Consider the following 72,089-nt stretch of genomic DNA (forward strand, 5'->3'; position numbering starts at 1 on the left):
CTGAGTATCCCGTGGTCCCGAAGCATTTCCTTTGAAAAAATTAAGTGTCCAAACTACAGGTGGTGTAGCTTGCTTAACAGCTGGGATAATCTGCTGACTAGCAGACACTGCTACTAGGCACAAAGTATTTCCTGGGCTAGATGCAGTTAAAAATTTGTAATTAGATACTCTCGTTGGATGCTGAGAAAGCATTCCATAGAGTCTCCTGGCACGCCATATATGATTCTCTTAAAAAGCTTGGGGTAGGGGTCTAGGGGACCCTTTTATAGCCAAAATCACGGCCCTGTATCACAATACATCACCTAGGCTGAAGATAAATGGAACTGTAGCACCCTGAGGGCTCGGTTGCTACAGAGGTATTGCACCTCACCCAGAAGTGTGATAGCTCACTCTCAGGTAAGGATGGAGTGTGGATCAGGACCCGACACCTGCATGCATTACACCACATTGCCGTGGGGCAGGGCGACCAATATGCCTCTGAGATGGGCACGACAGTCCCTGTCCCTGGCTGGAGTGGGGGGAGGGAACACTGAGGAAGGGGAACCCTGTAGTGCAGGAGCAGGGAGGAAGCAGTTCCTGGGTGCATTGAGAAGGGAATATAAAAGGTGGGCACCATCTTAGTTCAGTGCAGAGAAGTCTGAGCAGAAGTGGCAGGGAGCAGGGGCTCTGCATGAGCTCTGCTCCGGAGGCGGGCCTAGTAACAGAGGCCCAGGCCTGGAAGAGGGAGAAGGAAGGAAGAGGAGCGGAGAAGGCTCCAGGAACGAGGAATGAAGGGATCCCAGGGGTGTGGACGGGCAAGTCGCCACCGCACGCCCGAATCCACCTGCGTGGAGGGGTCAGGCCAAAGGGGGAGACCGGTCCCCGAAACTAGTGGAGGCAGGAAACGACCCTCAGCTAGAAACCGGAGGCTGTGACATTTTATGTGGCGCAGCCCCTCGCTACACCCGCTAGGAAGGCACCACATAGGGTCAGGGAAACTGGCGCCAAGTTTACCAAGAGGAGGCCCGAGGCAGCCGGACAGAAGGGTTGGTAAGAAAGGCCAGACAAAGGACACACAAAGGGGGTCCTGTGAAGCGCTCCAAAGTTATCTGGGAGTTGTCTGAGCCCCTCACCTGCTGAGCACAGTAGGACGTGGGCAGCCGTTACCTGCAGACGTGGTCTGGATAATAAGAACTGTGAGTAAAGGCCCTGGACTGCACCACTGACTCCGTGTCGTTACTGCTGCTGCCCTGCACCATCACCCCCATCCTCCGCATACACTGTCCTGAGGCTATACTCCTCCCATGGGGAGTTATGCTACGCTCTGCTGCACCCACAACACCAGCCTCAGCGGTCTGCCCTGCAGCGGCGGTTCACTCTGACCGCAATCCACGGGTGGCGTAGTCGGACATTTAAACATCAAAACCACATAAATAGTTCCGCCACTGGTTTGACCACCCTGAGCCATGGAACCGGGTCGCCGCCACGAAGACTACAACCACCAGCATCCACCAAAAAGGGTCCGGCTCCGGGTGTCCCAAGGCCCAGGGGGTGCATCAGAACATTTTCATCACCTTTCACAATCACCAATGGGACAAGGCAGGGATGTCCTCTGTCCCCTCTCTTATACATCCTATTGACGGAGCACCTGCTCTCATCAATTCGCCATAACCCCAATATTAGGTGGATTTAGGTGGGAGGCACCGAGTACAAGTGCTCTCTATTTGCTGATGATGTCCTAGTATATATCACTCAATCACATATATCCATCCATGCTGTTATGGCTGAAATAGATCACTTTGTTACATCGTCAAATTTTAAAATCAATGCAGCGAAGTCTGAGGCCCTCGATGTCTCCCTCTCCAAATCCATATAGGATTCCATCCAGTCCAACTTTCCCTTTGCCTGGCCCTCACAGGGTATCAAATACTTAGGAATTCCTATTCATAGAGACCTCTCCCATCTATGTTATCTTAATTTTGGGCCCTTTATTGAACAACTCCATACAGACCACGGTTGGCAAGTTAGAACTGTAAGATTCACTACGTGAACCACTGGTGTTTTGTGGAAAAGCACATGTACACTGTGTTCCAAATTATTATGCAAAAAGTGTTTAGGAGTGATAAGGGAAGAATTTGTTTGTTTGTCAGTTAAACTCATTGATGGTGATGTGTGTCAGGGCTCTTTATATCACTGTAAGCAATTGCAGACACCTGTGCTAATTAGTTTGGCAGGTGTGAATGTGTCACCCAGACCTGGATGCCACAAGTGTAATTAAAGCTGTGTCTGAGAGCAAGGGGGAGGTTCTCTGGTCAGGGGAACATTAGCATGCAATGCCTCCTGTCTCAGGCCAGTAGGGGGAGCTGGCTGCCCCTATAAAAAGCTGGTACTAAGGGCAGGGTTAGGGAGAACTGGATTGCCTGTCTCAGCTCTGAGACGTGTCCCAGAATGGAGCAGGGACAGAAAGTTGATTGCACCTAAGAGGAAGTGTGGCAGTAGGAGAGAGCCACCAGCCAGAGACAAGAGGCGAAGAGAGCCTGTCTTGGCAGAGAAAAGACTTAATTTTACCAGACTTTGGAGTCTGAGGCTGGAAGGATTCCACATCCCCTAGCAGAGAACCAGCCTGCAAGGGACTGTACATTCCTTGGCCTAAGAAGCCTGGAGGCCCTGCCACAACCGAAGGGACCAGTAAAGCCGTACAAGGCTGGGAGCAGAAAGGAACCCACGTCGCAGGCCATACAGGCGAGAAAGCACGGAAAGCTCGGAAACGTGGGCTGTTATCCTATCAGGAGGAGATAGTCAGAAGGAGCGCAGAAAGCACGGTAGGCCTACACCCTCACCCTGACCAGGGCCAATTTCCCCGTTGCTCTCAGACATCCAGGTCCCCTCCTAGCTGGGACTGTTTGTGGGTCAGTTTACCTGTTTAGTAAAGACCGTGGACTGCAACCTGTTGTTTGTGTGCTCCTTGCTCCTCCAGCACTACCATCACTCCCACCATTCACTATACTGCCCTGGGGCCGCACTCTTCCCGTGGGGAGTCACACTACCCTAGCTGCACATCTCATCAGCCCCAGCGGTCTGCCTGCAGCGGCGGTTCCTAATAACCGCAAATCCACGGGTGGCGTAGTGGGACATAATCAATATAACGGACTACCACTGGCCTGACCACCCTGAGCCACGGAACCGGGTTGCCACTACTACCCCCATCGACCCCTATTGCCCGGATCCGAGTGCCCCACGGCCCAGGGGGCGAGTCAGCTTTGGCGTAGTCGGCAGGATTTCGTGCCCGCAACCACCGGGTACTGCGTGCCTGAAAAAGACTGTTGTAAACTTACCTGTGGAGAAGTTTCCCGCCATCCGGAGCCGATTCCCGCCATCAGACGTCATCTTGGACCTTTTCCCGCCGTCTTCTGCCATCTTCCCGCCATCCGCAGCTGTTTCCCGCCATCGGACACCATCTTCAGGACGCCGCGCGGGAAGAAGAGGGGCGTGGACGTCCAAAGCGCGCGAGACCCGAAGCTCCGCCCCACGCACCGATGCTGCGCAAGGTCCTGGAAGGGAGAGAGAGCGACGCTGACGTCATCAGGACGCGACGCCAGGTCCTCGTCCATAGCAGCAGCAGCGGAGCCGCGGCCTACAGAAGAGGATCGTCGGAAGGTAGGCCACGCTTGACTAGGGGGGACGAAGATGTCGGACACAGAGGCGCCCACTACCACCAACACAGCTGCAGCAGCGGTGATGCCCTTTTCCCTGCCCTACATCCCTGGAGCGGCCTGGCTGCCCAAGTACTCAGGGGAGCCCCATGCCCTAACTGACTTCAAGGAAAGGCTGTACAGTTTGTTCCACGTTTATTCCCTGACAGAGGAACAGAAGGTCAGCATATTAACAGGGCAGTTAACTGGCGCAGCCCAGAGGGAGGTAAAATCATGGCCCACTGAGGAGAAAAGGACTGTGAAGGGTATTCTGGCCCGGCTGCGGGGTACCTTTGATACACGTACCTCCGCTGAGATTAAAATGAGGTTCTATGGGTGTAAGCAGCGGGCACAGGACAGCATCAGAGACTATGCCCTAAATCTGCAGGAAGCCTTGAGGGCTATTCAACAAACTGACCCTGGCAGTGTGCAGGAAACCGATAAGCTGCTAACAGAACAATTCATAGAGGGTCTGCTGTCCAGCGCCCACAGGGCCCAGCTGCGCCTCATGTTCTTTCAGAACCCCGACCTGACCTTTGCCCAATTTAAGGACAGGGCCATAAGGGTGCTCCGTGAATCTGCAACCAGTGGCGCTATAAACCCCCGGCGCCCTGCTATCACCTACCACCAGGAGGCGGCGCCCTCCTCTATGGACTCCGTGGAGGCTGATGCACAGGCCCTGAACCAAGCCCCGTCGAAAGGCCTGCACCACCAAGTCCAGGAGCTGACCAGGAGCGTCGCGGCGTTGACCAGGACCGTCCAGGCGTTGCAAGTGGACCCGTCAAGACCCATCGAGCTGGCTTCAAGTCCGGAGGATGTCCCGTGGCGTCGACAGAGGAGGATACCGTCGTTCCGAGGGAGGCCCACAGACTGCTACGCAGAGGATGGACAGCCCATTTGCCGTCGTTGCAACCAGCCCGGACACATTTCCAGGTACTGTAATTTAAACGGGTCCAACCTGGGGCAGAGGGCCAACCCCCAGGCATAAGATCACCAGGCCCTTACAATTGGCGTAATAAGTACGTTGGGGGGCGCCCGGTTTTACCCGTGGTGCTGGACGGTATCCCCATGAGCGCCTTGCTGGATACTGGGTCACAAGTAACCACTATCCCTTATGTACTTTTTAAGCAGTATTGGACTGATGCTGATATCACACGGTATCCAGACAGTAACTTGAGCATCATCGCCAGTAATGGCTTACCCGTGCCGCAGATGGGGTTCAAGGAGATGACCATTAAAATTGGTAAAGTTGAACTGCCGGCACAGGGAGTGATTATTGTGGACATTGACCGTCATGAAAGTCACCCTAAAATAACTGTGGGTACTAACATAATTGAAAATTGTCTTTCAGAGGTAATTGTAATCTTACAACAGGTGGCGGTGAATGCTAGTTCCAGCCAACAGAGGGTCCTCAACAAGGAGATAAAAGCCCTGATGAGACGGCAGCAGGTAGAACTGTCTGGTGGTGAGATCGGTAGCGTAAGACTGAGTGACCCATTCCCCATTTCCATGCCTCCCAAAAGTGAAATGATGATCTGGTGTCGGACTGCAATCGGGTTGAGAGGTAGAGACTACCAAGCCATGGTAGAACCCGTGTACTCAGACAGCAGGCCCACCATTTTGACAGCCCGGGGGGTGGTTGATGTCCGTCATGGGAGGGTGCCCGTCCGCATCCTCAACATTGGGGAGAGGGAAGTACACTTACCCAGGTACGCTACACTCGCGAAACTGTTTGTCGTCGAACACAAAGCTATCAGGGCCGTGGAACCCTTGCCTCCATCTCCTCAGGCGGAGGGTAATGGCTCCCAGAAACAAAAGGAGGACTGGTGCCAGAAACTCCATGTGGGTGCTGACTCCACTCCCCTGCACCAAAAACAAGGAGTCTACCGGGTGGTGCAGGAGTACGAGAGAGTCTTTAGTAAGCACCCGCTGGACTTCGGCAGAGTGAAGGGGATAGAACACCACATCCCCACAGGGAGCCACCCACCAATAAAAGAGAGACACAGGCCTGTACCCCCAGCACATTATCAGAACGCAAAGGGCATGCTAAGAGAGATGAAAGAAGCTGGGGTCATTAGAGACAGCTGTAGCCCCTGGGCAGCCCCTTTGGTTCTGGTCAAAAAGAAAGACGGCACCATGAGAATGTGCGTCGACTATAGACAAATCAACCGTATCACCCACAAAGACGCATATCCGCTGCCTAGAATAGAAGAGTCTTTAGCCGCACTAAAATCTGCTAACTTCTTTTCTACTTTGGACCTTACTAGCGGGTACTGGCAGGTTCCTGTGGCAGAGGCTGACAAGGAGAAGACCGCCTTCACCACCCCGATGGGACTGAGCGAATTCAACTGTATGCCTTTCGGGCTCTGCAACGCACCAGGGACCTTCCAGCGGCTGATGGAATGCTGTCTAGGGTACCGAAACTTCGAGACGGTCCTCCTTTACCTGGACGACGTGATCGTCTATTCGAAGACCTACGAGGACCATCTCAAGCACCTGGCTGAGGTGTTCGAAGCCCTGGCAGGCTATGGCCTGAAGGTGAAACCATCGAAGTGCCACCTGCTGAAACCAAAGGTCCAGTACCTAGGGCACGTGGTAAGTGCGGAAGGAGTGGCCCCCGACCCTGACAAGGTCACGGCAATCAAGAGCTGGCCAAGCCCCTCGAACATCAAAGAGGTGAGACAGTTTCTCGGGTTGGTAGGCTACTACCGAAGGTTCATCCCCGGGTTCACTAAGATGGCAGCTCCTATGCAGTACCTCCTGATCGGACAGTCCAAGTCCAGAAGTCAAAAGCCACCCTTTAAGTGGGATAAACCGGAAGAGGAGTCCTTCCGCCAGCTAAAGTTGGCCCTCACTGGGGATGAGATCCTGGCCTACCCTGATTATGGCCAGCCTTTCATTCTCCACACAGATGCCAGTAATGTGGGACTGGGAGCCGTACTGTCCCAAAACCAACAGGGCAGAGAACGGGTGATCGCATACGCCAGCCGGAAGCTGAAGCCCACTGAGAGGAACCCGGAGAATTACAGCTCCTTCAAGCTAGAATTCTTGGCGGTGGTGTGGGCCGTGACTGAACGCTTCAAGCATTACCTGGCCTCCGCAAAGTTCACCGTGTACACGGACAACAACCCGTTGACACACCTGGACAATGCAAGACTGGGTGCCCTGGAACAGCGGTGGATGGCCCGTCTCTCCAACTATGACTTCGTGATCAAGTACCGGGCAGGCAAAACCAACGCCAACGCGGACGCCCTATCAAGGATGTCTCACTTACCTGAAGGTGACGAAGACCCACAAGAGCTGGAGGAGGTAGAACTCCCCGCGTTTCACCGGTATGGAGCCGCTCAACACTCTCACCGCGTGAAGGAGGAGGATCTAACAACTGTGATGATGAATCCCCTACCTCACCACAGCTGGGCCGAGACCCAAGATAGTGACCCTGCAGTCCGCCTGGTGAAAGATCTGCTGACCCGGGAAGACGCCCGCCTAGATCCAGATGCCCCAGGGGAAGCCAAGCAGCTATGGAAGGAGAAGAGCAAGCTGTTCCTCTACGAAGGCAAGTTGTGCAGAAGTATTGTCAACCACCGGACGCACGAGCTGACCTGGCAAGTCGTGGTCCCAAGGCGAGATGCAGCTATGGTCCTGGGAGCTTACCATGACAGAGCGGAACACTTCGGTTGGAAGAAACTGGAGTTCCTACTAAGAGGAAGGTTCTTTTGGGTCGGCATGAGAGGAGCAGTAGAAAAGTGGTGCAGAGACTGTGGCCCTTGTCACCTGAGGAGGAAGGACCGCACCAGCCAGAAGACACCCTTGAGGCCCATCGTCACCACGCAGCCTCTTGAGCTGGTAGCTCTGGACCACGTCAAATTGGCTCCAAGCCGGTCCGGATACATCTACGCCCTGAAAATCGTGGACCACTATTCCCGTTTTCTAGTGGTGGTCCCGGTAAAGGACTTGACAGCCCAAACAGCGGCCCGAGCCTTCCAGCAATACTTCTGCCGTCCACACGGGTATCCGGAACAGGTCCTGACAGACCAGGGTCCAGCGTTTGAAGCTGAAATCTTCCAGGAGTTCTGCAACCTCTATGGCTGTAAGAAGATTCGGACAACGCCTTACCACCCCCAAACCAACGGGATGTGTGAGAAGATGAACAATATAGTCATTGATCTCCTGAAGACATTGCCCCTGGAGGAACGCAGCCTGTGGCCAGAAAAACTGCCGGACCTGGTAGACATGTACAACAATATCCCGGTGAACGCTACATACTGCACCCCGGCTTACCTGATGCGAGCCAGACCAGGTAAGCTGCCCGTAGACCTGGAGATGGGAGTCCTAATACCTGAGGACACCTCCCCGGATGCGGACTGGGATACGGAAAGGCAACTGCAGTACAAGAAGGTACAGGAGAGCGTGGAGAAGAGCCTGGCCCAGGTGAGAGAGAAGCAAGAAAGACTCTTCAATCAACACGCCCCTGCTAGTCCCCTAGAACCTGGTGAGCAAGTCCTAAAGCGGAAAAGAAGGCTACATAAGTTGGACGACCAGTGGGAAAGGGAACCCTACACCGTACTACAGTCTGACCACGACAACCCAAAGGTGTGCGTAATCACCAAGAACGGAGGAGAAACCACTAGTGTCGTCTCCAGAGACCACCTCAAAAGATGCCCCGAGCAACTCCGTAGTGCAGAAGAGGATCAGAGTGACCTTGAACCCGCAGAGGACAAGGAAGAAATGATCAGCACCGTTCTCGGAGAGTTCCCTCAGTCCTGGACTCGCATAAATGATGCCATAGTGGTACCTGTCCTGCATTTCCTGCAACCGGCACAGCAACAACCAACACCAGAGCCGGAAGGTGAAGAGGAGCAAGCGGTTCCAGAGGCAGAAGAGCCTGTACCAGCAGCCCAGGAGAGTCAACCCTCTGCTGACAGTGAGCCTGCCATGCCTGCGGTAAGCCAAAGGACCCGCAGACAGCTGCCTGCCCTACCTGTACATTCAGCTGGTAGCTGTACCCCTAACGCTAGTGGGGAAAGCCAGGTTAGTCCACCACCAGACAGTGGGCTACGTAGGTCAACCAGGAGCACAAAGGGACAGATACCCGCTCGCTGGAGAATATAGAGTGTACTAAAATTGTAAATAACCCTGTTGCCAAATGTTGAAATGTTTGCCAAGTTACCTGCGTGATTATTAATAGCGTGTTTCAGTTTCTTGCAGCAACCGTAAGGACTCACAGGTTATGGACTTTTTTATAACCGGGACCTTGTGTGGACTGCATTCTGAGCCTAACCCAGGAATGAACTAAGACTGTGAAGGACTTGGGGTAGGACAGACCCCCACCTTGTTAAGGCTCCCTGTTGTTCTGGTGATATGGACACCCGGTCACAGGCCACACTCTGACCTTAAGAACTCAATCTGTGCGTCGTTTGTCTATTAATGTTTTATTGTCATGTATATTATCCTTGTTTATCGTTTAGTCCCGGAGTACTAAATTTCACTAGGGGGGAATGTGTCACCCTGACCTGGATGCCACAAGTGTAATTAAAGCTGTGTCTGAGAGCAAGGGGGAGGTTCTCTGGTCAGGGGAACATTAGCATGCAATGCCTCCTGTCTCAGGCCAGTAGGGGGAGCTGGCTGCCCCTATAAAAAGCTGGTACTGAGGGCAGGGTTAGGGAGAACTGGATTGCCTGTCTCAGCTCTGAGACGTGTCCCAGAGTGGAGCAGGGACAGAAAGTTGATTGCACCTAAGAGGAAGTGTGGCAGTAGGAGAGAGCCACCAGCCAGAGACAAGAGGCGAAGAGAGCCTGTCTTGGCAGAGAAAAGACTTAATTTTACCAGACTTTGGTGTCTGAGGCTGGAAGGATTCCACATCCCCCAGCAGAGAACCAGCCCGCAAGGGACTGTACATTCCTTGGCCTAAGAAGCCTGGAGGCCCTGCCACAACCCAAGGGACCAGTAAAGCCGTACAAGGCTGGGAGCAGAAAGGAACCCACGTCGCAGGCCATACAGGCGAGAAAGCACGGAAAGCTCGGAAACGTGGGCTGTTATCCTATCAGGAGGAGATAGTCAGAAGGAGCGCAGAAAGCAGGGTAGGCCTACACCCTCACCCTGACCAGGGCCAATTTCCCCGTTGCTCTCAGACATCCAGGTCCCCTCCTAGCTGGGACTGTTTGTGGGTCAGTTTACCTGTTTAGTAAAGACCGTGGACTGCAACCTGTTGTTTGTGTGCTCCTTGCTCCTCCAGCACTACCATCACTCCCACCATTCACTATACTGCCCTGGGGCCGCACTCTTCCCGTGGGGAGTCACACTACCCTAGCTGCACATCTCATCAGCCCCAGCGGTCTGCCTGCAGCGGCGGTTCCTAATAACCGCAAATCCACGGGTGGCGTAGTCGGACATTATTATTATTATTTATTATTATAGCGCCATTTATTCCGTGGCGCTTTACATGTGATAGGGATATACATAACAAAAGCATTTACATAATCTTAACAAAACGAGTCAGCGACTGGTACAGGAGGAGCGAGGACCCTGCCCGCGAGGGCTCACAGTCTACAAGGGATGGGTGAGGATACAGTAGGTGAGACATAGTAGTAGGTGACATAATCAATATAACGGACTACCACTGGCCTGACCACCCTGAGCCACGGAACCGGGTTGCCACTACTACCCCCATCGTCCCCTATTGCCCGGATCCGAGTGCCCCACGGCCCAGGGGGCGAGTCATGTCCAATGAAAGGCAAGACTACTTAAGAAGGCTGTCTCACATTATTAAGCAGCCTACATTTTCTGCCAAAATGGGAAAGAAAAAGGATGTGTCGGCTGCTGAGAAGCAACAAATTGTGGAGTGTTTAGGTCAAGGCATGACTACAATCAACATTGTGCGATGATCAGGATGAAGTGTCTTGGCAATCAAGAAGTATGTAGCTGATTCACAGTACACACGTGTGCGTGCTGATAAGGGCAAATTGAGGACTCTTTCCTACAGGCAATTACGTCAGGTTAAAAGAGCAGCGGCAAAAAAGCCTTGTCATAGCAGCAGACAAGTTTTTGAAGCTGCTGGTGCCTCCAACGTCCCCCGAACAACAAGATGCAGGGTCCTTCAGAGGTTTGCAGCTGTGCATACGCCATCCTGTCGACCTCCTCTATCCACTTCACACAAGCAGAAACGGCTCCAGTGGGCCAAACATTACATGAAGACTGATTTCAAAACTGTTTTGTTCACGGATGAGTGCCATGCAGCGCTCGATGGTCCAGATGGATGGAGTGGAGGATGGCTGGTTGATGGACACCCCACGCAAACACGGCTACAGCGCCAACAAGGAGGAGGTGGAGTAATGTTTTGGGCTGGAATCATGGGGAGAGAGCTTGTCGGCCCCTTTAGGATCCCTGAAGGCGCTAAAGATGAACTCCATAATGTATGTGGATTTTCTCAAACAGCACTTCCTGCCATGGTTCAAGAAGAAGAACCGTGTATTTCACAGCAAGATCATATTTTTGCATGATAATGCACCATCTCATGCTGCACATAAAACATCTGCATCTCTGGCTGATATGGGCTTAAAAGGGGACAAACTTATGGTGTGACCCCCATGCTCCCCTGACCTCTACCACATTCAGAACCTCTGGAGCATCATCAAAAGGAGTGTCTATGATGGCGGGAGGCAGTTCACATCTAAGCAACAGCTCTGGGAGGGTATTCTGTCCTCATGCAAAACAATTGAAGCAAAAACCATCCAAAACCTGACAAATTCAATGGACGAGAGAGTTCAGAAGCTCCTTTCGAACAAGGGGTCCTATGTGAAAATGTAACATCACCTAGAATAAAGTTTTGAGTTGAAAACTGTTTGATTTCAGTTTCTAATAACATGCTAATGCTTATAATTTCAAAAATGACCATTTTTTTGGTCTTTATTAAAATGAAAAAGTTGATCGAAAAGTTTGGGGGATCTAAGAGTGTGGCAACCCAGTAGTCATGATTACTTTGAATTCTGACAATATGAGGGTCATGTTGCAGGTAGTGCAGCAAGAAGGCACTTATGTGTCTTGCGCATCTCGGAGCCCAAAAATTATTTTCCGGGCTAGATGCAGCTAAAAATTATTATTAATTTTAAATCTGGTGAAGCTTTAGTATAGATGGCCTAATAGGATCAGTGCTGCACACTGCTACAAAGCCAAATTATTTTCCAGTCAAGATACAGATAAACATGATTAGTAATTTTAAATCTGGTGGAGCTTATTATAGATGGCCTAATAGAATCAGTGCTGCACACTGCTACAAAGCCCAAATTATTTTCCAGCCAAGATACAGATAAACATGATTAGTAATTTGAAAGCTTAAAACGGTTGGTAGGGTGATTTTAACCAATCATCAAGCTTTTACTCTCCCCAGGATGACACAGGGGTAGAAAAGTCGTTTCGGATCCATGATTTGTTCATTTTTATGAACGTGAGTCTGTCTACATTATCAGTGGAGAGCCGCGTGCGCTTATCTGTCAGCACACCACCAGCAGCGCTGAACACACGTTCAGACAGAACGCTGGCTGCAGGGCATGACAAGATCTCCAAGGCGTAAGTGGCTAGCTCCGGCCATTTATCCAGATTGGAAGCCCAAAAAGAGCAAGGGTCCAGTGACACAGTCATGGCTTCAATGTTTACTTGGAGATACTCCTGTACCATCGTCTCTAGGCGTTGACTATGTGTCAGACTTCTTGTCTCCTGTGGCCTTGCAAAGGATGGGCTAAAAAAGTGGTGAAATGATTCCGCAAAATTGATGTTACCAGCAGATACTGTGGTTCTGTTACGGTTTGAGTGCTGAACACTTGACGGTCCCACAGTTGGCAAGTTGGAACTGTGAGATTCACTACGTGCACCACTGGTGTTTTGTCGAAAAGCACATGTAAGATTCTGCAACAGTCTCTGCTGATACTCCTGCATGCGTGCATCCCTTTCTATGGCAGGAATAATTTCTGCAAATTTACTTTTGTACCGGGGATCTAACAGTGTGGCAACCCAGTAGTCAGGATTATTTCTAATTCTCACAATTCGAGGGTCATGTTGCAGGTAGTGCAGCAAGAAGGCACTCATGTGTGTTGCGCATCCAGGAGCACCAAGTCCCTGTTGTGTTGGTGGCGAGGTAACAATCATGCTTCCTTCCTCTGTCCTCTCCCCCCAACCTCGCACAACAGAAATGTGATCAAGGTCTCCCTCATCTGATGAGTCTTCCATCAGTTCGTCCTCCACTTCTTCCTGGGCTCCTGCACCTTCCTCACTAGTTTGGCTGCTACCATGCGCCCTGGTAAAACCATCTCCCCCACCCTCACATGCCTGCCGCCTTGGTGCTGCCGACCGTCTGGACCTTGCAGATGTTAGCCCTTCCGCATACAACTCCTCCTCCTCTACTTCCTCCACCTCCTCTTGTGCCACCACCTGACTCCGAATTCTGTTTAACATGTGCTCCAGCATGTAAATCACCGGAATAGTCATGCTGATAATGGCATCGTCAGCACTAAACATCTTCGTCACCATTTCAAAACTGTGCAGAAGGGTGCATAGGTCCCTGATCTGAGACCACTCCTCCAGCGTGATTTGCCCCACCTCTGGATCTCGTTGGCCCAGGCTATACGTCAGAACGTATTGCACCAGGGCTTGTCGGTGCTGCCACAGTCGCTGCAACATGTGCAGAGTTGAATTCCACCGGGTAGGCACATCGCATTTTAGCCGGTGAAGTGGCAGGCCCAACGACTTCTGTAGAGATGTAAGTCGCTGAGCTGCGGGATGCGAACGGCGGAAGTGAGCACACAGCGACCGTGCCCTCTGCAGAAGGCCATCTAGTCTGGGATAGTGGGCTAAAAATTGCTGGACAACCAGGTTCAACACGTGAGCCATACAAGGCACGTGTGTGACATTGCCCTGGCGAAGGGCCGCACCCAGGGTTGCAGCATTGTCGCACACGGCCTTCCCTCGTTTCAGGTCCAGTGGAGACAACCATTCATGAAATTGGTTCTCCAGAGCTGACCACAACTCCTCAGCTGTGTGACTCACATTTCCCAGACATTTCAAAGTAAAAACCGCCTGATGACGTTGAGCCCTACTGCCAGCATAGTAAGGAGGTGTGCAGGATCCCTTCTGCGCAGTTAGAAAGCTTGTGGCATGACCAGACAGGCTTTGGGTGCAGGTGGAAGACCGAGAGGAGGTTGAGGAGGCAGAAGCAGTGGAGGAACTTTGACATAAAGAGGATTGATGCACAACTCGTGGGGACGGCAAGACTTGGACAGCAGCCCCTTGTCCTGCTGTCACCATAGTTACCCAGTGCCCAGTCAGCGACATGTAACGCCCCTGTCCATGCCTACTCGTCCAAGTGTCTGTGGTGAAATGCACCCTGTCACACACAGAGTTTCTCAAAGAAGCGGTGATGTTGTGTGCGACATGCTGGTGGAGCGCAGGCACACCTTTCTTTGAGAAGTAGTGCCGACTGGGCATCTGGTACTGGGGCACTGCGACGGACATAAGGTCTCGAAAATCCTCTGTGTCCACCAGGCGGAAAGGCAGCATTTCTGTAGCCAAGAGCTTGCAGAGGGTGAAATTCAACCTCTTAGCTTTCTCATGGCTAGGAGGAAATGGTCTTTTACTTGTCCACATCTGAGGGACCGAGGGCTGGCTATTGTGCTTAGACGGGGTTGATAAGGGTGTCCCCGGCAAACTGCCGGTCTGTGAGGAAGATGCAGGCGGACATGTTAGGTTTCCTTGATCCAAAGGTGGTGCTATCGATGTCGGACAGCGCTCAACACCAGCTGGTGTTACCACCTCCAAAGAAAATGATGACCTGCCAATCACGCTGGCTGTTGCGGGTAAAGAGGTGGCAGGTCTGCGCCCCAAAACAGGTGTGACTGCTGTCCCCCCAGTCACAGAGGATGAAGAGGCCGCGGATGCACAAGATATGGCAGACGGTGGTTGGCCCGGCCGGCTAGGCCGCATTATAGCACACTGAGCTTCCCACTGCAACTTATACTTCATGTCCATGTGCCGTTTCATGCATGAAGTACTCAAACTATGTATTTTTTGGCCTCTACTTAGCTTTTGCTGACAAATGTTACAGATAACACGAGTTGGGTCATCTTTATCGATCTGAAAAAATGCCCAGGCTATGCAAAGCTTATGTAGCGTCGGCGTCCCTGCCTCCTGCTAGGCAGGGACGCTGTTCCCCTCACCTCTCTGCTCCGTGCCCGGCGGCTTCCTCCCGCTCTGCCTGCAGTGCCCGCTCTCCACCGGTCACCGTGCTTAGGGCGCGCGCGCGCGCTCCCCCTCTCTTAAAGGGGCCGCGCACGTCGCCCTAAGGAGTCCCCGGCCAATGGCCGGAGGATCCCTCCATATATAAGGCACCTCCTCCAAAATGGAGGTGCCCGAGCAATGTTGTTGCACTGTTCACTACTCTGCTTCAACCCTCAGGTCCCGTTGCCAGTTACCTGCCAGTTTCCTGCCAGTTACCTGCCAGTCTCCTGCCAGTTTGCTGCCTGATTCCTGCCTGTCATCCGCTTTCCTGCTTGCTAGCCTGAGGTCCGACGGTCTGCCTTCCGACACCTGTCAGTCTGTCTATGGACCAGCTTGCCCGCTCACCTGGGAGCGCTCACCTGCTACCTGCCTGATAGCCTACCTGGAGGCTTCGCCGTCACGTGCTGTGACCACCTGCCAGTCCAGAGACTCTTGCCCGCTCACCTGGGAGCGCTCACCTGCTACCTGCCTGATAGCCTACCTGGAGGCTCCGCCGTCACATGCTGTGACCACCTGCCAGTCCAGAGACTCTTGCCCGCTCACCTGGGAGCGCTCATCTGCTACCTGCCTGTTAGCCTACCTAGAGGCTCCGCCGTCACGTGCTGTGACCACCTGCCAGTCCAGAGACTCTTGCCCGCTCACCTGGGAGCGCTCATCTGCTACCTGCCTGTTAGCCTACCTAGAGGCTCCGCCGTCACGTGCTGTGACCACCTGCCAGTCCAGAGACTCTTGCCCGCTCACCTGGGAGCGCTCATCTGTTACCTGCCTGTTAGCCTACCTAGAGGCTCAGCCGTCACAGGTCGTACCTGCCCGTTTACCCAGAGACTGCCCCGGTCACTTGCCGTGACCTCCTGCCCGTTTACCCAGAGACTGCCCCGTTCACTTGCCGTGACCTCCTGCCCGTTTACCCAGAGACTGTCCCGGTCACTTGCTGTGACCTCCTTCCCGTTTACCCAGAGACTGTCCCGGTCACCTGCTGTGACCGCCTGCCTGTCTTCCCTGGTCGCCACCCGCTTCCTTACAAGGACTGCCCCCTTGTATAAGTTGCTCAGAGGTTCCGCCTCCCAGACCCGTTACAGTTTGCTCGGGCCATGGAACCCGGTGGCACCCAAGCTCCCTCGCTCTCGGACCTTTGTCATGAACTGTCCCGACAGAGGTCCCAACAGGAGTCCATCCTGGGTCACCTGCGGAATGTCAATACTCGTCTGGACACTTTGACTGCTCCGCCAGCAACCACCGCTAGTGTCATGACCCGCTGTCCACCAATACCATAGTATCCTGCTCTGGAATCCGGCTTTCTGCACCTCCTCGCTTCGGAGGCGACTCCGCTCAAGCTCGGGGCTTCATTAACCAGTGCACCCTGCACTGTGAACACCAGTCCCACCAGTTTAGTTCCGACCGGGCCAAAGTAGCCTTCATCATGTCCCATCTCACGGGAGAGGCACTGGCTTGGCTAAATCCTCTATGGGAGAGAGGAGACCCTCTGGTGTCCGACCTGCCAGCCTTTCTCACGGCTTTCCGGAAGGTCTTCGACGAACCCGGACGGAGGACCTCATCCGCCTCATCTCTGCTACGCCTCCGTCAAGGGAGTCTCACCATGGGCCAATATGCCATACGGTTCCGTACCCTTGCTTCGGAGCTGGCCTGGGATAACGACGCCCTGGTGTCCGTCTTCTGGGAGGGTCTGTCCGGCCGTATTAAAGATGAACTCGCCGGTCGGGACATTCCTACCACTCTCGACGACTTGATTACACTTGCCACCCGGATTGACATCCGGTTCCAGGAGCGCGCTAGGGAGGTCACCCGTGAGAGGAGGATTCCACGTCTAGTCCCTACCTTCCAGAGACCTGTCACTCCCTCCGTTTCTCCCCAGGCACACTCACCTGAGCCTATGCAGGTCGACCAGACCAAGATGGTCAAGACCCGTCAAGACTTACGTCGTGCCGAGGGGAGCTGTTTCTACTGTGGCAGTAAGGAGCACCGGATCCGTTCCTGCCCTGAGAGGTCGGGAAACGCCTGTGTCTAGGATCGCTCAGAGAGGTCGCCCTAGACAAAAGTAAACCCTCTCTATCCCTGATGCTGTCTGTTTCTATCCTCTGCGGAGAGAACCGCTATTTTGAACTGGCTCAACTTGACTCTGGAGCTGCTGGAAATCTCATCTCTCAATCCCTGGTAGAAAAATACCACATTCCCACCAAACCTCTGGCCGTACCTATATTTGTCGCCGCCGTGGATGGGGGCTTCTTACCACATCCCATCCAACTCATCACCGAATCTCTGACTCTACAGGTGGGAATGCTGCATTCCGAGAGCATCTCCTTTCATGTTCTGCCTGGACTCTCTCACGCACTATTGCTTGGCCTGCCTTGGCTCCAGAGACATGCACCCGTGCTTGACTGCCAGACCGGAGAGGTCCTTCGCTGGGGACAGGACTGCCATAAGACTTGTCTAGTTCCCGTTCATCCTGCCCGTCCTTCTCCTACCCCAGCCAATCTGCCCGGTCTTCCGGTTCCCTATTGTTCTTATGCGGATGTCTTCAATAAAAAAGAGGCAGAGACTTTACCTCCTCATAGACCACACGACTGCCCAATCGACCTGATGCCCGGCTCTACTCCTCCCCGTGGGCGAATCTACCCTTTGTCCGCTGCTGAAACCCGGTCCATGTCTGAATATATTGAGGAGAACCTGGCCCGGGGATTTATCCAGAAATTTACCTCCCCGGCGGGAGCAGGCTTCTTCTTTGTCAAAAAGAAGGACGGCTCACTCCGTCCATGTATAGACTATAGAGGCCTAAACCAGATTACTGTGAAGAATAAATACCCCCTTCCGCTTATTCCTGAATTATTTGACCGTCTGAGGGGGGCTAGAATCTTCACCAAACTGGATCTCCGTGGGGCATATAACCTGGTCCGTATCCGTCAGGGGGATGAGTGGAAGATGGCATTTAATACCCGGGACGGCCACTATGAGTACCTTGTGATGCCCTTCGGTCTCTGTAACGCTCCTGCCGTCTTTCAAGAGTTGGTCAATGACATCTTCCGTGATCTTCTCTACTCCTGCGTGGTGGTGTACCTGGACGATATCTTGGTCTTCACTCCGGATCTTCCTACTCACCGGAGGGACGTTCGTCAGGTCCTGCTCAGGCTCAGGCAGAACCACCTCTACGCTAAATATGAGAAGTGCATCTTTGAGCAGACCTCTCTTCCATTTCTGGGCTACATAATCTCTCAGACTGGTCTACAAATGGATCCTGAGAAACTGTCTGCCATCCAGAAGTGGCCCCGACCAGAGGGGTTGAAGGCTATCCAGCGGTTCCTGGGCTTCGCCAACTATTACCGCCTGTTCATACCGCACTTCTCTTCCCGGACCGCCCCTATCTCTGCTCTCACCCGTAAAGGTACGAACCCCAGAGAATGGCCGCCCGAAGCAGAGGAGGCATTTCTTTCCTTAAAACAGGCCTTCCTCTCCGCCTCGGTGCTGCATCGTCCGGACGGCAACAAGCAATTCTTCCTAGAAGTTGACGCATCCTCCTCCGGAGCTGGGGCGGTACTTACCCAAAAATCTTCTTCCGGAAGAAAGGTAACCTGCGGCTTTTTCTCCAAACTTTTCTCCTCTTCTGAGCGCAATTATTCTATAGGAGGCCGAGAATTGTTGGCCATTAAGATGGCACTGGAGGAGTGGCGTTACCTGCTCGAGGGGGCTCTCCACCCGGTAATAATTTACACTGACCACAAGAACTTGGCATATCTCCAGAGTGCCCAGAGACTTAACCCGCGCCAAGCCCGGTGGTCTTTGTTTTTTGCCCGCTTTGATTTCATTCTTCATTTTCGTCCGGCTGACAAAAACATCAAAGCTGACGCCCTGTCCCGATCCTTTCTGGTGTCTGATCTTGAGGAGGAGCCTAAACACATCATCGATCCCGCCAGAGTAATGCAGGTAGCCCCCGTGGGCCTAAATCGTCTCCCTCCCGGTAAGACGTTCGTAACGGAGTCCGATCGGGAGAAGATTCTACACTGGGGTCACTCGTCTAAGCTAGCTGGGCACGCCGGTCAGAAAAAGACCCTCCAGCTTATTACCCGGCACTACTGGTGGCCTACCCTGCACAAGGATGTAATTGACTTTGTTTCTGCCTGTGTGTCCTGCGCCCGCAACAAAGTTCTGAGACACCTGCCTGCCGGCCGCCTTCTCCCTCTGCCTGTGCCTGCTGCCCCGTGGCAACATATAGCTATGGACTTCATAACAGATCTCCCCGTCTCTGCCGGTTGTACGGTCATTTGGGTGGTCGCTGACCGCTTTTCCAAAATGGCTCATTTTATTCCCCTGCCAGGCCTCCCATCTGCTCCCGAGCTAGCTAAAGACTTTATCCGCCACATCTTCTGTCTCCATGGTCTGCCTCTCCACATCGTGTCGGATCGTGGGGTTCAGTTCACCTCACGCTTCTGGAGAGCCACATGTAAACTGCTCGACGTCACCCTGGACTTCTCCTCCGCTTACCACCCACAGTCCAATGGTCAAGTGGAGCGGATCAATCAGAATTTGACCAGTTACCTCCGGCACTTCGTTAATGCCCACCATTCAGACTGGGTGGATCTCCTACCATGGGCCGAGTTCTCTTACAACAATCACGAGAGCGAATCTTCTTCTAAATCCCCGTTTTTTGTAGTCTTCGGTCAGCATCCACGGATCCCTTTTCCAGTCTCCACCTCTGTGGACAACCCGGCCGCGGAATCTCTCGTTAGCAAATTTTCTTCCATTTGGGAGAGCACCCGATCCGCACTCCTTCAGTCATCCGAGCGGATGAAGAGACACGCCGAAATATGTCCGGCTCAAGATTCCTTCCTATAAGTTAGGGCCTCGGTTCATCGGCCCACTGGAGGTTATCAAACAGATCAACCTGGTGGCCTATAAATTGAAACTCCCGGCCAACTTACGGATCCCTAACTCCTTCCATGTATCTCTTCTCAAACCGGTGGTACTTAACTCCTTTTCCAAGTCTACAGGTACGCCTCCTGCTCCGGTTTCTGCTGAAGACGAGTTTGAGGTAGAGAACATTCTGGCCACCAAAAGGGTAAGAGGAAAGACCTTTTTTCTAGTATATTGGAAGGGGTTTGGTCCTGAGGAGAGAACATGGGAGCCCCGGGAGAACATCCATGCCCCTCTCATCCTTGCTAAATTTCTGTCTGGCCTAAAAAAGGGGGGGCCTAAAGGGGGGGGTACTGTAGCGTCGGCGTCCCTGCCTCCTGCCAGGCAAGGACGCTGTTCCCCTCACCTCTCTGCTCCGTGCCCGGCGGCTTCCTCCCGCTGTGCCTGCAGCGCCCGCTCTCCTCCGGTCACTGTGCTTAGGGCGCACGCGCGCGCGCTCCCCCTCTCTTAAAGGGGCCGCGCGCGTCGCCCTAAGGAGTCCCCGACCAATGGCCGGAGGATCCCTCCATATATAAGGCACCTCCTCCAAAATGGAGGTGCCCGAGCAATGTTGTTGCACTGTTCACTACTCTGCTTCAGCCCTCAGGTCCCGTTGCCAGTTACCTGCCAGTTTCCTGCCAGTTACCTGCCAGTCTCCTGCCAGTTTGCTGCCTGATTCCTGCCTGTCATCCGCTTTCCTGCTTGCTAGCCTGAGGTCCGACGGTCTGCCTGTCAGTGACACCTGTCAGTCTGTCTATGGACCAGCTTGCCCGCTCACCTGGGAGCGCTCACCTGCTACCTGCCTGATAGCCTACCTGGAGGCTCCGCCGTCACGTGCTGTGACCACCTGCCAGTCCAGAGACTCTTGCCCGCTCACCTGGGAGCGCTCACCTGCTACCTGCCTGATAGCCTACCTGGAGGCTCCGCCGTCACGTGCTGTGACCACCTGCCAGTCCAGAGACTCTTGTCCGCTCACCTGGGAGCGCTCATCTGCTACCTGCCTGTTAGCCTACCTAGAGGCTCCGCCGTCACGTGCTGTGACCACCTGCCAGTCCAGAGACTCTTGCCCGCTCACCTGGGAGCGCTCATCTGTTACCTGCCTGTTAGCCTACCTGGAGGCTCAGCCGTCACAGGTCGTAGCTGCCTGTTTACCCAGAGACTGCCCCGGTCACTTGCCGTGACCTCCTGCCCGTTTACCCAGAGACTGCCCCGGTCACTTGCCGTGACCTCCTGCCCGTTTACCCAGAGACTGCCCCGGTCACTTGCCGTGACCTCCTGCCCGTTTACCCAGAGACTGTCCCGGTCACTTGCTGTGACCTCCTGCCCGTTTACCCAGAGACTGTCCCGGTCACCTGCTGTGACCGCCTGCCTGTCTTCCCTGGTCGCCACCCTCTTCCTTACAAGGACTGCCCCCTTGTATAAGTTGCTCAGAGATTCCGCCTCCCAGACCCGTTACAGCTTAGCACCCATGCGACCCGAAGAGCCACCACGACTTGTGGTGAGAGGCAGAGTTGTGTTTGAGGATGCAGTTGTTGAAGTGCTTCCAGTACTACGTCTCTGACCAGGTAGGCGCAACCTGACCTCGTCGTCACTAGCATCTTCCTCCACCTCCTCTGCTGACCTCATCTCTTGGCTGACTGTGGGTTGACAGTAAGTGGGATCTCCAACCTCATCATCATCACCCTGTGCGTTATCACACCCGTCGTCCTCAGAGCCAACCTGTTCCTGCCCTGACAAAAAACTAAAGTTGTCGCTCCAATCAGGTATTTGAGTCTCATCATCGTCTTCCTCATTGTCTCCACCAACAGGAGTTACAGTTTGGGAATGAGGGTCTACATTATGGTCAGAACCTTCTGCGTCTGGTCCTGGATCCGATTCATAAAGATTCTGGGCATCAGTGCAGATCATTTCCTCGTCTGGATTCACAGAAGCGCTGGAGTCGACCTCTGATTCCCAGGCTATAGTATGAGTAAACAGCTCTGCAGACTCAACCATCTGTTCTACCTCATACTCAGACGGGCAGCTGGAGATTTGGGAGCTGTGAGGAAGCAAGTGCGATTGGGGTGACACCTTTGAGGACTGGAGTATTTGTGATACTGAAGTTGATGTGGAGGAGAGCCCACTTAAAGGAGCACTTGATATCCGTTGAAGCACCTGCTGTTTTTGTGCCTCATCTGGAATTTGTAGCGATTGGCGTGGCCGTAAGAAAGGGATCTTATCACATTGTCCGCTAAAAGAAGTAGACATTTTAGTTTGGCTGGAAGATGGTCTTTCTTCTGCAGATGTTACTGTTGCTTTAACACCTACCCCACGGACACAACCTTTTTTCCCCTTCCCAACACGCCTATTCCCCTTTCCACCAGCAGCAGGCCTTTTTCCACTCATTTTGGTGGTTAACTAATTCACAACTCTGAAGTTGTTTGCACAAAAAAACAATGGATGGGAACCGAGCAGAGCTGAGTGGCCAAACTGTGGTATTAGGCCAAAACTATTGGCTGGGTTAGATGCAGAAAAAAATTATATTCAATTTGCAACCTGATGGAGGTCAGTATAGATGGACTAATAGAACAAGTCCCACACACAGCTAGAAGCCCAAATATTTTTTCAGAGGTAGATGTAGAAAAAAATTGTATTCAGTTTGCAACCTGATGAAGGTCAGTATAGATGGACTAATAGAACAAGTCCTACACACAGCTAGAAGCCCAAATATTTTTTCAGAGGTAGATGCAGAAAAAAAATATATTCAGTTTGCAACCTGATGGAGGTCAGTATAGATGGACTAATAGAGAAAGTCCCACACACTGCTAGAAGGCCAAATATTTTTTCAGAGCTAGATGCAGAAAAAAATTATATTCAGTTTGCAACCTGATGGAGGTCAGTATAGATGGACTAATAGAACAAGTCCAACACACAGCTAGAAGGCCAAATATTTTTTCAGAGGTAGATGCAGATAAAAATTATTTTTAATTTGCAGCCTGATGGAGGTCAGTATAGATGGACTAATAGAGAAAGTCCCACACACAGCTAGAAGGCCAAATATTTTTTCAAAGCTAGATGCAGACAAAAAATCATTTTGAATTTGCAACCTGATGGAGGTCAGTATAGATGGACTAATAGAGAAAGTCCCACACACTGCTAGAAGGCCAAATATTTTTTCAGAGCTAGATGCAGACAAAAAATTATTTTTAATTTGCAACCTGATGGAGGTCAGTATAGATGGACTAATAGAGAAAGTCCCACACACTGCTAGAAGGCCAAATATTTTTTCAGAGCTAGATGCAGATAAAAATTATTTTTAATTTGCAACCTGATGGAGGTCAGTATAGATGGACTAATAGAGAAAGTCCCACACACTGCTAGAAGGCCAAATATTTTTTCAGAGCTAGATGCAGAAAAAAATTATATTCAGTTTGCAACCTGATGGAGGTCAGTATAGATGGACTAATAGAACAAGTCCCACACACAGCTAGAAGGCCAAATATTTTTTCAGAGGTAGATTCAGATAAAAATTATTTTTAATTTGCAGCCTGATGGAGGTCAGTATAGATGGACTAATAGAGAAAGTCCCACACGCTGCTAGAAGGCCAAATATTTTTTCAGAGCTAGATGCAGACAAAAAATTATTTTGAATTTGCAACCTGATGGAGGTCAGTATAGATGGACTAATAGAGAAAGTCCCACACACTGCTAGAAGGCCAAATATTTTTTCAGAGCTAGATGCAGACAAAAAATTATTTTTAATTTGCAACCTGATGGAGGTCAGTATAGATGGACTAATAGAACAATTCCCACACACTGCTAGAAGGCCAAATATTTTTTCAGAGCTAGATGCAGAAAAAAATTATATTCAGTTTGCAACCTGATGGAGGTCAGTATAGATGGACTAATACAACAAGTCCCACACACTGCTAGAAGCCCAAATATTTTTTCAGAGCTAGATGCAGAAAAAAATTATATTCAATTTGCAACCTGATGGAGGTCAGTATAGATAGACTAATAGAATGATGCTATGCCCAAAAGATTTTACTTCACTAGGTGCAGTAAAAAAATTGGTATTCTATACACAGGTGGTATATCTTGCAACACAGATAGGCTACTCCACTGACTAACACACTCTGCAATAGACCAAAAAGGATTAGCTTTGCTAGATTCAGCCAAATGCTGTGAAAAAAACTTGCACAGCACTGGCACAGACCTGCCTGGCAAAAACTGATATGAACTGATGTAACCTAGTCCTGAAAAGGATTGCAATTACAATTAGTCTTTACTCCCACAATCTATCTATTTAAGAGCACAGACCTGCCTGATAAAAGTCATAGGAAATGCTGTAACCTAGTCCTTAAAAGGACTGCAATCACAACTATTCCCTACTCCCAAGCTATCTGTAGATTTGTGCGAAAATTGGCTTGAAATTAACAAGGTATAGCGCACACAGCAACAGCGGTGCCGTCTAACACGCAGCTGCAGCAGTGAGAAAATGGTGGCGACGGGGAAAATGGCTTGGTCTTATAGGGCAAGGACATGTGACATACACTGCCAATGACACATGCCCTTGCTTGTGTGAAAAAAAGCACTTCGCTCCGTGTGTGCGCTGCTGATAGGCTGACAGATTGCACCTCCCCACTGTAAATGCGGGAAAGAGAAAAAAAATGGAGATCTTCATTATTCCTGCAGAGATCCGTCCCCTGCCCCTCCCCCCACCCCGCTGTACACTCAAACTGCGTATTAACATTAGTGTTGAGCCACCCCCGTAGTGTTCGAGTTCGGTTCGGTTCGTCGAACACCCGTGTGTTCGCCGAACTGTTCGTCGAACTGTTCGTCGAACACCTTCGAACACCGTTAAAACCAATGGCAGGCAAACAAAAACACATAGAAACACATAGAAAACACCTTCAAAGGTGTCCAAAAGCTGACAAACTGCTCAGAAGACATAACTAACACATGGAAAAGTGACAAGTACATATAGTCATGTGAAAATAAAAGAGGTGGAGGAGTAAAAGGAGGGGGAGACACAGATATAGGCATGTCATGCCCTTCTAAAATCCAAAAAGTGAGAAGCCGACATGGCCAGTCCGCTCCTGCCCGTGCCACCTCCGTGTCGCCGGGTTTGTGCCAGAGCCGCGGTGAACCCTGACGGCCAGCCCCCCTCTCCCAATACTGGTGCCTGTCCGCTGGTGGGTCGAGCGAGCCCCCCTGTGGTGGAGGCAGCTCTAAGCTTTTTAATTTAAATTGTCTCTCTAATTTGAATGAATACACTTTAAATCCATTTACAAGGATCTATTGGAGGGCAAGTCTCATGCCAGCAGCCGCGGTAATTCCAGCTCCAGTAGCGTCCACTAAAGCTGCTGCAGTTAAAAAGCTTTTATAAGGATCGAGCTCGGCTGTCCACCGCAAGGCATCCTACTGCCAGTCCCAGCCCCTATGCCTTGGGGTGCCTCCTGATGCTCTTCACTAAGTATCCCATGGTCCCGAAGCATTTCCTTTGAAAAAATTAAGCGTCTAAACTACAGGTGGTGCAGCTTGCTTAACAGCCGGGATAATCCGCTGACTAGCAGACACTGCTACTAGGCACAAAGTATTTCCTGGGCTAGATGCAGTTAAAAATTTGTAATTAGATACTCTCGTTGGATGCTGAGAAAGCATTCCATAGAGTCTCCTGGCACGCCATATATGATTCTCTTAAAAAGCTTGGGGTAGGGGTCTAGGGGACCCTTTTATAGCCAAAATCACGGCCCTGTATCGCAATACGTCACCTAGGCTGAAGATAAATGGAACTGTAGCACCCTGAGGGCTCGGTTGCTACAGACGTATTGCACCTCACCCAGAGGTGTGATATCTCACTCTCAGGTAAGGATGGAGTGTGGATCAGGACCCGACACCTGCATGCATTACACCACATTGCCGTGGGGCAGGGCGACCAATATGCCCCTGAGATGGGCACGACAGTCCCTGTCCCTGGCTGGAGTGGGGGGAGGGAACACTGAGGAAGGGGAACCCTGTAGTGCAGGAGCAGGGAGGAAGCAGTTCCTGGGTGCATTGAGAAGGGAGTATAAAAGGTGGGCACCATCTTAGTTCAGTGCAGAGAAGTCTGAGCAGAAGTGGCAGGGAGCAGGGGCTCTGCATGAGCTCTGCTCCGGAGGCGGGCCTAGTAACAGAGGCCCAGGCCTGGAAGAGGGAGAAGGAAGGAAGAGGAGCGGAGAAGGCTCCAGGAACGAGGAACGAGGAATGAAGGGATCCCAGGGGTGCGGACGGGCGAGTCGCCACCGCACGCCCGAATCCACCTGCGTGGAGGGGTCAGGCCAAAGGGGGAGACCGGTCCCCGAACTAGTGGAGGCAGGAAACGACCCTCAGCTAGAAACCGGAGGCTCTGACATTTTATGTGGCGCAGCCCCTCGCTACACCCGCTAGGAAGGCACCACATAGGGTCAGGGAAACTGGCGCCAAGTTTACCAAGAGGAGGCCCGAGGCATCCGGACAGAAGTGTTGGTAAGAAAGGCCAGACAAAGGACACACAAAGGGGGTCCTGTGAAGTGCTCCAAAGTTATCTGGGAGTTGTCTGAGCCCCTCACCTGGTGAGCACAGTACGACGTGGGCAGCCGTTACCTGCAGACATGGTCTGGATAATAAGAACTGTGAGTAAAGGCCCTGAACTGCATCACTGACTCCGTGTCGTTACTGCTGCTGCCCTGCACCATCACCCCCATCCTCCGCATACACTGCCCTGAGGCTATACTCCTACGCTCTGCTGCACCCACAACACCAGCCTCAGCGGTCTGCCGTGTAGCGGCGGTTCACTCTGACCGCAATCCACGGGTGGCGTAGTCGGACATTTAAACATCAAAACCACATAAATAGTTCCGCCACTGGTTTGACCGCCCTGAGCCACGGAACCGGGTCGCCGCCACGAAGACTACAACCACCAGCATCCACCAAAAAGGGTCCGGCTCCGGGTGTCCCAAGGCCCAGGGGGTGCGTCAGAACATTTTCATCACCTTTCACAATCACCAATGGGACAAGGCAGTGATGTCCTCTGTCCCCTCTCTTATACATCCTAGTGACGGAGCACCTGCTCTCATCAATTCGCCATAACCCCAATATTAGGTGGATTGAGGTGGGAGGCACCGAGTACAAGTGCTCTCTATTTGCTGATGATGTCCTAGTATATATCACTCAATCACATATATCCATCCATGCTGTTATGGCTGAAATAGATCACTTTGTTACATGGTAAAATTTTAAAATCAATGCAGCGAAGTCTGAGGCCCTCGATGTCTCCCTCCCCAAATCCATATAGGATTCCATTCAGTCCAACTTTCCCTTTGCCTGGCCCTCACAGGGTATCAAATACTTAGGAATTCCTATTCATAGAGACCTCTCCCATCTATGTTATCTTAATTTTGGGCCCTTTATTGAACAACTCCATACAGACCACGGTTGGCAAGTTAGAACTGTAAGATTCAATACGTGAACCACTGGTGTTTTGTGGAAAAGCACATGTACACTGCGTTCCAAATTATTATGCAAAATGTGTTTAGGAGTGATAAGGGAAGAATTTGTTTGTTTGTCAGTTAAACTCATTGATGGTGATGTGTGTCAGGGCTCTTTATATCACTGTAAGCAATTGCAGACACCTGTGCTAATTAGTTTGGCAGGTGTGTCCAATGAAAGGCAAGACTACTTAAGAAGGCTCTCTCACATTATTAAGCAGCCTACATTTTCTGCCAAAATGGGAAAGAAAAAGGATGTGTCGGCTGCTGAGAAGCAACAAATTGTGGAGTGTTTAGGTCAAGGCATGACTACAATCAACATTGTGCGATGATCAGGATGAAGTGTCTTGGCAATCAAGAAGTATGTAGCTGATTCACAGTACACACGTGTGCGTGCTGATAAGGGCAAATTGAGGACTCTTTCCTACAGGCAATTACGTCAGGTTGAAAGAGCAGCGGCAAAAAAGCCTTGTCATAGCAGCAGACAAGTTTTTGAAGCTGCTTGTGCCTCCAACGTCCCCCGAACAACAAGATGCAGGGTCCTTCAGAGGTTTGCAGCTGTGCATGCGCCATCCTGTCGACCTCCTCTATCCACTTCACACAAGCAGAAACGGCTCCAGTGGGCCAAACATTACATGAAGACTGATTTCAAAACTGTTTTGTTCACGGATGAGTGCCGTGCAGCGCTCGATGGTCCAGATGGATGGAGTGGAGGATGGCTGGTTGATGGACACCCCACACAAACACGGCTACAGCGCCAACAAGGAGGAGGTGGAGTAATGTTTTGGGCTGGAATCATGGGGAGAGAGATTGTCGGCCCCTTTAGGATCCCTGAAGGCGCTAAAGATGAACTCCATAATGTATGTGGATTTTCTCAAACAGCACTTCCTGCCATGGTTCAAGAAGAAGAACCGTGTATTTCACAGCAAGATCATTTTTCTGCATGATAATGCACCATCTCATGCTGCACATAAAACATCTGCATCTCTGGCTGATATGGGCATAAAAGGGGACAAACTTATGGTGTGACCCCCATGCTCCCCTGACCTCTACCCCATTCAGAACCTTTGGAGCATCATTAAAAGGAGTGTCTATGATGGCGGGAGGCAGTTCACATCTAAGCAACAGCTCTGGGAGGGTATTCTGTCCTCATGCAAAACAATTGAAGCAGAAACCATCCAAAACCTGACAAATTCAATGGACGAGAGAGTTCAGAAGCTCCTTTCGAACAAGGGGTCCTATGTGAAAATGTAACATCACCTAGAATAAAGTTTTGAGTTGAAAACTGTTTGATTTCAGTTTCTAACAACCTGCTAATGCTTATAATTTCAAAAATGACCATTTTTTTGGTCTTTATTAAAATGAAAAGGTTGATCGAAAAGTTTGGGGGATCTAAGAGTGTGGCAACCCAGTAGTCATGATTACTTCGAATTCTGACAATATGAGGGTCATGCTGCAGGTAGTGCAGCAAGAAGGCACTTATGTGCCTTGCGCATCTCGGAGCCCCAAAATTATTTTCCGGGCTAGATGCAGCTAAAAATTATTTTTAATTTTAAATCTGGTGAAGCTTTAGTATAGATGGCCTAATAGGATCAGTGCTGCACACTGCTACAAAGCCCAAATTATTTTCCAGTCAAGATACAGATAAACATGATTAGAAATTTGAAAGCTTAAAACGGTTGGTAGGGTGATTTTAACCAATCATCAAGCTTTTACTCTCCCCAGGATGACACAGGGGTAGAAAAGTCGTTTCGGATCCATGATTTGTTCATCTTTATGAACGTGAGTCTGTCTACATTATCAGTGGAGAGCCGCGTGCGCTTATCTGTCAGCACACCACCAGCAGCGCTGAACACACGTTCAGACAGAACGCTGGCTGCGGGGCATGACAAGATCTCCAAGGCGTAAGTGGCTAGCTCCGGCCATTTATCCAGATTGGAAGCCCAAAAAGAGCAAGGGTCCAGTGACACAGTCGTGGCTTCAATGTTTACTTGGAGATACTCCTGTACCATCGTCTCTAGGCGTTGACTATGTGTCAGACTTCTTGTCTCCTGTGGCCTTGCAAAGGATGGGCTAAAAAAGTGGTGAAATGATTCCGCAAAATTGATGTTACCAGCAGATACTGTGGTTCTGTTACGGTTTGAGTGCTGAACACTTGACGGTCCCACAGTTGGCAAGTTGGAACTGTGAGATTCACTACGTGCACCACTGGTATTTTGTGGAAAAGCACATGTAAGATTCTGCAACAGTCTCTGCTGATACTCCTGCATGCGTGCATCCCTTTCTATGGCAGGAATAATTTCTGCAAATTTACTTTTGTACCGGGGATCTAACAGTGTGGCAACCCAGTAGTCAGGATTATTTCTAATTCTCACAATTCGAGGGTCATGTTGCAGGTAGTGCAGCAAGAAGGCACTCATGTGTGTTGCGCATCCAGGAGCACCAAGTCCCTGTTGTGTTGGTGGCGAGGTAACAATCATGCTTCCTTCCTCTGTCCTCTCCCCCCAACCTCGCACAACAGAAATGTGATCAAGGTCTCCCTCATCTGATGAGTCTTCCATCAGTTCGTCCTCCACTTCTTCCTGGGCTCCTGCACCTTCCTCACTAGTTTGGCTGCTACCATGCGCCCTGGTAAAACCATCTCCCCCACCCTCACATGCCTGCCGCCTTGGTGCTGCCGACCGTCTGGACCTTGCAGATGTTAGCCCTTCCGCATACAACTCCTCCTCCTCTACTTCCTCCACCTCCTCTTGTGCCACCACCTGACTCCGAATTCTGTTTAACATGTGCTCCAGCATGTAAATCACCGGAATAGTCATGCTGATAATGGCATCGTCAGCACTAAACATCTTCGTCGCCATTTCAAAACTGTGCAGAAGGGTGCATAGGTCCCTGATCTGAGACCACTCCTCCAGCGTGATTTGCCCCACCTCTGAATCTCGTTGGCCCAGGCTATACGTCAGAACGTATTGAACCAGGGCTTGTCGGTGCTGCCACAGTCGCTGCAACATGTGCAGAGTTGAATTCCACCGGGTAGGCACATCGCATTTTAGCCGGTGAAGTGGCAGGCCCAACGACTTCTGTAGAGATGTAAGTCGCTGAGCTGCGGGATGCGAACGGCGGAAGTGAGCACACAGCGACTGTGCCCTCTGCAGAAGGCCATCTAGTCTGGGATAGTGGGCTAAAAATTGCTGGACAACCAGGTTCAACACGTGAGCCATACAAGGCACGTGTGTGACATTGCCCCGGCGAAGGGCCGCACCCAGGTTTGCAGCATTGTCGCACACGGCCTTCCCTGGTTTCAGGTCCAGTGGAGACAACCATTCATGAAATTGGATCTCCAGAGCTGACCACAACTCCTCAGCTGTGTGACTCACATTTCCCAGACATTTCAATGTAAAAACCGCCTGATGACGTTGAGCCCTACTGCCAGCATAGTAAGGAGGTGTGCAGGATCCCTTCTGCGCAGTTAGAAAGCTTGTGGCATGACCAGACAGGCTTTGGGTGCAGGTGGAAGACCGAGAGGAGGTTGAGGAGGCAGAAGCAGTGGAGGAACTTTGACATAAAGAGGATTGACGCACAACTCGTGGGGACGGCAAGTCTTGGACAGCAGCCCCTTGTCCTGCTGTCACCATAGTTACCCAGTGCCCAGTCAGCGACATGTAACGCCCCTGTCCATGCCTACTCGTCCAAGTGTCTGTGGTGAAATGCACCCTGTCACACACAGAGTTTCTCAAAGAAGCGGTGATGTTATGTGCGACATGCTGGTGGAGCGCAGGCACACCTTTCTTTGAGAAGTAGTGCCGACTGGGCATCTGGTACTGGGGCACTGTGACGGACATAAGGTCTCGAAAATCCTCTTTGTCCACCAGGCGGAAAGGCAGCATTTCTGTAGCCAAGAGCTTGCAGATGGTGAAATTCAACCTCTTAGCTTTCTCATGGCTAGGAGGAAATGGTCTTTTACTTGTCCACATCTGAGGGACCGAGGGCTGGCTATTGTGCTTAGACGGGGTTGATAAGGGTGTCCCCGGCAACCTGCCGGTCTGTGAGGAAGATGCAGGCGGACATGTTAGGTTGCCTTGATCCAAAGGTGGTGCTATCGATGTCGGACAGCGCTCAACACCAGCTGGTGTTACCACCTCCAAAGAAAATGATGACCTGCCAATCACGCTGGCTGTTGCGGGTAAAGAGGTGGCAGGTCTGTGCCCCAAAACAGGTGTGACTGCTGTCCGCCCAGTCACAGAGGATGAAGAGGCCGCGGATGCACAAGATATGGCAGACGGTGGTTGGCCCGGCCGGCTAGGCCGCATTGTAGCACACTGAGCTTCCCACTGCAACTTATGCTTCATGTCCATGTGCCGGTTCATGCATGAAGTACTCAAACTATGTATTTTTTGGCCTCTACTTAGCTTTTGCTGACAAATGTTACAGATAACACGAGTTGGGTCATCTTTATCGATCTGAAAAAATGCCCAGGCTATGCAAGGCTTAGCACCCATGCGACCTGAAGAGCCACCACGACTTGTGGTGAGAGGCAGAGTTGTGTTTGAGGATGCAGTTGTTGACGTGCTTCCAGTACTACGTCTCTGTCCAGGAAGGCGCAACCTGACCTCGTCGTCACTAGCATCTTCCTCCACCTCCTCTGCTGACCTCATCTCTTGGCTGACTGTGGGTTGACAGTAAGTGGGATCTCCGACCTCATCATCATCACCCTGTGCGTTATCACACCCGTCGTCCTCAGAGCCAACCTGTTCCTGCCCTGACAAAAAACTAAAGTTGTCGCTCCAATCAGGTATTTGAGTCTTATCATCGTCTTCCTCATTGTCTCCACCAACAGGAGTTACAGTTTGGGAATGAGGGTCTACATTATGGTCAGAACCTTCTGCGTCTGGTCCTGGATCTGACTCATAAAGATTCTGGGCATCAGTGCAGATCATTTCCTCGTCTGGATTCACAGAAGCGCTGGAGTCGACCTCTGATTCCCAGGCTATAGTATGAGTAAACAGCTCTGCAGACTCAACCATCTGTTCTACCTCATACTCAGACGGGCAGCTGGAGATTTGGGAGCTGTGAGGAAGCAAGTGCGGTTTGGGTGACACCTTTGAGGACTGGAGTATTTGTGATGTTGAAGTTGATGTGGAGGAGAGCCCACTTAAAGGAGCACTTGATATCCGTTGAAGCACCTGCTGTTTTTGTGCCTCATCTGGAATTTGTAGCGATTGGCGTGGCCGTAAGAAAGGGATCTTATCACATTGTCCGCTAAAAGAAGTAGACATTTTAGTTTGGCTGGAAGATGGTCTTTCTTCTGCAGATGTTACTGTTGCTTTAACACCTACCCCACGGACACAACCTTTTTTCCCCTTCCCAACACGCCTATTCCCCTTTCCACCAGCAGCAGGCATTTTTCCACTCATTTTGGTGGTTAACTAATTCACAACTCTGGAGTTGTTTGCACAAAAAAACAATGGATGGTAACCGAGCAGAGCTGAGTGGCCAAACTGTGGTATTAGGCCAAAACTATTGGCTGGGTTAGATGCAGAAAAAAATTATTTTGAATTTGCAACCTGATGGAGGTCAGTATAGATGGATTAATAGAACAAGACCCACACACAGCTAGAAGCCCAATAATTTTTCAGAGGTAGATGCAGAAAAAAATATATTCAGTTTGCAACCTGGTGGAGGTCAGTATAGATGGACTAATACAACAAGTCCCACACACAGCTAGAAGCCCAAATATTTTTTCAGAGGTACTGTAGATGCAGATAAAAATTAGATTTAATTTGCAACCTGATGGAGGTCAGTATAGATGGACTAATAGAGAAAGTCCCACACACTGCTAGAAGGCCAAATATTTTTTCAGAGCTAGATGTAGAAAAAAATTATATTCAGTTTGCAACCTGATGGAGGTCAGTATACATGGATTAATAGAACAAGACCCACACACAGCTAGAAGCCCAATATTTTTTCAGAGGTAGATGCAGAAAAAAATATATTCAGTTTGCAACCTGATGGAGGTCAGTATAGATGGACTAACAGAGAAAGTCGCACACACTACTAGAAGGCCAAATATTTTTTCAGAACTAGATGCAGAAAAAAATTATATTCAGTTTGCAACCTGATGGAGGTCTGTATAGATGGATTAATAGAACAAGACCCACACACAGCTAGAAGCCCAATATTTTTTCAGAGGTAGATGCAGAAAAAAATATATTCAGTTTGCAACCTGATGGAGGTCAGTATAGATGGACTAATACAACAAGTCCCACACACAGCTAGAAGCCCAATATTTTTTCAGAGGTAGATGCAGAAAAAAATATATTCAGTTTGCAACCTGATGGAGGTCAGTATAGATGGACTAATACAACAAGTCCCACACACAGCTAGAAGCCCAAATATTTTTTCAGAGGTACTGTAGATGCAGATAAAAATTATTTTTAATTTGCAACCTGATGGAGGTCAGTATAGATGGACTAACAGAGAAAGTCCCACACACTGCTAGAAGGCCAAATATTTTTTCAGAGCTAGATGCATACAAAAAATTATTTTGAATTTGCAACCTGATGGAGGTCAGTATAGGTGGACTAATAGAACAAGTCCCACACACTGCTAGAAGGCCAAATATTTTTTCAGAGCTAGATGCAGAAAAAAATTATATTCAGTTTGCAACCTGATGGAGGTCTGTATAGATGGATTAATAGAACAAGACCCACACACAGCTAGAAGCCCAATATTTTTTCAGAGGTAGATGCAGAAAAAAATATATTCAGTTTGCAACCTGATGGAGGTCAGTATAGATGGACTAATACAACAAGTCCCACACACAGCTAGAAGCCCAATATTTTTTAAGAGGTAGATGCAGAAAAAAATATATTCAGTTTGCAACCTGATGGAGGTCAGTATAGATGGACTAATACAACAAGTACCACACACAGCTAGAAGTCCAAATATTTTTTCAGAGGTACTGTAGATGCAGATAAAAATTATTTTTAATTTGCAACCTGATGGAGGTCAGTATAGATGGACTAATAGAGAAAGTCCGACACACTACTAGAAGGCCAAATATTTTCTCAGAGCTAGATGCAGAAAAAAATTATATTCAGTTTGCAACCTGATGGAGGTCAGTATAGATGGATTAATAGAACAAGACCCACACACAGCTAGAAGCCCAATATTTTTTCAGAGCTAGATGCAGAAAAAAATATATTCAGTTTACAACCTGATGGAGGTCAGTATAGATGGACTAACAGAGAAAGTCCCACACACTACTAGAAGGCCAAATATTTTTTCAGAGCTAGATGCAGAAAAAAATTATATTCAGTTTGCAACCTGATGGAGGTCTGTATAGAAGATGCAGATAAAAATTATTTTTAATTTGCAACCTGATGGAGGTCAGTATAGATGGACTAATAGAGAAAGTCCGACACACTACTAGAAGGCCAAATATTTTCTCAGAGCTAGATGCAGAAAAAAATTATATTCAGTTTGCAACCTGATGGAGGTCAGTATAGATGGATTAATAGAACAAGACCCACACACAGCTAGAAGCCCAATATTTTTTCAGAGCTAGATGCAGAAAAAAATATATTCAGTTTACAACCTGATGGAGGTCAGTATAGATGGACTAACAGAGAAAGTCCCACACACTACTAGAAGGCCAAATATTTTTTCAGAGCTAGATGCAGAAAAAAATTATATTCAGTTTGCAACCTGATGGAGGTCTGTATAGATGGATTAATCGAACAAGACCCACACACAGCTAGAAGCCCAATATTTTTTCAGAGGTAGGTGCAGAAAAAAATATATTCAGTTTGCAACCTGATGGAGGTCAGTATAGATGGACTAATACAACAAGTCCCACACACAGTTAGAAGCCCAATATTTTTTCAGAGGTAGATGCAGAAAAAAATATATTCAGTTTGCAACCTGATGGAGGTCAGTATAGGTGGACTAATAGAACAAGTCCCACACACTGCTAGAAGGCCAAATATTTTTTCAGAGCTAGATGCAGAAAAAAATTAGATTCAGTTTGCAACCTGATGGAGGTCAGTATAGATGGACTAATAGAATGATGCTATGCCCAAAAGATTTTACTTCACTAGGTGCAGTAAAAAAATTGGTATTCTATACACAGGTGGTATATCTTGCAACACAGATAGGCTACTCCACTGACTAACACACTCTGCAATAGGCCAAAAAGGATTAGCTTTGCTAGATTCAGCCAAATGCTGTGAAAAAAAACTTGCACAGCACTGGCACAGACCTGCCTGGCAAAAACTGATAGGAACTGATGTAACCTAGTCCTGAAAAGGACTCCAATTACAATTAGTCTTTACTCCCACAACCTATCTATTTAAGAGCACAGACCTGCCTGATAAAAGTCGTAGGAAATGCTGTAACCTAGTCCTTAAAAGGACTGCAATCACAACTATTCCCTACTCCCAAGCTATCTGTATATTTGTGCGAAAATTGGCTTGAAATTAACAAGGTATAGCGCACACAGCAACAGCGGTGCCGTCTAACACGCAGCTGCAGCAGTGAGAAAATAGTGGCGACGGGGAAAATGGCTTGGTCTTATAGGGCAAGGACATGTGACATACACTGCCAATGACACATGCCCTTGCTTGTGTGAAAAAAAGCACTTCGCTCCGTGTGTGCGCTGCTGATAGGCTGACAGATTGCACCTCCCCACTGTAAATGCGGGAAAGAGAAAAAAAAATGGAGATCTTCATTGTTCCTGCAGAGATCCATCCCCTGCCCCTCCCCCCACCCCGCTGTACACTCAAACTGCGTATTAACATTAATTTTCATCATTACTGAGAAAAAATCCAGTTATGATTTTGGTGCACGAACAGTTATCGAACATAACCTCGAACAGCCAAATTTTTCTCAAATTGTTCGTGTTCACCGAACGGCTCGAACACCGCCCAAAACAGCTCGAATTTGAGATTGGCGAACAGTTCGAGTAGAACAACGCTCATCTCTAGTAATCAGTTCAGACTCCACACATAAGACCTCAGGAGTGGACATGGATGTCAGACATATGTCCATCATCCAAAACCTTGAGGACTCCACCAAGATGGTGAGCGGCGATGACGCCATATTTAGCGTCACTATCCCGCTTCTCTGTCTTCTGAAATGCTCTCTGCTCACAATCAAAGAGGATGCATTGCAGGCGGAGCATGATGAAATTGAGCAAGGAACCATACAGGGTGATTACACACAGCCCAGCCTCATCTCATCCCAATGTGGATTGGGTGACAGTGAGAAAGAGGAGGAGGAAGAACAGGAGCTAGTTTCATGTGCCATAGATGGTACCACCTGCACAGCTGTCATACTGTCTGTTCAGCGTAAATGGCCAGAGGACAGAGAGGAGGAGGCGGAGAGCATGGTCAGTTATCCTCTTGGTGAGGACACGGAAGTCTTGCCTCTTAGTAGTCTGGCACGTATGGCTGAGTTTATGTTATGCTGCCTTTCCCATGACCCTCGCGTTCTCAAAATTTTGGGCGAAAGTCATTACTGGTTGGTGACACTTCTAGACCCATGCTACAAGGAGAACTTTATATCTCTTATTCCTGAGAAGGACAGGTCTACAAAAATGGGGCTGTACCAGAAGGCCCTTGCTGTGGAACTATTAAAAAAATTCCCATCTGAAAACGCTGGTGGCAGAGGTCACACTTCGTTGCACATCCAAGGAGTACAGGTGAGAGAGACACAACTTCAGTCCAGCAGAGGCAGGGGAACACTGTCAAAGTTCTGGGAGAATTTTCTCAGCCTCTCCCATAACACAAGCCCTGAAGCGCGGGGTACTTTCACAAGGAGTGCAAAGCTTGGGAAGATGCTGAGGCAGTACCTTGCCGACCGTACCAGTATCCTCCGTGATTCCTCTGTGCCTTATAATTATTGGGTATCCAAACAGGATACGTGGAATGAACTGGCTCTCTATGCCTTGGAGGTCCTGGCCTGCCCTGCCGCTAGCATTTTATCAGAGCGGGTTTTTAGTGCCACTGGTGGAATAATAACTGATAAGCGCATCCACCTGTCAACTGAAAATGCTGACAGGCTGACTCTTATAGAAATGAACAAGGGCTGGATTGGGCCAGACTTCTCAACACCACCGAATGATAGCAGCGTAACATAAACTCAAATCCAGTGTCTTTTTTTTGGGAGGTGTATTCCCATCACACCCACACAAGGGCATACGCTTCCTGATTTTGTCTATTTGCTCTTGTCCTCCTCCTTCTCCTCATCCTCCACCACCATGTCACCAGGGTGACCGTGGTCCGTGATGCAACACCCACATAATTTTTTTAAAGGGTGCTTATGATGCCTGCAAAAACATTTTTTTTATACAGTATGTTCATGTATACCCCCCAGGGGTAAATGTTTGTCAGCCCATACACTTAGTGCATGGGCATTACAAGTATAAGAGACCTGCTCCTTTCTAATGGGAACATTTTTTTTATGAGGCCCTCCTCCATGTCTATTCCAAGGGGCATTGGAGTGTCTTCCAATTTTTGGCAGCCCTTGCATTCACTGCATAGGCAAACACAATGGGAGACCCATTTCCTAATAATGGGAACATTGTTTTCAGGAGGCCCCCCTCTAAGTCGCTTCAAAGGGGTATTGGGGTGCATCTAAATTTTTAAAGTGGTATTGGGGTGCGTCCAAATTTTGGGCAGCTCTACCACTCACTGCATACACAATAACAGTATAGGAGACCCACTTTTTAGTAATGGGAACAACAAAGCATAGCCGGCTGATGGCTCTCTAAGAATAGTGAGGGCCGACTGCTGACCCTTTAAGAATAGTAAAGGTCGCCTTATGGCCCAATAAAAAAATAGGCTTTGTGACTTTCAAAGTCCCTCCTTCATAGATGAAACACGATGTGTCTGATGATATTTCACACACCACATGTCCAGATAAGGTTGTAAAATGTTAAAATGACATTTCCTGGTGAATGCTTTTGTCACGGTTGAAAGCAATGCAAAAATGAAAAAACGCATAAAAAATTCTATGTGTGAACATAGCCCAAGGTGCGGAAGAGCATTTTTGTTTTTGGTTATTTATTTTGCTTTATATACAAGTCATTACCCTGGAAAGGATGTTCCTTAACATATTTCCCTGGAAAATCCATTTTGGTTTAGTTTTTGTATATTTTATTGTGAGTCCGTAAAAGTGGCGTAATACCTCTGACAACGTTGTTGACAGAAGTGACCTGGGAGTCAGAAATGCATCCAGGGGTCTTCCCCATGCTGTTCCCATGTCATTTGAGCACTTTTCCTGACGCGCCCCCTGGGCCGTGGGGTACTCGGTAGCCGGGCCGGTCGATGCTGGGGGATGTCACAGTGGCAGTGACCCGGTCCGTGTCCCAAAGCGGTCAATAAAAGGTGAAAAGAAAAGGGGATAAAGTTTTTTATAGATAATGTTCGTGACGCCACCTGTGGTATGCGGCTATATGGAGCCACCGCTGTGGTGCAGATCCTCTGGAGCTGACGGTGACGCAGTAGAGTTGATTCAGCTCTCCACAGGCAGAACTAAGCTCCAGGGCAGTGTATGATGATGTTATGAGGTAGATGTTGCTGGTGCTGTGTAATGCAGGTGATGGCGCAGCAATTATTCAAGGACACAGTGGGGTGCTGTCTTCAGGTTTTACTCACAGTTGTTAAGTTCCTCAGGTTACACTTTCTGGATTATAACCGCCCACATCGTCCTGTGTTCACCAAGGAAGGGGTTCAGCAGCTCTCAAGTATTTCAGGAGTACTTAAACGGGACCCCGTTCTATGTTCCTTTCTCGGTCGTCTTCCCTGCGCTGGCTCTCACCCTCCTGCCCTGCGCCTCATAATCAGTGTCCCAAGCCGGTAGCCTCGGGTCTTGTCGGGCGACTTGCAATCCCCTAGACCCTATGCGTCCACCTTTTCGGCAATGTAATTGTGGCGGTGGGCAGCTGCACCTTACAAGTACAGCAGTCTCCGTGTATCTAGCTGAGCCTGATTGTTCTCCACTAGTTTAGGGGCCGGTCGCCTCTGGGGCCTGATCCCTCCACGTCCATGAAGATTCGGGCGCATGGGTGGCTTCCTGCACTCACCATGCCCCTGGGATCCCCTCTGTTCCTCCTGGAGCCCTCCTCACTGCTCCTCTCTTCTCTCTTTCCTTCTCCTAGGCATCTCTCACTGGGCCCTGCTCCTTTCTCCACTCCTCCTGAGCTCCTGCTCCCAGATCTCACTCTAACTCTCTCCAACTCTAAACTGTCTCTAGAACCTTCCACTCTCTCTTTTATACTGCTTCCCTCTGTGCTCCACTGAGCTGTTTCCTCCACCCACACTCACTACATGGTTATCCCTCTCTTGGTTTCCCCCCTTCCAGCCAGGGGCAGGGCTCAGCAGTGAACAAGTGTATCTTGCCCTGCCTGCTGGTCTGGAGTGGTGTAGTGTTGGATGTAGGCGGGTGGGTCCTGGGTAGTACTCCCTCCTTACCTCAGAGTGGGGTACCACACCTCTGGGTGAGATGCAGTACCCCTGTGGCGACTGAACCCGCAGGGGCGCCACATTCTCATCGATTTGGGTAATTTTTAGGCCCTCTGCAGACTGCCGGGAGGAGCCGTCTGAAAAATGCTCCAGTTTCCCATAGACTTACATTGGGCTCGTTACTCGAGTCGAGCACCCGAGTATTCCAATTTGCTCGACCCGACCAACGAGTACCCGAGCATTTTAGTGCTCGCTCATCACTAGTGTTGACAAATAAAATCACATTTAAACTATTCCCGTCTTTCACTCTATTCTGGACCATTGTCAGTGCCGATTTTTACCCACTCACTTCCAGTTTAGCAAAGCTGTCATATAGCACCAGCCTAAGTCACACCATGCTCAGGATCCTGAACATCAGAAACCTCAGCATGGAAAACGATGATATAATCCACCATCATAAGTGACTTGTCCAGCATGTTGAGAAGTGGTGTTAGTCATGGCATGAAGTCTTCCTCTACCTATACATGCAAAACACTTAGGACCAATTATTCTGCTGGTCCAATTATATAGTCACTTGTTCCATGAATCAATTGGCAATTAAATCCAATAGTTACAGTGAAAACAATAACAGTCAGACATGAGACGCATTAGAATATAATGCTGCCGCTATGTTTATTATATCATAGTATAACACATGCTTAGAGGAAGCACATACTGTCATATAAATACAATGTGAGTGACCAATGGTAGAAATATTGTCCATTGCTCATGTGAACACAGTGATTATTCTTTATTAGCAACTAGGGTACACAATGTATAATACTAGTATAATGGTGAATATACTTCCCGAGAGCTGCTGTCTGCAGATAATTAAGTGTTGTGGTAATTACGGTATACATTGCTGCCCGGTGTACAATGGTTCATGCTGGGGCTCGTATTTTAGTAACATTTTGTGCTACTAGTATCAAACCCGTAATGGGCAGGATATTTACACAGCTCCTCTATGATGGCTAATGATTTAAACCATACCCATTCCCTGGTGGTGAGTGATATACAGTATATACCAGGGGCACACAAACTTTTTTGGTCCAAGGGCCACATTCTCATTCTGAACCAATCCCGGGGCAGCACTAAAAATTAAGGGGTTATTACCTTCTGTAACATCTATGGCATACCGAAAGTATATACAATAAATGTTTGATAGGTACAAATTCTACTTGCAGGACTCTTACCTCCACCAATTAACAATCTAATGCTGTGTCCCCACCGTAAGTTGTTTTATGAATTATTAACACTGCGTATTTTTGCTACATAAAAAAAAGGTCTTGTCTTACAGTTCCAGCAAAGTGGATGCGATTTATAGAACTCTCATGCCCCCTGAAAATCCACAGGTACAAAATGCACATACAGAAACACACTAAAAAGGTATAATCCACACATGACTGTATCATAAAGTTTTGTCAAAGCCAAATGTCAGGAAGTATCAATAACACAGCAGCTTGATTTAAAGGGAATCTGTCAGCAGGTTTTTACTATGTAATCTGAGGGTAGCATGAGGTAGGGTTTAAAACACAGAATTCAAGGATTTGTCACATGTCAGGCTGTGTGCTGTTGTTTACTTACACTGAAGGTTTTATCACCTGGTGATTATCATTGTCTGGACTACAACAGCTACAGCAGCGTGTGCATGCTAATCTGACTCTGCCCCCTCCTGTGATAAACAGCTCACTGTCTATAGATAATGTACATACACTATAGATAATGTACAGGTGCATCTCACTAAATTAGAATATCATTAAAAAGTTAATTTATTTCAGTTCTTCAATACAAAAAGTTAAATTCATATATTATATAGAGTCATTACAAACAGAGTGATCTATTTCAAGTATTTATTTCTGATAATGTTGATGATTATGGCTTACAGCCAATGAAAACACAAAAGTCATTATCTCAGTAAATTAGAATACTTTATAACAGCAGCTTGAAAAATGATTTTAAAATCCTAAATGTTGGCCTACTAATATGTATGTTCAGTAAATGCACTCAATACTTGGTCAGGGCTCCTTTGGCATTAATTACTGCATCAATGCGGCGTGGCATGGAGGTGATCAGCCTGTGGCACTGCTGAGGTGTTATGGAAGCCCAGGTTGCTTAGATAGCAGCCTTCAGCTCGTCTGCATTGTTGGGTCTGGTGTCTCTCATCTTACTCTTGACAATACCCCATAGATTCTCTATGGGGCTAAGTTCAGGTGAGTTTGCTGGCCAATCAAGCACAGTGATACTGTTGTTTTTAAACCAGGTATTGGTACTTTTGGCAGTGTGGACAGGTGCCAAGTCCTGCTGGAGAATTACATTTCCATCTTCAAAAAGCTTGTCGGCAGAGGGAAGCATGAAGTGCTCTAAAATTTCTTGGTAGACGGCTGCGCTGACTTTGGTCTTGATGAAACACAGTGGACCTACACCAGCAGATGACATGGCTCCCCAAACCATCAAAGATTGTGGAAACTTCACAATAGACCTCAAGCAGCTTGGATTGTGGCCTCTCCACTCTTCCTCCAGACTCTGGGACCTTGATTTCAAAATGAAAATTGGAACTCTGGGACCTTGTGGAGTGTGTCAATGACTGCCTTCTGGACATCTGTCAAGTCAGCAGTCTTCCCCATGATTGTGGAACCTACTGAATCAGACTAAGCGACCTTGTTAAACGCTTAGGAAGCCTTTGCAGGTGTTCTTTGTCAATTATTTTAATTTACTGAGATAATGACTTTTGTGTTTTCATTGGCTGTAAGCCATAATCATCAACATTAACAGAAATAAACACTTGGAATAGATCACTCTGTTTGTAACGACTCTATATAATATATGAGTTTCACTTTTTGCACTGAAGAACTGAAATAAATTAACTTTTTGATGATATTCTAATTTAGTGAGATGTACCTGTACATACAGAGCCTGATGTGGGCGGGGGAAGCTGTGGTGTGGGCAGGGTTAGCTTTCTCAGTCCCGCCGCATTGCTAAATCTAAGAACTCTGATTCCCTCAGAATGGCTGCACCCAGTGAACTAAGTGAAACATCATTGGAATCAGGGTCTCTTTGCCTACATCATGCTGCTCTAGATGCTACAGAAATGCTACAGAAAACCTGCAACATCAAAACTCACCAGATACCTCTCTTTTTCAATGTAGCCTTATGGTACATTCACAGAGTTTTATGATGAAGATTTAGAAATAGTATCTGCTTCTAAATCCACATCGAAAACTGTGTCAAATGCTCTTTGAATATGTTTCCCCCTGATATTAAAAAGCTCCTTTAGGCTACGTTCCCATGATGAGCTTTTGGTGAGTTTTTGACGCTGTAGAATTTCTCGTTCCTATTATTTAAATTAGGTTACTTGCGGTTTTTCATTCCGTTTTTGTGTGCTGTATATTAACATACATTTATATCGAGTTTTTGGCGCTGCGTTTTTTGCCTGCTTTTTTTGTACTTCCTGGTATTTAGCTTTGACAAAACATTGTTATACTTAGGTGCTGATTACATGTGTTTTTGATGCCTTGGAAACACACTGAAAATGCATATGCATTTTTTGCCGGCAGATTTTCTGCATCTAATTCAAGTTTATAGGTAAAATCCACACAGAAAACTCAGCGTAACCACAAGAGAAATTAACATGTTGCGGATTTGAAAGACGAGAACCATAAGTCAGATTACGCTGAGTAAACTAAAAACATAGTGGGCACCAGATTTCTATAAATCCCATTCAATTTGCTGGAACATGTACACGTTGAGTATTTGGTGAGTTTTTTATCTCAGTATTTATAAGCCAAAACCTGGAGTTGGGGAAAAATACAGACATGTTTCTATTATACTTTTTCTCCCATTGTTCGGCTCCTGATTTTGGTTTACAAAGTAGCAAAAATATGCAGTGTTTGATTGCAGAGAAATCTGTTTTTATCAACTCCGTTTTGCACAGGCTTGGAGTCCGGGGGACGCCAAGAAATCCCCGCCTATCTGTTTTATAATCCCTGAAATCCCCGCCTACGTGCTTAATTACCATATTCCCCCCCTCCCCTGCACATCACAGGGCCCTGTGACGTTCACTGTGCTCACTGACCTCCCGGGCATGCGCAAAGCGCCACTCACATAGAGCGCGCTTTGCTTCATCCCGGCCCCGTCTGCCTGTGCACTGCGCCACAGGGTTTTATTGCACAGGCGCTAGGAAGTCAGTGAAGTGAGTGAGATCATTGCACTTCACAGGGCCCTGTGACGTGCAGGGGAGGGGAGGAATATGATAACTTAGCACATAGGCGGGGATTTCGGGGATTAATAAACAAATAAGCGGGGATTTCTTGGCGTCCCCTGGACTCCAAGCCTGTGCAAAACGAAGTTGATAAAATCCGATTTCTCTGCAATCAGACCTCTGCTGTGGGCCATACAGGTATGTATAGATTTATTTTTCTATAACCTGTATGCCCATAGTAGAGGTCTGATATCTCCCAGGGGGATGACAGATTCCCTTTAACAACTGAATCTGACTCTAGTAGCATCTAAGTGCCTTACAATTAAGTTTTTTACCTAATTTTAATGTTTAGTAATAGTTATGACCCGAAAACTAGAGGCTACATGTTAGGCATTAGTCTGTTTCTGGATTTGAAATAGGTTCAGAGCCTTCTGTGGTCTCCCATTATGGTCCAGCCAGGGGTAATGCTGCTCAGCATCATCATCAGCCCCAACACCTAGCTGGTCCACAAGATGTACAGATTGTCTCCTGGGTATTTGTGCCTAGCAATGTTAAGCATAGGTTGCGGAGGGAGACAGGGCTTTCAGAGTCTAAGTCCAGGAGTCACCGCACTGAGCATGCCCGTGACCTTGCGCCTGATTGGTCCACGGGTGGCGTCACTAATGGCGCGTCGGTGGGCAGGGCTTAGTCTTTAAAAGGCCCGCCCACAAACATGGCGGCGCGCTCTGATCATTGAGCAAGTGTTGCTGTGTGTGGACGACTGTGCTCCACGTAGTGAAAGTAGGCAGGCTAGTGAAAGTAGGCAGGTAGCTTCGTCTAGCAGTCTGGCTCTGCCAAAGGGGTCGCCTAACACCCCGAGCAGCCTGCAGACGTCCTATTCACGGCTATCGCCTGTCTGTCACGTGGAGTAGTACCCTTCAGTCTGGTAGCACGCCGGCTGGAGGCATGTGTACCCGTCGGCGTAGTCACACACGCATCCTAGCGCTGCCAGTGTAGTCCCTGTGCAGTAACAGGGACTACATCTCCCGTGCTGTTAACGGAGATAGAGCGAACCGCTATACCCATTCCTGTGTGCAGAAACACGGAAGGGTTTAACATTTAAGTTTGCTGCTTTCCTTTCCACCCGGAAAGGGTTCGGCAGCAGTCCACCAGGCTGCATCGCGGACCCCAGGGTCGGTTGCATTCCATTATATTAAAGTTGTTTGCAACCGCCCTCCTAACACTATATGAGGATGGTTTCGAAATTTGGGTACTTTATGTTTCATTACTTTTACGATTATTAACCCTTTCACGCCAAAGCCTGTTTTCGCCTTCGTGACCAGGACAATTTTTTTCAATTCCGACCACTGTCACTTTATGAGGTAACTCTGGAACGCTTCAACGTATCACAGTGTTTCTGAGATTGTTTTTTCATGACATATTGTACTTCATTATAGTGGTAAAATTTGTTCGATATAACTTGCGTGTGTGTGTATAGCAGAACTGAGTGTGTGTGTGTATAGCAGAGCTGAGTTTGTGTATGTATAGCAGAGCTGGGCAGTAAGAAAGTCCTTTGACTGCTAGGGATACCAGGGCTCTCCACGTGTAGCCATCATTGCCAAATAAAAGATAGGACAGAAAAACAAGAGAAGGGAGGGGAATGCAACTGCTACACATACAGTAATGTCCCAGATAAAAAATATTAAAACACTGAGTCTGATTTCTTAAAACGTTGCACCGAATTCTTGCAAGAACCGTGCAAGTTTTCAGTGAAAGGAATGATTGCTCAATCCTGCCACTAGTGTTCTGTAATATCCCACTGTTTGCCACCAATTTGTCAGGGACTGTCAGCGACGACTCTGGGAAGATCACACAATATCCCACCGTCATCACTCTGTCAGCATTGAGCAGGGATTCGCGCACACACAATCCCGATTAATCACTACGCAGCTATCAGCAAGCGAGAAAGCGTATGGCATACACACCCCCAGATTCCAACGCATGGATTATGTGTATACGCCCCCGTACGGTTACTGCCAGCTTCACGATAGCCCAATTAATATCATTCGCTGTCACCACCGATCCAGTTTGAAATATAATAGAGGTCTGGTCAGATGCCTGCTTTCTGGTAGCATATATGGCTTCGAGGGAAGAAACGATTATAGAACAAAAGAAACAAAACTATTAAATTTTATATTTAATCCAAAAGGGAAGCAGTGTTTAGGAAAAATATACAAAGATTTTACAAAAGGGGACAATGCAGTACAGAATATACAGTTACACAAATAAAACAGGATTAATGAAGAAACTTACTATAAAGTTTGCAGAGACGACTCAGTATAGCTGGAGGGGGGGGCGCCCCAATTTGACCATTATTGAACGTGATCCTTTGCTTATAGTCTCTATACCCCCAGCAATGAATACTGACCCCACCTTCCGCTGTGTCTTTTATGCCAAAGAGAGAGGCCTGCTCCCACCCACATGGGCTGGGCTCCAGCCTTCATATTTTTATTAGAATCTCTAGCTTCTGGGATAACTTATCGCTGGTTGATCGCAGAAGCCCGAAAGTGGCACCATATTTTCTATTATGAATTTAGCTTTCTCCAGAGACCACACATGACCTGGCTGCGGTCCGTTATTCTGGTACTTTTGCGCCACAGCTCACCGAAGGGGCTTGTGGCTACGGGAAAATAAGCATATTGTTCCTTAGCTGACCCTGCCACTAAAAATATGGGCCCCATTATTATCGGAAGTATAGAACTCCAGATATTCCATATTTTGTGTTGGTGCCCGGCTGCAGATTTATGTTGAATTCTTTTGAAGCTCAGGATTAATCTTCCTCAGCTAGATGTAAATTGTAGCAGGTCTGTGTCACTGGAAACTACACTCACAAGTTAATTGGGTCAGTAGCACATTTTGTGCTAGCATTTGCTTACAAGTAGTGTTGAGCCACCCCCGTAGTGTTCGAGTTCGGTTCGGTTCGTCGAACACCCATGTGTTCGCCGAACTGTTCGTCGAACTGTTCGTCGAACACCTTCGAACACCGTTAAAACCAATGGCAGGCAAAAAAAACCACATAGAAACACATAGAAAACACCTTCAAAGGTGTCCAAAAGCTGACAAACTGCTCAGAAGACACAACTAACACATGGAAAAGTGACAAGTGCATATAGTCATGCGAAAAGAAAAGAGGTGGAGGAGTAAAAGGAGGGGGAGACACAGATATAGGCATGTCATGCCCTTCTAAAATCCAAAAAGTGAGAAGCCGACACGGCCAGTCCGTTCCTGCCCGTGCCACCTCTGTGTCGCCGGGTTTGTGCCAGAGCCGCGGTGGACCCTGACGGCCAGCCCCCCTATCCCAATACTGGTGCCTGTCCGCCGGTGGGTCGAGGCCCCCCACGGTGGGGGGGGGAGTAACATCTGCAGAAGAAAGACCATCTTCCAGCCAAACTAAGATGTCGACTTATTTTCGTGGACAATGTGATACGATCCCATTCTTACGGACACGCCCATCGCTACAAATTCTAGATGAGGCACAAAAACAGCAGGTGCTTCTACGGATATCAAGTGCTCCTTCAAGTGGGCTCTCCTCCACCTCAACTTCAACATCACAAATACTCCAGTCCTCAGAGGTGTCACCCCAATCGCACTTGCTTCCTCACAGCTCCCAAGTCTCCAGCTGCCCGTCTGAGTATGGGGTAACACAGATGGTTGAGTCTGCACAGCTGTTTACTCATACTATAGCCTGGGAAACGGAGGTCTGCTCCAGAGCTTCTGTTAATCCAGATGAGGAAATGATCTGATCTGATGCCCAGAATCTTTATAAGTCGGATCCAGGACCAGATGAAGAAGGTTCTGAGCATAATGTAGACCCTTGTTCCCAAACTGTAACTCCTGTTGGTGGAGACAATGATGAAGACGATGATGAGACTCAAATACCTGATTTGAGCGACAACTTGACTTTTCGGTCAGGGCAGGAAGAGGTTGGCTCTGAGGACGACGGGTGTGATAACACACAGGGTGATGATGACGAGGTTGGAGATCCCACTTACTGTCAACCCACAGTCAGCCAGTCGATGAGGTCAGCAGAGGAGGTGGGGGAAGATGTGACTAGCCCTGGGGATGGGGATGACTCGGTACCCGGGCATTTGCCTGGCCTTGGGGATGTCGCGGTGGTTGGCTCCCTGGCCCGTACCCTGGGGTCTCTCTTTAAAAGGGTGGATAATTGTTAATTTTATAAGAGTTCATGACGCCACCTGTGGTATCTTGTGACAAGCACCAGCGCTGCAGCAGTCCACTGAGGCCGGTGATAAGGCAGCTCGATGGTATAGCTCCCCACAGGTGGAGCTAGGTCTCAGGGCAGCATATGCAGGTGGAATGCAGGACAGGCGAGACCCAGCTGGGTCAGAGCAAGAACGGGAATGGACACGGTAGTCACTTCAGTACCTTTTACTGGTGGAAATTCAGGCACATCCGGAGCACTGTAGGGTGAAGGGTGCATATCAGGATCCTCCCCAATGAGCGGGTGTAGGGCCTCCTGTTTCTTGCCTCTGCGTAGTAAGTTTCTGACCTGCCTGGAGCTAGGCCTAACTTTGTCTCTGTCCTGCGCTGGCTGACCTTGTGGTAGGGCCTTCTCTTGGAGTTCACGCTCCCAGTATGCGGGGCCTAAGCGTCTCCTGGCTCTGTTACATATCAGCACCTTAGCGATCCTGGGACTTGTAGTTCTCCAGGGATTCCGGTTATGCCTTACTGGGTCATAGAGATACCGGTAAGCTCGGATCCTGTGTCCGGTAAATGCTTCGGGGTGAGCTGGTTAAGCTCCTCTGCCCCTTAAGTACTAACTTGCCACTCGCCTTCAGCCTACTCGGGCCCTCACTAGGCTACACACACTAACGGCAGCTTGCCGCGCTTCACTGATCTTACGGCACCGGCACACCTTAAGCTCTATCTGGGCTCCCTGAATCTAGCAAGCAGGAGCCTCGTGCTCCACTGCTGAACTATTAACTGCGTTCTCTAGACTAGACTGAGCTCCACTGCAGACTGACCTCTCTTAGGCTTCTCTACTGCAGGAACTCTTCAGAGGAACTGAACTGCCTAGCTCCACCTTCCCTATTTATATCCCTAACGGGCTCCCTCTGCTGGTCTGAGGTGGAAGGTGGAGATGTGTGAATGTTTATGGGGGCCTCTTGTGGAGGATTCCATCAATGCACTCTTCTAGGATCTGTGATACCAAGCGCAGCGGGGCATCACAGATGCTATTGACGACGAGGTTAGGTTGCGCCTTCCTGAACAGAGACGGAGTACTGGAAGCACGTCAACAACTTCATCCTCAACCACAACTCTGCCTCTGACCACAAGTCGTACTGGCTCTTCAGGTCACATGGGCTCTAAGCCTTGCATAGCCTGGGCATTTATTCAGATCGATAAGGATGACCCAACTCGTGTTATCTGTAATATTTGTCAGCAAAAGCTAAGTAGAGGCCAAAAAATCCATAGTTTGAGTACTTCATGCATGTACCGTCACATGGATATGAAGCATAAGTTGCAGTGGGAAGCTCACTGTGCTACAATGCGGCCTAGCCGGCTGGGCCAACCACCGTCTGCCCCATCTTGTGCATCCGCAGCCTCTTCATCCTCTGTGACTGGGGGGACAGCAGTCACACATGTTTTTGGACGCAGACCTGCCACCTCTTTACCTGCAACAGCCAGTGTGATTGGCAGGTCGTCAGTTCATTGGGAAGTGGAAACACCTGCTAGTGTTGAGCGCTCTCCGACATCGAGAGCACCACCTTTGGATCAAGGCAACCTAACATGTCCACCTGCATCTTCCTCACAGACCGGCAGTTTGCCGGGGACACCCTACTCAACACCGTCTAAGCACAACAGCCAGCCCTCGGTCCCTCAGATGTGGAAAAGTAAAAGACCATTTCCTCCTAGCCATGAGAAAGCTAAGAGGTTGAATTTCACCATCTGCAAGCTGTTGGCTACAGAAATGCTGCCTTTCCACCTGGAGGACACAGAGGATTTTCAAGACCTTATGTCCGTCACAGTGCCCCAGTACCAGATGCCCAGTCGGCACTACTTCTCAAAGAAAGGTGTGCCTGCGCTCCACTAGCATGTCGCACACAACATCACCGCTTCTTTGAGAAACTCTGTGTGTGACAGGGTGCACTTCACCACAGACACTTGGACGAGAAGGCATGGACAGGGGTGTTACATGTCGCTGACTGGGCACTGGGTAACTATGGTGACAGCAGGACAAGGGGCTGCTGTCCAAGTCTTACCGTCCCCACGAGTTGTGCGTCAATCCTCTTTATCTCGAAGTTCCTCCACTGCTTCTGCCTCCTCAACCTCCTCTCGGTCCGCCACCTGCACCCAAAGCCTGTCTGGTAATGCCACCTGCTTTCTAACTGCGCAGAAGGAATCCTGCACACCTCCTTACTATGCTGGCAGCAGGGCTCAACGGCATCAGTGTTTACTTTGAAATGTCTGGGAAATGTGAGTCACACAGCTGAGGAGTTGTGGTCAGCTCTGGAGACCCAGTTTCATGAAAGGTTGTCTCCACTGGACCTGCAACCAGGGAAGGCCATGTGCGACAATGCTGCAAACCTGGGTGCGGCACTTCGCCGGGGCAATGTCACACACGTGCCTTGTATGGCTCATGTGTTGAACCTGGTTGTCCAGCAATTTTTAGCCCACTATCCCAGACTAGATGGCCTTCTGCAGAGGGCACGGTCGCTGTGTGCTCACTTCCGCCATTTGCATCCCGCAGTTCAACGACTTACATCTCTACAGAAGTCGTTGGGCCTGCCAGTTCACCGGCTGAAATGCGATGTGCCGACACGGTGGAATTCAACTCTGCACATGTTGCAGCGACTGTGGCAGCACCGACAAGCCCTGGTGCAATGCGTTCTGACGTATAGCCTGGGCCAACGAGATCCAGAAGTGGGGCAAATCACGCTGCAGGAGTGGTCTCAGATCAGGGACCTATGAAGTTGACGCGCCCCCTGGGCCATGGGGTACCCTGAGCCGGGCCTGTAGACGCTGGCGGTTGTAGTCACTGTGGCGGTGACCCAGTCCGTGACCCAGGGCGGTCAATCCAAGGGTAATTTGTATATATGGATTTTATAATGTCTGACTACGCCACCTGTGGAGTGCGGCCAAAGGGGCCGCCGCTGAGGAACAGTCCTCTGAAGCTGGTGGTTTTGCAGCAACGGTATTATTACTCACCACAGGAAGAGTGTAGCTTCAGGGCAGTGTGGGTGGATTATGGTGGTTATAGTGCAGGGAGTCAGTAATGAACACAGAGTCCGTGTGATGCCGTCTCAAGATATTACTCACAGTTGTTGTAGTCCAGATTACAGGTACCAGAGCAATCTCCCCCGTCGTTCTGTGCATACTCAGTGAGGGGCTCAGTCCACCCCCAGATAGCTCCGGAGTACTTAGCAGGACCCCCTTCTGTGTGTCCTTTCTCTGGCCTTCTCCCTGCACCTCACACCCAGTGACACTTCTATCCGGTATCCTCGGGCCTTGGCGGGTGACGTGTGTTCCGTCCCCTGGGTCCTATGTGGCTACCTTCTTAGTGAGACTGGTGTGGACTTTGGCCTGCAGTACATGAAATGCAGCAGCCTCCGGTTTCTAGTTGAGCCTTGCTGTTTCTCCGCTAGTTGAGGGACCGGTTCCCCTTATCTGGCCTGACCCCTCTACCTCCTGGTAGCAGCGGGAGTACGGGTGGCCTTCTGCACGGCCCGTAGCCGTAGGGTCCCTTCGGTTCCTGGAGCCTTCCAGCTCCCACTCCTCTCTTCTCTCCTTCAGTCCTGGGCCTCCCAGGCTAGGCCTGCCTCCGGAGCAGAGCTCATGCCTAGTCTCTGCTCCTGTCACTTTTCCTCCTCTGTCTGGCTTGCTCTTTCTAAGATGGCTTCCTATTTATACTCTCCTTGTCATGTGCTCCCCTAAGCTGGTCCCCTAAGCACCCACTACATAGGACCCTCAAACCAGCTAGGGACCTGGGACTGTGCTCTCCCTTAGGAGCAATCTCGCCCTACCCCCACTGCGGGTATGTGTTGGATGCAGGAGTTAGGGTCCCGAGCCATACGCCTTCCTTACCTGAGGGTGAGATACCACACCTCTGGGTGAGATGCAGTAACTCTGTGGCGACTGAACCCTCAGGTGCGCCACACACCCTTCTGCACAGTTTTGAAATGGCGACGAAGATGTTTAGTGCTGACGACGATGCCATTATCAGCATGACTATTCCGGTGATTTACATGCTGGAGCACACATTAAACAGAATTCAGAGTCAGGTGGTGGGACAAGAGGAGGTGGAGGAAGTAGAGGAGGAGTCGTATGCGGAAGGGATAACATCTCCAAGGTCCAGACGGTTGGCAGCACCAAGGCGGCAGGCATGGGAGGGTGGGGGAGAGGGATTAACCAGGGCGCATGGTAGCAGCCAAACTGTTGAGGAAGGTGCAGGAGCCGAGGAAGAAGTGGAGGACGAACTGGCGATGGGCATGGAAGACTCATCAGATGAGGGAGACCTTGATCACATTTCTGTTGTGCGAGGTTGGGGGGAGAGGGCAGAGGAAGGAAGCATGATTCTTACCTCGTTACCAACACAACAAGGACTTGGTCCTTCTGGATGCGCAGACACATGAGTGCCTTCTTGCTGCACTACCTGCAACATGACCCCCGGATTGTCAGAATTCGAAGTAATCCCGACTACTGGGTTGCCACACTCTTAGATCCCCGGTACAAAAGTATATTTGCCGAAATAATTCCTGCCATAAAAAGGTATTGACGAATGCAGGAGTATCTGCAGACGCTGTTGCAGAATCTTACATGTGCTTTTCCACAAAACACCAGTGGTGCACGTAGTGAATCTCACAGTTCTAACTTGCCAACGGTGGGACTGTCGAGTCTTCATCACTCAAACAGTAACAGTAACACAGTATCTGCTGGTAACAGCAATTTTGTGGAATCGTTTCACCACTTTTTTAGACCATCCTTTGCAAGGCCACAGGAGACAAGAAGTCTGACACATAGTCAATGCCTAGAGAGGATTGTACAGGAGAATCTCCAAGTGAACATCGAAGCCATGACTGTGTCACTGGACCCTTGCTCATTTTTGTATTCCAATCTGGAAAAATCGCCGGAGCTCGCCACTCACGCCTTGGAGATCTTGTCATGCCATGCAGCCAGCGTTCTCTCTGAACGTGTGTTCAGCGCTGCTGGTGGTGTGCTGACAGATAAGCGCACGCGGCTGTCCACTGAGAATGTAGACAGACTCACGTTCATAAAGATGAACAAATCATGGATTCGCAAGGACATTTCTACCCCTGTGTCATCCTTGGGAGACTAAAAGCTTGGGGATTTGGTAAAATCACCTCACCAACCGTTTTAAGCAACAGTGGGGCAATTGATGCCACTTAACCCTAGAACGCATGACCATAAAAATCTACACTTTCACATACCTGGGGCCCTTTAGGCCCGTGTGCAAATAACATGGAATAACTCAAACTCAAATGACAAACAACTATATACATGAAGAATACCTAGAGTTTCAAAATTCTAACTAAAATAATCTTGCAGAAAATAGAAAACAATTAACTGGGCGGGCCTGCAAGGCCACAGGTATGCGTTCTAGGGTTAAGTGGTGTCTGTGCCACAATTTTGGGAGTCCCCTTGCTGTGGCTTACGTGACGTTGGCATCGTCAATTCCAGGTGGGTTGGGTCGCACCCCCCCCTTTTAACTGTAAGAAACTACATACACTATGGCTTGGGGTAACACAGATGGTTGAGTCTGAAGAGCTGTTTACTCAGAGGTCTGCTCCAAATCTTCAGTGTCTGCTAGTCAGTGTAGAATTTTTAACTGCATCTAGCCTAGGCAATACTTTGGGCGTAGTAGCCCAGCTGCGAAGCAAGCTGCACCGCCTGTGTATCTAATAAGAATTTTTAAATGAATCTAGCCTAGGCAGACTGTGGGGACCCCCAACCAAACCCAGACGCTCAGCCCCCCTACCGCCCCCCTTTCATGGACAATACAATAATGTAACTCTTACAACTGGATGGGTGAGGATCGGTCACAGCTTTATTAACTCTTTATACTCATTCCATTAGAAAGACATCTTATTTCTAAAATAATTCAGCTTGTTGCAGCATGCCCTGGGTCCCCACTCCGGCAAGTTGGCCAACAAGTGTAACTCTCCAACATGTCCTTTCTATTTCCAGGCCACAGAGGATCCAGCGTACTCGTATGCAGGACTCTGACCCCCACCCATCACTCTTAACGCTTGTTCCACTCCGTCCTGGAGTCCTGACAGGCATATGTCCAGTCCAATATCTATTAAGTGAACACCGTCGGGCTGTATGAGGCCTGCTTTATCTCCTTCCAGTTGTCGGTGTCGTATCACTACACCGCCTCTGTCTCTTCTAAATTTTGCCATCCGAATATTTATTACCCGCCTTGTCCATTCGATGGCCGTGATGTCTCGCGCACCTTGCCATACCGCTATCGGCACAATCTCTGACCATACTATAGCTAATTTTGTGAAAAATTCTCTGAAGCGCTCAGTGTCTAGTTTCATTATTGCCATTAGTTATGCGCTCTTGTGATGACCTAGGTTATTTCCCCCGGCCTGTATAACTAAGATGACCGGACCTCTTGCCTCTCTCCCTACCGTGATTACCTCCATTAGTACCTGTGGCCATAGCAGGCCTCTAATACCTCTCCAGTTGAAATATGTGTTATGAAACTCTAATTTCCTCCCGCCTGGGCGGACTTTCGCCCTTTTTTGTGCCCAATATATATACGAGTGGCCTATCACTCACACTGTTGGCTTAGCGTCACCTGTAAAAGAAACAAACCACGTTAGGATAACAAGTCCGGTCTTATGTATCTCGCCAAACACGTGGATCGCCATCTCCCTATCCTCTGAACTTCCGTTTCTGACAGTCCTGCTCTTGCTGCTTCCGTGGCCGCACCTATGCGGAATGAGTGTGTCCCGTAATCTTTGGGGTGGTTCCCTGCCGATGTTATGCATTTATTAAATATAGCTTGGAACAGGTATCTTGATAATGGCGTTCCATCAATGTGTGATAGGAAGAAATTACTTTGTAATCTGATGGTTAGATATGTTTTTACTACTGTTACCTGACTCAGTGTACCGTTTGTGGGTTGTAGAAGTACCCAAGCACCCCTGCCCGCTGGAACCGTTTTCGATTGGTGTATGCTTAGACGTATTGCATTATTGGCTATGACTACGTCCTGGTGTAATAAGCCTCCACTGGTGGTAATTTTGGATTGAGGGACTAATTTGCTTATACATAGTGCCCCGAAGAAGGCGATCACAAATGCAGTAGACATTAGTGTTGCTTCAAATTGTGAGTGTCATGTTAATGGTGTTAGGGATAAGATGTGAGAAATCAGTTTTAGTGACACGGGACGGGACGTCTACATTCCTGACTTGGCTGACCCCTTTTCCACCCTTTTATGGATTGTCTGATGATGAATCTTTGTCACATCTCCCCAATTCAGTAGTTGGAAGTGAAATGCTACTCCGGTCAGACACCGCTGCACTGACGCCCCTGATATGCCCCTCATCATTAGCTGGTGGAGAAATTCTATGGTGACTTGTGATCTGGCTTGTTCACATTGGTCAACCGGTCTGCCTGCTACTAGTCGTGTCCACTCTTCCCATGCCTTACCGTATGCTTGCCACGTTGACGGGGCAACTGACGCTCTGATTAATGGCATCAACTATTCGCCACTAGATCCCATAGGGAGGGTGGGCAACTGTTGCCCGATGGGTGGGTGTTGTGGAAGAGCTCTGTGAAAATCTGCCAATTGAATTGTTATAAAGCGTTAGCAGCAGCTTTATACCCCTCAGCATAGTGGCTAGCGCGGACCCATACATTGTGTTTTAGGCACAGGAATGCTAGCCTGCGTAGTAGGCCTAGCACTGGGAGAGACGATGATGCCATCTTATTAATGCAGTGCGCTAGGCTGGTGTTTTGTGTTATGAAGCGTATATTTTTGTTAGCCAGGCGCGCGCCCCATATTTCTATTGCTACCACTAGTGGGAAAAATTATTTTCAGGGCTAGATGCAGCTAAAAATTATTATTAATTTCAAAGCTGGTGGAGCTTGGTATAGATGGCCTAATACAATGAGTCCCACACACTGCTAGAAGCACAAATATTTTTTCACAGATAGATGCAGATAAAAATTATTTTTAATTTGCAGACTGATGGAGGTCAGTATAGATGGACTAATAGAACAAGTCCCACACACAGCTAGAAGCCCAAATATTTTTTCAGAGGTAGATGCAGATAAAAATTATTTTTAATTTGCAACCTGATGGAGGTCAGTATAGATGGACTAATAGAGAAAGTCCCACACACTGCTAGAAGGCCAAATATTTTTTCAGAGCTAGATGCAGATAAAAATTATATTCAATTTGCAACCTGATGGAGGTCAGTATAGATGGACTAATAGAACAAGTCCCACACACAGCTAGAAGCCCAAATATTTTTTCAGAGGTACTGTAGATGCAGATAAAAATTATTTTTAATTTGCAACCTGATGGAGGTCAGTATAGATGGACTAATACAACAAGTCCCACACACAGCTAGAAGCCCAATATTTTTTCAGAGCTAGATGCAGACAAAAAATTATTTTGAATTTGCAACCTGATGGAGGTCAGTATAGATGGACTAATAGAGAAAGACCCACACACTGCTAGAAGGCCCAATATTTTTTCAGAGGTAGATGCAGAAAAAAATATATTCAGTTTGCAACCTGATGGAGGTCAGTATAGATGGACTAATGCAACAAGTCCCACACACAGCTAGAAGCCCAATATTTTTTCAGAGGTAGATGCAGAAAAAAATATATTCAGTTTGCAACCTGATGGAGGTCTGTATAGATGGATTAATAGAACAAGTCCCACACACAGCTAGAAGCCCAATATTTTTTCAGAGGTAGATGCAGAAAAAAATATATTCAGTTTGCAACCTGATGGAGGTCTGTATAGATGGATTAATAGAACAAGTCCCACACACAGCTAGAAGCCCAATATTTTTTCAGAGGTAGATTCAGAAAAAAATATATTCAGTTTGCAACCTGATGGAGGTCTGCATAGATGGATTAATAGAACAAGTCCCACACACAGCTAGAAGCCCAATATTTTTTCAGAGGTAGATGCAGAAAAAAAAAAATATTCAGTTTGCAACCTGATGGAGGTCAGTATAGATGGACTAATACAACAAGTCCCACACACAGCTAGAAGCACAATATTTTTTCAGAGCTAGATGCAGACAAAAAATTATTTTGAATTTGCAACCTGATGGATGTCAGTATAGATGGACTAATAGAGAAAGTCCCACACACTGCTAGAAGGCCACATATTTTTTCAGAGGTAGATGCAGAAAAAAATATATTCAGTTTGCAACCTGATGGAGGTCTGTATAGATGGATTAATAGAACAAGTCCCACACACAGCTAGAAGCCCAATATTTTTTCAGAGGTAGATGCAGAAAAAAATATATTCAGTTTGCAACCTGATGGAGGTCAGTATAGATGGACTAATACAACAAGTCCCACACACAGCTAGAAGCCCAATATTTTTTCAGAGGTAGATGCAGAAAAAAATATATTCAGTTTGCAACCTGATGGAGGTCTGTATAGATGGATTAATAGAACAAGTCCCACACACAGCTAGAAGACCAAATATTTTTTCAGAGGTAGATGCAGATAAAAATTATTTTTAATTTGCAACCTGATGGAGGTCAGTATAGATGGACTAATATAGAAAGTCCCACACACTGCTAGAAGGCCAAATATTTTTTCAGAGCTAGATGCAGATAAAAATTATATTCAATTTGCAACCTGATGGAGGTCAGTATAGATGGACTAATAGAACAAGTCCCACACACAGCTAGAAGCCCAAATATTTTTTTCAGAGGTACTGTAGATGCAGATAAAAATTATTTTTAATTTGCAACCTGATGGAGGTCAGTATAGATGGACTAATACAACAAGTCCCACACACAGCTAGAAGCCCAATATTTTTTCAGAGCTAGATGCAGACAAAAAATTATTTTGAATTTGCAACCTGATGGAGGTCAGTATAGATGGACTAATAGAGAAAGTCCCACACACTGCTAGAAGGCCAAATATTTTTTCAGAGCTAGATGCAGAAAAAAATTATATTCAGTTTGCAACCTGATGGAGGTCAGTATAGATGGACTAATAGAGAAAGTCCCACACACTGCTAGAAGGCCACATATTTTTTCAGAGGTAGATGCAGAAAAAAATATATTCAGTTTGCAACCTGATGGAGGTCTGTATAGATGGATTAATAGAACAAGTCCCACACACAGCTAGAAGCCCAATATTTTTTCAGAGGTAGATGCAGAAAAAAATATATTCAGTTGGCAACCTTATGGAGGTCATTATAGATGGACTAATACAACAAGTCCCACACACAGCTAGAAGCCCAATATTTTTTCAGAGGTAGATGCAGAAAAAAATATATTCAGTTTGCAACCTGATGGAGGTCTGTATAGATGGATTAATAGAACAAGTCCCACACACAGCTAGAAGCCCAAATATTTTTTCAGAGGTAGATGCAGATAAAAATTATTTTTAATTTGCAACCTGATGGAGGTCAGTATAGATGGACTAATAGAGAAAGTCCCACACACTGCTAGAAGGCCAAATATTTTTTCAGAGCTAGATGCAGATAAAAATTATATTCAATTTGCAACCTGATGGAGGTCAGTATAGATGGACTAATAGAACAAGTCCCACACACAGCTAGAAGCCCAAATATTTTTTCAGAGGTACTGTAGATGCAGATAAAAATTATTTTTAATTTGCAACCTGATGGAGGTCAGTATAGATGGACTAATACAACAAGTCCCACACACAGCTAGAAGCCCAATATTTTTTCAGAGCCAGATGCAGACAAAAAATTATTTTGAATTTGCAACCTGATGGAGGTCAGTATAGATGGACTAATAGAGAAAGTCCCACACACTGCTAGAAGGCCCAATATTTTTTCAGAGGTAGATGCAGAAAAAAATATATTCAGTTTGCAACCTGATGGAGGTCAGTATAGATGGACTAATACAACAAGTCCCACACACAGCTAGATGCCCAATATTTTTTCAGAGGTAGATGCAGAAAAAAATATATTCAGTTTGCAACCTGATGGAGGTCTGTATAGATGGATTAATAGAACAAGTCCCACACACAGCTAGAAGCCCAATATTTTTTCAGAGGTAGATGCAGAAAAAAATATATTCAGTTTGCAACCTGATGGAGGTCTGTATAAATGGATTAATAGAACAAGTCCCACACACAGCTAGAAGCCCAATATTTTTTCAGAGGTAGATGCAGAAAAAAATATATTCAGTTTGCAACCTGATGGAGGTCTGCATAGATGGATTAATAGAACAAGTCCCACACACAGCTAGAAGCCCAATATTTTTTCAGAGGTAGATGCAGAAAAAAATATATTCAGTTTGCAACCTGATGGAGGTCTGCATAGATGGATTAATAGAACAAGTCCCACACACAGCTAGAAGCCCAATATTTTTTCAGAGGTAGATGCAGAAAAAAATATATTCAGTTTGCAACCTGATGGAGGTCAGAATAGATGGACTAATACAACAAGTCCCACACACAGCTAGAAGCCCAATATTTTTTCAGAGCTAGATGCAGAAAAAAATTATATTCAGTTTGCAACCTGATGGAGGTCAGTATAGATGGACTAATAGAGAAAGACCCACACACTGCTAGAAGGCCACATATTTTTTCAGAGGTAGATGCAGAAAAAAATATATTCAGTTTGCAACCTGATGGAGGTCTGTATAGATGGATTAATAGAACAAGTCCCACACACAGCTAGAAGCCCAATATTTTTTCAGAGGTAGATGCAGAAAAAAATATATTCAGTTTGCAACCTGATGGAGGTCAGTATAGATGGACTAATACAACAAGTCCCACACACAGCTAGAAGCCCAATATTTTTTCAGAGGTAGATGCAGAAAAAAATATATTCAGTTTGCAACCTGATGGAGGTCTGTATAGATGGATTAATAGAACAAGTCCCACACACAGCTAGAAGCCCAAATATTTTTTCAGAGGTAGATGCAGATAAAAATTATTTTTAATTTGCAACCTGATGGAGGTCAGTATAGATGGACTAATAGAGAAAGTCCCACACACTGCTAGAAGGCCAAATATTTTTTCAGAGCTAGATGCAGATAAAAATTATATTCAATTTGCAACCTGATGGAGGTCAGTATAGATGGACTAATAGAACAAGTCCCACACACAGCTAGAAGCCCAAATATTTTTTCAGAGGTACTGTAGATGCAGATAAAAATTATTTTTAATTTGCAACCTGATGGATGTCAGTATAGATGGACTAATACAACAAGTCCCACACACAGCTAGAAGCCCAATATTTTTTCAGAGCTAGATGCAGACAAAAAATTATTTTGAATTTGCAACCTGATGGAGGTCAGTATAGATGGACTAATAGAGAAAGTCCCACACACTGCTAGAAGGCCCAATATTTTTTCAGAGGTAGATGCAGAAAAAAATATATTCAGTTTGCAACCTGATGGAGGTCAGTATAGATGGAATAATACAACAAGTCCCACACACAGCTAGATGCCCAATATTTTTTCAGAGGTAGATGCAGAAAAAAATATATTCAGTTTGCAACCTGATGGAGGTCAGTATAGATGGACTAATAGAACAAGTCCCACACACAGCTAGAAGCCCAAATATTTTTTCAGAGGTACTGTAGATGCAGATAAAAATTATTTTTAATTTGCAACCTGATGGAGGTCAGTATAGATGGACAAATACAACAAGTCCCACACACAGCTAGAAGCCCAATATTTTTTCAGAGCTAGATGCAGACAAAAAATTATTTTGAATTTGCAACCTGATGGAGGTCAGTATAGATGGACTAATAGAGAAAGTCCCATACACTGCTAGAAGGCCAAATATTTTTTCAGAGCTAGATGCAGAAAAAAATTATTTTTAATTTGCAACCTGATGGAGGTCAGTATAGATGGACTAATAGAACAAGTCCCACACACTGCTAGAAGCCCAAATATTTTTTCAGAGGTAGATGCAGAAAAAAATTATATTCAATTTGCAACCTGATGGAGGTCAGTATAGATGGACTAATAGAATGATGCTATGCCCAAAACATTTTACTTCACTAGGTGCAGTAAAAAAATTGGTATTCTATACACAGGTGGTATATCTTGCAACACAGATAGGCTACTCCACTGACTAACACACTCTGCAATAGGCCAAAAAGGATTAGCTTTGCTAGATTCAGCCAAATGCTGTGAAAAAAACTTGCACAGCACTGGCACAGACCTGCCTGGCAAAAACTGATAGGAACTGATGTAACCTAGTCCTGAAAAGGACTGCAATTACAATTAGTCTTTACTCCCACAATCTATCTATTTAAGAGCACAGACCTGCCTGATAAAAGTCGTAGGAAATGCTGTAACCTAGTCCTTAAAAGGACTGCAATCACAACTATTCCCTACTCCCAAGCTATCTGTAGATTTGTGCGAAAATTGGCTTGAAATTAACAAGGTATAGCGCACACAGCAACAGCGGTGCCGTCTAACACGCAGCTGCAGCAGTGAGAAAATGGTGGCTACGGGGAAAATGGCTTGGTCTTATAGGGCAAGGACATGTGACATACACTGCCAATGACACATGCCCTTGCTTGTGTGAAAAAAAGCACTTCGCTCCGTGTGTGCGCTGCTGATAAGCTGACAGATTGCACCTCCCCACTGTAAATGCTGGAAAGAGAAAAAAAAATGGAGATCTTCATTATTCCTGCAGAGATCCATCCCCTGCCCCTCCCCCCACCCCGCTGTACACTCAAACTGCGTATTAACATTAATTTTCATCATTACTGAGAAAAAATCCAGTTATGATTTTGGTGCACGAACAGTTATCGAACATAACCTCGAACAGCCGAATTTTTCTCAAATCGTTCGTGTTCGCCGAACGGCTCGAACACCGCCCAAAACAGCTCGAATTTGAGATTGGCGAACAGTTATAGTCGAACAACGCTCATCTCTAGTCTGGACCGCATATTCCTCACCCTAATCCTCCTTCCTCCCACCATGCCGAGTACCCAGAGGCAACTGATCCCACACTTGGACACTCTGAAGAGCTGTTCACTTTTCCATTTATAGATTCGAGCCTCTCGCCCGGTCCACTTGAAGCGGGGCAATAGGAGATCACATGTAGCGATGCCCAAATATTTGAGCAGCCACGGTCACACGAAGACGACGGTGGGAAAGTGTCAAAAGAGGTGAACAATGATGAGACACAATTGCCAGAAAGTCAGGAGGAGGACCAGGGTGCGGAAGTGGAAGACGAGGTGGTGGACGATAGAGCAACTGACCCAACCTGGCAGGAGGACATGCAGAGCAAGGACAGCAGCACACATGGGGAGGGAGGCAGAGCACCCCAACAGGCAGGAAGAAGCAGTGTGCTGGCCGCAGACAGAAGGCAGGCAACCGTTCCCCGTAGCACCAACACGAAGGAAGTTGCTAGTACAACTGTTAGGTCTTCCCGAGTCTGGTTGTTTTTGAAAGACTCTGCCGATAACCCCAGAAAGGCCGTTGAGATGGAGCAAGGAACCATACAGGGTGATTACACACAGCCAAGCCTCATCTCATCCCAACATGGATTGGGTGACAATGAGGAAGAGGAGGAGGAAGAAGGACAGGAGCGAGTTTCATGCACTATAGATGGTACTACCTGCACAGCTGTCATACCGTCTGTTCAGCGTGGATGGCCAGAGGACAGAGAGGAGGAGGAGGAGGAGGAGAGCATGGTCAGTCATCCTCTTGGTGAGGACACAGAAGTCTTGCCTGTTAGTAGTCTGGCACGCATGGCTGAGTTTATGTTACGTTGCCTTTCACATGACCCTCGCGTTCTCAAAATTTTGGGTGACATCCATTACTGGTTGGTGACACTTCTAGACCCACGCTACAAGGAGAACTTTATATCTCTTATTCCTGAGGCGGACAGGTCTACAAAAATGGGGCTGTACTAGAAGGCCCTTGTTGCGGAACTATTAAAAAAATTCCCATCTGAAAACGCTGGCAGCAGAGGGCACACATCGTTGGACAAACAAGGAGTACAGGCGAGAGAAACACAACTTCAATCCAGCAGAGGCAGGGGAACACTGTCAAAGTTCTGGGAGAATATTCTCAGCCCCTCCCATTGCACAGGCCCTGAGGCGCGGGGTACTCTCACAAGGAGTGCAAAGTTTGGGAAGATGCTGAGGGAGTACCTTGCCGACTGTACCAACATCCTTTGGGATACCGCTGTGCCTTATAATTATTGGGTATCCAAGCTGGATACGTGGAATGAACTGGCTCTCTATGCCTTGGAGGCCCTGGCCTGCCCTGCCGCCAGCGTTTTATCAGAGCGGGTTTTTAGTGCCGCTGGTGGAATTATAACTGATAAGCGCATCCGCCTGTCAACTGAAAATGCTGAGAGGCTGACTCTTATAAAAATGAACAAGGACTGGATTGGGCCAGACTTCTCAACACCTCCGAATGATAGCAGCATAACATAAACTCCAATCCAGTGTCTTTTCTTGAGAGCTGTATTCCCATGCACCTTTTCACACCCACACATGGATGTACGCTTCCGGATTTTGTCTATTTGCTCTTGTCCTCCTCTTTCTCCTCATTCTCCACCACCATATCACCAGGGTGACCGTGGTCCGTGATGCAACACCCGCCTATCTTTTTTAAAGGGTGTTAATGATGCCCGTAAAAAAATTTTGTGATACAGTATGTTCATGTATACTCCCCAGGGGTAAATGTTTGTCAGCCCATACACTTAATGCATGGGCATTACAAGTATAGGAGGCCCGCTTCTTTCTAATGGGAACATTTTTTTATGAGGCCCTCCTCCACGTTTCTTCCAAGGGGCATTGAAGTGCCTCCAAATTTCTGGCAGCCCTAGCATTCACTGCATAGGCCAACACTATGGGAGACTCTCTCCTTTCTAATTAGAATTTGTCATTACTGTGGCCCTGCTCTATGTGTCTTTAAATTCTTAGCGGGGTTTTTCCTAAAATTTGTCAGCCTTGGACTCACTGCATACCCTATAACTGTATAGCAGACCCTCTCCTTTCTAATGGGAACATGTCGTACCTTGTTACTGTGGCCCTGCTCCGTGTGTCTTTAAATTCTTAGTGGGGTTTTTCCTAAAATTAGTCAGCCGTTGGACTCACTGCATAACCTATAACTGTATAGCAGACCCTCTCCTTTCTGATGGTAACATGTCGTACCTTGTTACTGTGGCCCTGCTCCGTGTGTCTTTAACCCCTTAACAACATCTGACGTACTAATACGCGTCTGTGCCCTGGGACTTAAGAGCCAGACCCGTATTAGTACGTCATGGCGATCGCGCGCGCACACAGGCTGTGCGGGCGCGATCGCCGCCGGGTGTCAGCTGATTGTCACAGCTGACACCCGATACCATGCGCAGGGAGCGGTCCTGCACCGCTCCCAGCACATTAACCCCCGCGATGCTGCGATCGAAATCGATCGCAGCATTGCGGGGGCAAGGGGAGGTGATCGCAGATACTCACCTCCTCTTCCGGCTTCCAGCGCTGTCTGCAAAGGCTTCCCGGGTGTTGCCATGACGACCCGATGTCGTCATGACAACATCCGGGTCACCAGATAGCAGGAAGATTGTTTGGACATGCGCAGTGCATCTCCAAACAATCTTCTCCCTGTCCAGCACTGACAGCCTGCATGACACAGGGATGGTGCTGCATTCCTGTGCCATGCAGGCGATCAGAGAAAAAAAAGTGAAAGTCCCAGAGTGGGACAAAGTAATAAAGTATATAAACTTTCAGAAAGTGAAAAAAAAAAAAAAAAATTGCAAAAGTATAAAAAAAAATAAAAAAAATAATCCACCAAAAATAAAAATATAATGTACCCATCAATAAATATTATTATAAAAAAAAAAAAAAAAAATAATAAAAGTACACATATTTGGCATTGCCGCGTCTGGAACTACCTGACCTATAAAACTGTCCCACTAGTTAACCCCTTCAGTGAACACGGTAAAAAAAAAAAAAAAACGAAGCAAAAAACAATGCTTTATCACCATACCGCTAAACAAAAAATGGAATAACACGCGATCAAAAAGACAAATATAAATAAAAATGGTACCGCTGAAAACATCATCTCGTTCCGCAAAAAACAAGCCAACATACAGATCCATCAGCCGAAAAATAAAAAAGTTATAGCTCTCAGAATAAAGCTATGCTAAAAAATATTTTTTTCTATAAAATTACTTTTATTATGTAAAAGTGCAAAACATAGAAAAACAATATAAATGTGGTACCGCTGTAAACGTACTGACCCAAAGAATAAAGCTACCTTATCAATTTTACCACACGCGGAACAGAATTAAAAAAAAACAAAAAAAACAATTCCTGAATTGTTGGTTTTTGTTTATTCGGCCTCCCAAAAATCGGAATAGAAAGCGATCAAAAAATGTCACGTGCCTGAAAATGGCACCAATAACAACGTCAACTCATCCCGCAAAAAACGAGCCGTCACATGACTATCTGCCAAAATCTGGAAAAATTATAGCTCTCAAAATATGGCGATGCAAAAACTAGATTTTACAAACAATGCGTCTTTTAGTGTGTGACAGCTGTCAGTCATAAAAACCCCATATGATTCTCGTATTGCTGTAATCACACCGACCCGAAGAATAAAGTCGTCTAATCACTTATACCACACGAGGAACGGCGTCAAAAATAAACTCTTGGGTTAGGATTGGGCTAGGGTTAGGGCTGGGTTTGGGGTTAGGGTTGTGTTAGGGTTAGGGTTGTGCTAGGGTTAGGGTTGTGCTAGGGTTAGGGTTGTGCTAGGGTTAGGGCTGGGGTTGGGGTTAGGGTTGTGATGGGGTTGGGATTTTTTTCAAAAGTAAGAAAAAAAGATGACGATATGGCGACTAGTGTTGAGCGCAAGTGCTCGCTACTTGAGTTTGCATCGGATGCTCTGGTATGCATTGAGTATCGTGGGTATTTGAGTGACATGCTCGAGTCTCTGCCCCATATGCTTCACGGCCAAAAAAACTTTACGGGGATTGCCTGCCATGCACGAGCGATCCCCGCATGTTTTTTTTTGGGTGTCTAATAACAGTGAAACATGCGGAGCAGGGAATCGAGCATGTCACTCGAGCACACGCTGTACATGGTGCATACCTGAGTACCCGATGCAAACTCAAGTAGCGAGCACTTGCGCTCAAGACTAATGACAACTTATTCAATATGATGACCTAATGTAAACAAATTCTGTGTCGTACCTCTGGGTTCAAAATGTTCACTATACACCTTAATAAAATACTTGAAGGGTATAGTTTCCAAAATGGGGTCACTTGTGGGGGAGCTCCACTGTTTAGGCACATCACGGGCTCTCCAAACGCGACATGGTGTCCGCTAACAAATTGAATGGAAAATCGGCTCAAATTGTTAGCGGACGCCATGTTGCGTTTGGAGAGCTACTGCGTGCCCAAACATTGGAGCTCCCCCACAAGTGACCCCATTTTGGAAACTAGACCCCCCAAGGCACCTATCTAGATGCATAGTGAGCACTTGGAATCCCCAGGTGCTTCACAAATTGATTCATAAAAATGAAAAAGTGTTTTTTTTTTCATTTTTCGAATCAATTTGTGAAGCACCTGGGGGTTCCAAGTGCTCACTATGCATCTAGAGAGGTGCCTTGGGGGGTGTAGTTTCCAAAATGGGGTCACTTATGGGGGAGCTCCAATGTTTGGGCACACAGGGGCTCTCCAAACGCAACATGATGTCCGCTAACAATTTGAGCCGACAATTTGTTAGAGGATACCATGTTGCATTTGGAGAGTCTCTGTGTGCCCAAACATTGGAGCTCCCCCACAAGTGACCCCATTTTGGAAACTAGACCCCCCAAGGCACCTATCTAGATGCATAGTGAGCACTTGGAACCCCCAGGTGCTTCACAAATTGATTCATAAAAATGAAAAAGTGTTTTTTTTTCACTTTTTCATTTTTACAAATCAATTTGTGAAGCACCTGGGGTTCCAAGTGATCACTATGCATCTAGATAGGTGCCTTGGGAGGTCTAGTTTCCAAAATGGGGTCACTTGTGGGGGAGCTCCAATGTTTGGGCACACAGGGCTCTCCAAACGCAACATGGTGTCCGCTAACAATTTGAGCCGATTTTATATTCAATTTGTTAGCGGATACCATGTTGCATTTGGAGAGTCCCTGTGTGCCCAAACATTGGAGCTCCCCCACAAGTGACCCCATTTTGGAAACTAGACCCCCCAAGGCACCTATCTAGATGCATAGTGATCACTTGGAACCCCCAGGTGCTTCACAAATTGGTTTGTAAAAATGAAAAAGTGAAAAAAAAAACACTTTTTCATTTTTATGAATCAATTTGTGAAGCACCTGGGGGTTCCAAGTGCTCACTATGCATCTAGATAGGTGCCTTGGGGGGTCTAGTTTCCAAAATGGGGTCATTTGTGGGGGAGCTCCAATGTTTGGGCACACAGGGACTCTCCAAATGCAACATGGTATCCGCTAACAAATTGTCGGCTCAAATTGTTAGCGGACACCATGTTGCGTTTGGAGAGCCCCTGTGTGCCCAAACATTGGAGCTCCCCCACAAGTGACTCCATTTTGGAAACTAGACCCCCCAAGGCACCTATCTAGATGCATAGTGAGCACTTGGAACCCCCTAGGTGTTTCACAAATTGATTCGTAAAAATGAAAAAGTGTTTTTTTTTCATTTTTTCATTTTTACAAATCAATTTGTGAATCACCTAGGGGTTCCAAGTGCTCACTATGCATCTAGATAGGTGCCTTGGGGGGTCTAGTTTCCAAAATGGGGTCACTTGTGGGGGAGCTCCAATGTTTGGGCACATAGGGGCTCTCCAAACACAACATGGTGTCCGCTAATTATTCAAGCAAATTTTACAATCAAAAAGTCAAATGGCGCTCCTTCCCTTCCGAGCCCTGCCGTGCGCCCAAACAGTGTTTTTTCCCCACATATTGGGTATCTGCGTGCCCAGGGGAAATTGCACATCAAATTTTGGGGTCCATTTTTTCTTGTTACCCCTGTGAAAATAAAAAAAATTGGGTCTAAATAACATTTTTGTGAAAAAAGTTAAATGTTCATTTTTTTCTTCCACATTCAAAAAATTCCTGTGAAGCACCTGAAGGGTTAATAAAGTTCTTGAATGTGGTTTTGAGCACCTTGAGGGCTGCAGTTTTTAGAATGGTGTCACTTTTGGGTATTTTCTGTCATAAAGACCTCTCAAAGTGACTTCAAATGTGATGTGGTCCCTAAAAAAATGGTTTTGTAAATTTTGTTGGAAAAATGAGAAATCGCTGGTCAACTTTTAACCCTTATAGCTCCGTAACAAAAAAAAATTTTGGTTCCAAAATTGTGCTGATGTAAAGTAGACATGTGGGAAATGTTATTTGTTAACTCTTTTGTGTGACATATCTCTCTGATTTAAGGGCATAAAAATTCAAATTTTGAAAATTGCAAAATTTTCACAATTTTCGCCAAATTTCCGTTTTTTTCACAAATAAACGCAAGAGATATCAAAGAAATTTTACCACAATCATGAAGTACAATATGTCACGAAAAAACAATCTCAGAATCAGGGGGATCCGTTGAAGCGTTCCAGAGTAATTACCTCATAAAGTGACAGTGGTCAGAATTGTAAAAATTGGCCTGGTCATTAACGTGCAAACCACCCTCGGCGCTTAAGGGGTTAAATACTTAGTGGGGTTTTTCCTAAAATTAGTCAGCCGTTGGACTCACTGCATACCCTATAACTGTATAGTAGACCCTCTCCTTTCTAATGGGAAGATGTCGTACCTTGTTACTGTGGCCCTGTTCCGTGTGGCTTTAAATTCTTAGTGGGGTTTTTCCCAAATTTTGGCAGCCCTTGCAGTCACAGCATGGGCATTACCGCTATAGGAGTCCCGCTCCTTTATAATGGGAACATTTTTTTTACTGAGACCCTCCTCTATGTCTCTTCAAAGGGGTATTGGGTTGCGTCCAAATTTTTGGCAGCCTTTGCAGTCTCTGGATACGCAATAACAGTATAGGAGACCTACTTGCTAATAATGGAAACAACAAAGCATAGCCGGCTGATGGCTCTCTAACAATAGCTAGGGCCGACTGCTGGCCTTTTAAGAATAGTAAGGGCCGTCTGATGTCCCTATAAAAATAGGCTTTATGACTTTCAGAGTCCCTCCATCATAAATAAAACAGGAAGTGTCTGATGATGTGTCACACACCACATTGCCAGCTAAGGTTGTAAAATGTTAAAATGACATTTCCCGGTGAATGCATTTGTCTTAAAAAAAACTTAAAATAAAAAACAATAGGATCTTTCTTTAGAATAAAAAACAGCGTCACCAATTTAACAACAATGTAATCACATTGTTCAGCTCATGCACCTCCTCCTCCCTCTCCAAAATGACCACATCAGTCACAAGCTGACAGCACTGCAGCACTGCCTTGGCCAAGCGGCAACAGTCTGTGCTGAAGATAACATGCTTAATGCTTAATTGACAAACCGCCCAGCGCTGCAGAGTTGTTGAAAGCTGTAACACAGCAGCCTGATCTGTGGCTCTCACCGCTGAACATACAGCCAGACATGGTCGTGTGTGACAATGGGCGGAACCTGGTGACGGAGAAATGACAGCCGGGTAGATACGGTTTCCCTCTATTCCAGTCCTTTCACTGAGCTAAAGAATATGGCTGTGGTGAAATACAACTCCCACTGAGAAGCTGTTTCAGATTGAAAAACATTGTGCCCACCAGAGGATTTGATTCTGAGGGCTAACCTTTCTCCCCCACTCAAGAGCCCCATAGCAGCTGCAAAGTTAGCGCTATCATGAACTCTCCTGAGTTAGAAGCCAAGGCACACCAGAGGATTCTCTGGTGGGACCCATCCAACCCTGCCGAGAAGCAGTACTGGCTAAGAAAAGTGTGTGGAAAGGTTCCTGGACACTCTATGGCTGCTTTTTTACTGAGGTGGAAACCCATGCAAACACGGGGAGAACATACAAAGTCCTTTGAAATGTTTTCCTTGCTGGGATTTGAACCCAGGATCCCAGCGCTGCAAGTCTTCAGTCCTAACCACTGATCCAATGTGCTGCCGTTCACCCTCTAATATCTAACAGGCTGGAGAAACTTGCACCAACTGCCACTCTATCTTCAGCTCCTTCGTGAGAAAATGTATTTGGGCAGTCACTCAGTCTACCAAATAAAATTCCTGAGAAGCACTAAAATTGTGTACTCTGGATTGCTTATTAAGCAAATAATCAGGATTAAGATCGCAAAAAAAAAATTAGCCCTGGCCCCTGATATTTGGGGCTATGTCTATGGATATCTGTAACATCAGCAGCAGACAAAATGTGCAGTGGACGCTCTTGTGCTGTATACACTGCCACAAACCCTACCTGCCTAACTCCTGCTATCACCACTGAATATATGCAGCTGGATTAGTTCTCAGAAGTAGTATTAGTTCAGATGGATATATAGATATGCTGTGGAATACCTGTACTAACTAATAAGCAAGCAAATCTCTACCTGACTCAGCAGCATCTCTCCCTACTCTGCCTGTTTCCCGGTTAGACTATGACGAGCATAGGGGCACCAGGTCTTATATAGACTAAATGATGCTGGGAGGCCAGCCAGTCACTGTAATTCCACAACCAACATGGCTACAGCATTACAGTGCATGGCAGACAATTCCTGCATGTTCATTGGCTCTCTAAAAAGCGCCAAACATGCAGGGCCGGGAACCAAACTCCCACCCGAGCAACCTGGAAATACTCGCCGAGTGCCGAGCATGTCAAGCACAGTGATGCTCGGGCGAGTACCAAGTAGTAGCGAGCAGGCTCGCTCATCACTAGTTACAGTATGATGAAAAACTTAAATTTTGACATGTCTTTTATTTATTTTTTCACGGTGTTCACCGTACAAGACAAATTTTGTGACAGTTTTATACAATACCAATCATGTATTCTTTGCTCATTTTTGTTTTTATATAACAGCTGCATTTTTAATGGAAACACAGTTTTCCATGATTTTTTCGTGTCATTAAAGGGTTATTTATAAAGTTTCACTATATCTTACTATATATAAAAACATTAGATTTGCAGCTAATCAATTTCAATATTGCATAGCCTTCAATTCCCTAGAAAAGAAATATGTACCACTCTGTTGTCTCCTAGGACTGTATTGAACCCCTTTAGAGCTCTTTAATAGTGATGAGCAAGCACTAAAATGCTCAGGTACTCGTTGCTCGGGTCGAGCAAATTGGAATGCTCGACTGCTGGGCCCGAGTAATGAGCCCAATGTAAGTCTGTAGGAAACTTGAGCATTTTTCCAGTGGCCCCTCCTGGCGGTCTGCAGAGGGCCTAAAAATTGCCCAAATCGATGGGAACAGTTCTCAAATGACATGGGAACAGCATTGGGAAGACCCCTAGAAGCATCTCTGACTTCCAGATCACAGCTGTCAACAATGTTGTCAGAGGTATTAAGCCACTTTTACCGACTCACAATAAAACATACAAAAACGAAACCAAAATGGATTTTCCTGGGAAAAATGTTAAGGAACATCCTTTCCAGGGTAATGAATTGTATATAAGGCAAAATAAATATACAAAAGCAAAAATGCTCCTCCACACCTTGGGCTATGTTCACACGTAGCATTTTTGATGCATTTTTGCACTTTTGCATTGCTTTCAACCAAGACAATTGCATTCACTGGGAAATGTAATTTTAAAATTTTACTACTTTATTTGGCCATGTGGTGTGTGTGAGACATGATCAGACACATTCATACAGTGCTGAAAAGACATGGGAACAGCATGGGGAAGACCCCTGGAAGCATCTCTGACTCCCAGGGCACTGCCTAAAACTGTGGTCATCTTATCAGATGTGATTCTATATTACTGCGGTAATAATAC

This window comes from Phyllobates terribilis, unplaced genomic scaffold (genome assembly GCF_046119375.1).
Source record: "Phyllobates terribilis strain yellow unplaced genomic scaffold, ASM4611937v1 Scaffold_2__4_contigs__length_985480577, whole genome shotgun sequence".
Classification (NCBI taxonomy): Eukaryota; Metazoa; Chordata; class Amphibia; order Anura; family Dendrobatidae; genus Phyllobates; species Phyllobates terribilis.